We start from the raw sequence: 61428 nt of genomic DNA, 5'->3' as shown, positions 1-61428 counted from the left end.
GCTGGTAATAGTAATTTGTTCTCTCTCTCTTAGTGTGTGTAAGTTTTTGGTGTAATTCTGTGTGTTTTTGTTGTCGTTTTCAGAATCAAAGTTCCTTTATTAATCCCAGGGGGAAATTGCTTAAACAAGGAAGTAACTGAAGAAAAACGACATAAAACAAGTTAAAGTATGAAAAAAGCAGGAGCGACTGTAACAGGCAGCACGCACGGTGGCGCGCGCACTTCATTCATTCCTTTTGTGAGTTGCTGGTAATATTTAGCATGATTAGAATTTTTTAACTAAAAATAAACAATATAAAACCCCATATTTTTAGGGCTTCCATTTGTTAATCTTTCTCTCTCTGTCTCTCTCAAGTACCCTCTGTAGTGCCGTCGCGTACCCCTAGGGGTACATGTACCCCCATTTGAGAAACACTGATTTAGAACAATGTACACACAAAAGGACATTAAAGACGATCTACAGAGGTTAGATGTGTATCATTTACAAAGAATAATTATTAAAAAAAAAAAAAAGCAACAAAATAATTTCAATAAAATTAGGGTTTCAGGATATATACTATACATGTGAAACAAAATTGTAAATGTAATTTTTATTATTAATATTTTACTATTTCTGGTTGTTGATTTTTTTTTTTTTTTAGCAGAAATGGGCTTCTGTATTTTTCCGCCAGTAAAAAAAACAAACAAAAAACAACAACCAGGAATAATAGAATAATTAAAAATAAAATAAAAATTAAGTCATCATTATAAGATACTACCTCATAATTATAAGATACTAGTCATAATTATGAGATACTATATCAATTATGACGTAATTAAAAAAAAAACTATTATTTTACTATTTCTTTTCAAGTTGTTTTGTTTGTTTTTTCTTTTTTTGACAGGCAGAAATGGGCTAGACTATAACTGAAAAAGTCCTGATAGCTACCTTTTTTCTTTTATTCATTTTAATCTATCTATAACTGAAAGTAAATGAAAATTGTCTATAAAAATGAACGTTGCTCATTACCAGCTGTGTGTCTTTGTTTCCTGAGCGCCTTGAACGCAGCACTGCCAGGTGCAGAGGTAGGTCTCCTCGACTCCAGGACCACCGACAGTAAGAACCACGGACTGTGAAGGTAGATATGTTGCAAAACTTGTAGAATGTGTATTAAAAAATTCACACACGTGTGAAATGAATTTCATGTCACAAATGATGTGAAAAATGTGTGGAGTTGAAATTTAAACCCAAAGAAAATATTGCGAGATCTGAACGTTAAGTCACAGAAAAAATCTACACAAATGTGTAGACGGATATTTACACAAATTTAATGACGGCTGTAAACTTGTAATCCAACATTTACTCCCATGGTTTTTAAATAGTTGTGTCAATTACCGTTTCCAACCACAACTCTCCGGTTAGTCACGTAGAGGAGGAGGAGAGCCAAGATGGCGGAGTGAGTGTGCGGTGTCTGACTCAATAATGTGACTTTCGTGTCCAAGATGTGGACTCTGACAGCACAGATACCCCTGAAGTGATACTAAGAGCGGTTAGAACACGTTTGGCTGTTGCTTTTGAAATATTCTTGCTAAAAAAAAAAGTGCAGTTTTTGGCTTAAGGAAAAGATGGCTAATGACAAGCTACATGTTACCAAGTCCGACCACGATTACAACCTGTCGGCGCTACAGTAGGGCCTATAAAATCTATATATATTCTCCAAATTCCGTTTTATTTTCTTCCAAGTTCCGTGTTTTCCGCATTATTATTATTTTTGTAAATCCCTTTTTTTTTTTTTTTTTTGATATATTAATCATTTTTTTCAGAAAATATTAGATTTTTACCTGCTGTAAGGAAACAAAATAAAAAGAAAGCCGCAATTAAACAAAAATGTGTAAAAAAAACAACAACAACAAACAATTTAAAATGAGTAAGATAAGTTGTATTGACATGGATTATAAATATGTATCAGAGCAGCATTAATGTCACCCAATTTTCCCTCAGGTTAATCAATAAACCTGAGCAGGTTTATTGATTAAGTTTTGTTCAACTTAATTTAAATTATTCTAATTTAAATGACCCTGATGACATCATTCCAGACTGTAATGTTTAAACAAAAACGAGGATGCATCAGTTATTCCACCACTAGGGGTCAGAATATTTGGCAGTATCAGAAGCTATCATTAACCTACAATGTTTAAAACCCCACAATCCCTGACTTCGCTGGTCTCGTCCACATCAACAGAACAACTTTATCCACAGATCTTCTTTAGCACTGATTAGATGCATACCTGTCAAGTTTTGGATTTGAAAATAAGGGAAATTTTCTGGCGCCCACTACGAGCAGTCCCACTCGCCCAACCAAGCTCCAGTATCCCTTAAATTTTAAGATAGGTGTACAAGAAATCTAAAATACCCACTTATTAAAGACAATTATGTGATTAGACTCTGGTAGGTTGACCTTTATTAACATTAAAATGCTGTGAACATTCCTACTAGGGCTGGGCAATATGGACCAAAACTCAGATCTCAATATATTTTCTCAAAATGGTGATATATGATATAAATCTAGATAATTTTATCAAATGAAGTCTGACCAGAAAGACAATTCTGGGTTAAATTTGCTGATGCAAAATGCCAAACAGTGACTCCTAAAACTAGTATTTTGATACATAATAAGCTATTTTATATATATATATATGAAATATTATAGTTTTCTATATTGCCAAAATAGAAAACTCGATACATCTTGAATCTCGATATATCGCCCAGCTCTAATTCCTAAATTATAAAACAGCCTAAATAAAAACAAATGTGTATATAAAGCTCATGTGTTTATTTAATGTACTTACAGTTTATATACAAATCAACACATTGAATATTTACTGTTAATTTCACATTGCTTGTCTTTAAGTTTGACATTAACATTTTATTTTCATTATACATTTTCTTATAATTTCTCATGCTCACTCATGTGGTTCTCTGATATTCACTAATGACTTATACACATTTAATACAGACTTTACATTCTTTAACACTTTTTAAAGCAGTGTATATTTGTGGAGCTTGTGATTGGCTGATGTTTCATGGTGATTTACGTGGTTCCTTCCTCTGTGGTAGACGTTAAAATCTCAGTTATTAATCTAACAGAACATGTAACTGTGTCCCATCCTGCTGCTCTTTAGGAAGATAAACTCTGTCACATTTTACAACATATTTACACCAGTTCTTTGTTTTTTTTTTTTTCACCGGAACGTCATCATCTCTGTTCTGAGTTGTTTCCGGGTTTGTTGCCACACAGGCCATTTCAGGAGGCAGTTCTCACGAGGCTAGTGACGCCGTTCAGTTCAGTAAGGCATCTTTGAATTATTATTACATTCAAATACGGGATATTTACGGGAAAATAATAATATGGGAAGATGGCGGGAAAGAGGGGTAAAATACAGGAGTTTCCCGGCAAAAACGGAGTATTTGACAGGTATGATTAGATGCGTCTTTCAAACACTCTGAGCAGGTGAATCTGATCATGTTTTCACAGAGTGTTGCTCAGTGTTTTACGAAATACATTAAAATTAAAGCTGCTGTCTGGAGTTTCTGAGAACGTCTCGATGTCCCGCCCTCAACAGCTCAACATACCCCCTGCTTCTGCCAATCTACCAGAAGCTACACCTCTACGTTTGTGCGCGCATTGCAAAACTACACACTTTTTGATTAAAACATGTTTATTACCTGTCCATGAGAAATGTTGCCAAATCCTGGTCCATTTGAATTTTTTTTAAATGCAGCAAGTCCCTCCACCTTTGAAAAGCAGCTCTGAGATAAATTCTGTTGCGGTCACGAAGACGTTTATCCAGATATATTTGTACCCAGACTTTTCTCTGTACTTGTCTTTGTTAATAGAAGCTTTATACGTTGGCAATCATAGAATGGTTAACTGGAGTTTCGGAGCGCTCCTCCATGACGCTATGCTGCTCAGTGATACCTGTTTGCTGTTGTGACGGTGCACGCGCATTCACTTTGATTGACAGTGGCCCTCTCCAGGAAGTAGAAGCCTTTTGGCTGGGTGAAGACGGCGCTTTCTTGCATTTGTATAGGGGTCTATAGGTTGAAGGCGGGACTTATATACATGAATGTATATGAATGACCACCGGCAGTAGACCATAGTAAAAGACGAGTTAGGTATTTTTTCGCATTTCAAAAGAATGATACATAAACATAGATTTCTCAGAAACTCCAGATATCAGCTTTAAGCGGGCACTGGTTGCTCCGTATTTTAGAGTGAGGGATAAGTTTTGTAGTTTTTTGGCAGTTTAGACAGTGTTTAGTGCGGTTTGGATGGTGTTTTAAGCACCCAGGATGGGAGGGGGGAGGGCGGTGCACCTAATGAGTTGTCCCTGGAAATATTTCCCCATTTAAAAAAAAAAAAAAAAAAAAAAAAAAACTTAAAGATTTTTAATTACATCTGTAAACAAATGAAAAGGTGGAGCCATGTGGATTCTGCTCACTAGAAGAAAAAACAATGGAACACAGATTTTTTTTTATTCCTCAATTGTAAATTCATTTTAGACAGAAATTATAAATTGGATTAAAAAAAAAATGGACGAAATAACTGAGTTAAATAAGGAGTCAATGATTTCCCAAGGGAAATAGATAGATAATTATGGACAAATAACACATACATAAATGCAAATGGAAAAACAAAAGTCCATCTGTTGCTGCACTTAAGGAGAGGTAGAATATTTTTTTGGTTTATGTAAAGATATGGTGAAGTATTTAGTGTTTAAAAACAAAAAAGAAAATGTGTAAATATGTTGTGTATATGTGCTTAAGTTTGTATAATTGTAGATGTGTATTCGTAGATACATTTGTCTGGTCTAGGGCTTGTGTGTCATGCCTTACATGTCGATGGCCTTGCTTTGAACTTGTATGTTTTTTGTTTCTTTTTTATTTCTATGTTCCTGTTCAATGCACATTGAAGGATGTGGATACTCATTGTGAATTTCCCATTGAGAGTTTTTGTACATTGAAGTATTTTAAATAAAAAAATAAAAAAAATGGTGATCTCGTAGAGAAAAGTAGTTTCTGCATCTGTAGCGGCAGATTGGAGAAGTTATAACCTCAGAGTTGTGGTTGTAAACAATAATTGATGCAACTAATTAAAAAGCATGCGAGTAAATGTTGGATTACAAGTTTGCAGCTGTCATTTTATTTGTGTAAATATCAGTCGACACATTTCTCACTTTACATTCAGATCACGCTTGTGTGGATATTTTGTGTTTAAATTTTAACTCGACAGGTTCACATTTTTTTCCATCATTTGTGACATGAAATTCATTTCACACGTTAACATCACATTCTACATGCTCTCCAATTTAGCAACACATCTAACTTCATAACAGACAGCACACACTAGGAATGTGCCATATTTTATTGTTTATGATTTATTGTCAAAAATATTCTCACCGGTAAGAATATGTCATCCCACGATATAAACGATAATTCCCATGTCAGAATTTAGCGAAGGCCATTTGTCCCTCAATTTAGCCAATAATGTCCATAAAATCCTTGTTCCACAGGCCAAATCTGCCCCTGTATGTTGTCAAATTATTATTCTCTGGAGCGGAAAACTGTTTACGGGAGCTCCCCAACGAAGCCTCCGCGGCCGCGGTGTGCACCACGCCTCTCAGCTACCTAAAGCTGCCGTGCTGCGATACATCGTGGACCGCTACTTGGTTAAAACCAGATAACCGTCCAAGAAAGTGAACCGTTTCAAGTTTCTCCATCAGATCCACCCAAAGTTCCACAAACACAGGGACAGAGATGAACCCGTAGCAATGATTGTGAACTGGAAACTCAACTAAAGCTAACTATGCTAAGCTAACCCACCGACACACTGAACTAATGCTATCCACTCCATATAAGGAATAGACCAAGTAAAAAGAACACTTACGGTCATAAAGCCACAGAGAACCACCGATTTGTTTATGGTCAGATTTAACATTTGTATGGAAGGATAAAAGCTAAACATGTCACGTTGTGTGAAATAAATGTTAGCATAAATAATAATGTCACTATTCATTCATCCAAACTTGTGAAACACAATATTTTTTTAATTATATTTCACGTGTTCACAGACAAAGCTGGTCTAATTAGACTAATGTAACTTTTGAGATTATTACACCAAAATATACTGTGATTAAATCATCAGCTTGATCTGGTTTAATTATCGGAAATCAGAGAGTTATTTATTACCATAACTTTATGTAACTCATAAGATAAATGAAACAAGATTCAGCAACAGTAAAAACACTGATGGAGTTATTTGTGCTTTTTTTTTTTAGAAAATAATTTCATTTTAAGTGTGGAAATAAATTAAATTTGTACAATAACACTAATAGAGTGATCCGCATGCACTGATATATTCCATAATATATCAGCTCAGGAACTCTTTGAGTCAGCAGATATTGTAGCCTTTTTTAATGTGTTGATGTATTTGTGTTTGTAAGGAACCTGTTTACACTTGGAATTGTTTTATTTATTTATAGTTATATATTTATCGTGATGTTTATTGTTATCGTGATAAATACCAGAAATTATCCGGATATATATTTTTTTACTCCATATCGCCCATCCTTAGCACACACATTATACCCATAGGTCTGTCATCCAGCCTTCAGATTAACATTTGCAACAAAAATATTTCACCCTGGCCCTCATTTTTAGAAATACTGCATATTGTGTTTTTCCTGCTGAAAAACAGAGGTTCTCATGGTAAAGAGTCCATAATAAATTTGAAAATCATAATCTTAATATATTTTTTCAAAATATTTCCACAAAAGCTTCCCAAATTGAATAAAAAATTGGTGCAAAAGGCCAAAAGAAGGCGTTTAAAAATAAACGTATTTAAAAAAATTGGGTGATAGCGATTATTATAAAAATACTGAATTTTGGCCGATTATTGTTGGATCCAGAGGTGTAAAGAGTACTGATATATCCTACTGAAGTAGAAGTACTCTTACTTGATTGAGATTATACTCAATTACAAGTACAAGTAAGTCATACATAAAACACTCAAGTACAGGTAAAAAGTAGCTCAATTGAATAGGACTCAAAGTAAAAGTTACTAGTGACATCACTCCCTACCTTTTTTTATGGTAATAAATCTTGCCATGGTTCCCTTGCATACAGTAAACATCTCATGTATAATCTTAAAAAGGAAAAGCTAATCCTAACTCTGAACCTCAGTTACATAAATATCTGGGCATTACTATAATAAAAGACTTGCGTACAAAAAGTGCTGAAAATTTCTATCTAATGATGGAAAAACCCCAGACTGTCTTTAATCCTGTCTCTTACAGGCAGAGTTCTGCTGTCCAAAGCGGAAGGTTTATCACGTCTGACCTACGCTGCTCAATAATAATAATAATAATAATGGCTTGGATTTATATATATTTTTTCAAGGAGACTGAAAGCGCGTTACAGAAACCATTATTCATTCACACCAGTCACTCACACAGGCATACTGGTGGTGGTAAGCTACAATGTAGCCACAGTTACCCAGGGGAATACTGACAGAAGCGTGGCTGCCATTTCACATCTACGCCCCTCTGACCACCACCAACATTCCTGCGCAATTCATACCCATTCTTACGAGGCAATTTGGGTAAAGTGCCTTGCCCAAGGACACAATGATAATGACTTGGAAAGAGCGGGATTCAAATCCCCAACCCTTCGGTTACTGGAGGACCCACTCTCCCACTGAGCCTTCAGTTTGTAAGAAAGCAGATCAAGTATTGACCTTTTTTTAATGGTAAAACAAAACTTGTTAGAAAAATTGTGGTTTCAAACCCATTTAACAAACGAGGCCTGCGCTTAATAGATTTTATCTCTCAATAGTACTTTTGAAAAAAACTAGATTTCCACATGAAAGTTATATTTGAAATAACCAATGCATTGTATTGAAGAACAAGTTTATATACTTTAAAAAACTGGTGTAGAAATGGAATCTTACTTATTCGTCAGCTTTTTAATGATAGTAAAATTCTATATAGTTATGCTGATTTTTTTGGATGATACAAAATACCAGTTTCTCCTTGTGAATATGACATTGTTTTTGATGCAATTCCATTCGGTATACGTATGTTGTGTAAAAGTTCAGATTTCATGTGTCAGTGTACCCCCAGGAACTAACTAAAACATACATTGGTAAAAATCAGTTTTTATACCGTAAGCACAGCAGTGGCAGAAATGGCAAAATATGAGCTTTGTTTCAGGAAAATGTTTATTCTCCTCTGCAGCTGCTATTTCACACTGGGCTAAATTTGAACCCGACATTCAATGGGAATATACAGTACATGGGTGTTTCCAGAAAATGTTTTCTTTCAAATAAAGTGAAAGAAATATCATTTCAAATATTACAGATTTTATCCTGTTCAAAAATTTTTGTGAAATTTAAAAAAGACTTTGTAAGGTGTGCCCTGAAATTATGGCTCACTTATTTTGGTCTTGTTCTGCCACCAAGCTGCTCTGAAAAGATATTAACAATCTCATCTTGTCTCCTGTCTGTCATTCCCTCACTCTTTATTATAAATATGTTATATTTGGTTTTCAAGCTAACAAAATATCCCAGAAGGAAGTAGGGGTGGGAACATCTGGGTGCCTCACGATACGATACAATACACGATACAAAGCTCACGATAACGATTATCTCACGATATGACGATACTGCGATTATCGATATATTGGTCTGAAATCAATCTACGATAAGCTATGACATAAGAAAAAAAAAAGATTAAGTGAAAAAATATAAATTTTATTTTATATTACTGAAAGACAATAAATTGAAAGTGTCCTATGAACAGTGACACTATTTTAGTGCAACCTTTTCTGTAAATAAGTGTCAACATACCAATGCAAATGAATAAGTATCTTCAATAGTGCTTTCTGTTATCAAAAAATAGGGTCATTCTTACCAGTGACACCAGTATAGTGCAATATTCCAGTAAACAATATATTGGTTCCTTCAACAAACAGTGACAAAATTTCTGTGAAGACGTACCTGTACATTTTAGTGAAAACGCAGGAAAAGTTTTGGAAAAAAAACTAAAAATCGATACTTAGCGGGAGCATATCGATAATCGATTGTGTGGAAAAATATTGCGATATATCGCCGTATCGAGATATTGTCTCCTTGAAGGAACCCTTTATCATTAACCTTCTCATACTTCAGACAAGATTTCATATTCATAAGGCAAAATACACACACTCAAAACCTAGCTTCGTAGCATTTAAAAAGGAATTTCAAAAATATTTTGCCACTATTGGATTCTGAATTGTAAAATTTTCAAGGTTCTGTGAATGAAAGCTGTGGGCCCCACATTAGGCCCTGCCCTGACCAATTCCCACTGTTGCCAGCAGATGGCGCTCAGGTGGCAGAACTGAGGTGGTTGGCTGTCAGTGTAATATTTGGTACTCTAACGCAGGGTTTCTGCAGGTTAATATTACCACTAAAACTTCAGTGTGCTAAAACTTAAGTCTGAAACAATACACTTTCAATGTATTGCATTTTTTTTTTAACTAAAACCGTATGTTGTGTGGCTGCTAAAGAGGAAATAAAATAAGCACGAAACTTGACAAATCTCTGCTCTGTACAGTTTTCCAGTACATTTGCATTTTTTGATTTTGTCTTTATTTTTGTCTTTACTTGGTTATGTCAGTATGTCTGTGTGTGTGTGTATACACTTATTAAGTATGCATGCGCACATTGTTCTTCCTTTTGATCTGAGCCCCTGTAACGATGAGGTGACGTTACTTATGGACTGTTACACTTATGAACTGTGGTAATTTAAAAAAGGTAAATTGTAATACTGTGACAAACTGCAGTGCTTAATCAAATTAAGACAGACACATTTTGTTGTATTGGTTTAATTTATTTGTCAGGTAATCAGGAAGACAGGTGTTGAAGCACATGATTCAGGCCACAGGATTCATCTAGTGATAAACACAGAGTACATTTCAGTTTAATTGATAAATAACTTAGCAGTGACATGAAAGATAAAACAATTAAATATGTTCTGGTATTCTGCATATGATTGAGATGTGATCTTCAACAAAGCTTACCTGTGCATGCTCTCTTCCTCTTTTCTGAGGTGTCCGGGTAAAAGAATTTCCTGGGGCCTTTGGACACCTTTTTATAGTTCCAGGTGGGAGAGACCAAGCAGAGACTAGGAACAGAGGAGCTTGATGTTTGTAACTAATTGTAAATATGTAGTTTAATAATTTAGAGGATGTAAATAAGATTAATGATATTAATACAGGGGTATTGTTTGTGATAATGTCTGTTAGGAATTGTTTGTGTAAATATTTATGTTGTACTTTTAATATGCAAATTAAATGTCGCCCCATGCTTGGTACAGGCTAATTAGTGGTACACCTGTATATAAGGACCTTCATTCTGTTCAGAATTGAGTTGAGTGGAGATTGAAGTGCACTGGGCTTGTATATACATACAAATAAAATAAATATGTATAAAAATAAACAGAAAAAACTGATTCATCAAAACCTGGAGCCTGGTTTCCTTATTGACTGCCTCCACTGCTACGGTTGCTCGTTGACAGCCCCTCACACTGTTGTTAATTATTTTCTGTTTGCTGTTTGATGTTGTCGCTGGCAGCCCCCCCCCAAATGGGATAATGTATAATCCCACTATACAGCTGTTGCATGTTACTGTGTATGCTGTTATATTTATGTTTGTATTAATAAAAAAAAATCTTTTTCTCAACCAATCGCAAAAATCAGTTGTAATAGCCAAGTTTCAACCTATAGAGATCAGTGTCACTCACATTTTACAACTAAATATACCAAATTGAATTACTTTGACTAAAATGTTGAGAGTTGGGATCAATCAACACTACTTCATACTCAAATACATTTGTATTCAGCATAAAAAGAGGTTTTGGGGTTTAGTTACTCTTTAAATACAAGTAAAATTACTGATTTAGAAATATACTCAAAAAAATACAAGGAACCATAAAAGCAACTCAATTACAGTAACGTAAGTACAGTACTTGTAATCCATTACTTTCACCTCTGGTTGGATCTTTAGTGTGTAATTGCACTGCTTTTTCTCAGGTGTGATGATGACTTCTAACAAAGGCGTCTCTGAGGGTCCAACTCAGGATTCCTGTGGAACAGCTCAAGATGGAGAGCCCTCACCTCAAGTCCGGACCCTGTCGGTTCCCGCTAAATGTACTCCTATCCCTCTACACCCCCAACCCACGTCTGCTGCCATCCTAAAGAGGAGCTCTGACTCCTCCCACACGATCCCAAGTGCTCCCATCTTCCAAGTACCAGCCTCCACAGGGACAAACGTCATTCCAGCCCAACCTGTCAAGCTTGTTGCAAAGGCCGTCACCCCTGCTGGAGTGAAGCAGGCCGTGAGCTTCATGACCCCCGGGAATCAGGCCATGCCCCCAGCGAGGACGCTGGTGATAAGTGTGCCCAAAGCAGCTGCTTCACATACAGCAGCTTCCAAACAGCTGTCTGCCAGCCTCATAATCCCCCCAGGTGACCATCCCACCTTGGACATGCATCACACAGCACACACACTGTCCTGATGAGCAGGGTTGTGTTTTTGAGCAGGTATGATGCTGATCCGCAGCGACAGTGGTCAACTGATGCTGGTCTCTCAGCAGGCTTTGGCTCAAGTCCAGCAGGCTCCTCGAATTCTCAGTGCTCAAGCCCCCAGAATCATGGCCCCTCAGGTAGGGCTGCTACTGCTGCTCTCTATTATCCTACTGTGTTCAAATGCACTGTTTGTGAAAGGGATCCTCCATTGTTTTTACAAGTTTGGCCTAAAATCTTTGAAATGTACTAATTAGTAGATCTATGTCTAACAAAACACATTATTATGCACCATATTGATTTAATTTGATTCTAAAAATGGGACTACTTTACATTTTTACAGCCTGTGTTCCTCCATCTTGAAATCATGGGATTGATGATGTCACATGGCTCCCCACTGCCTGTAAACATCTTATTGTTTTTTATTGGAGTGAAAAATTCAGCTTGATTTTTTTTTTTTTGATCATTTAGCAGCTTTTTCAGTCAAAATGAGAGCTTGTGCTGCTTTTGGTTGCTCTAAACCATTGGTTCTCAAACTTTTCACAGTCCTGTACCCCTTAAGACATTTAACCTGAAGCCATGTACCCCCTACTCCTGTGCACTTAAACATAATGTTATGTACAATTTAGCCCTACAGTAAAATTTGTCCCTGAATTTCACCTATTCTCTTGAGGAATAATATAAGATAATAATCTGTAAGCACATAATGAAACATCTTATTCAGAATGATCAGATTTATTTAAAAAATTTGCCCACTGGCATTTTCGGTGAGAAACAAGTTGAGTCCAAACAAGTTTTAAAAATTTTTCCAAGCAAAGTTTTGTTGTGTATTTCTTTTCATGCTTGTCAAAGCTGAAAATCCACTTCCCCACTTTGTACGTGGTAGCAGAGGGCAGCACGTTTGGCCAGCGCAAAGCAATGTTGCTCTTAACATATTTGTGCTTTTTTAAAAAAAAATGAGATTGTTTTTTTATCACCACTAGAGGGCAGTCTAACTGAAGCCAATGTATAATTTGTGGCAATGCATGGAGGCTCCTGACTTCCAATGTTGTCACGCTGTTTTAAATATTTCCTGACATACCCCCATGACAATTTGCGTACCCCACTTTGGGAACTAAATAATGACGAAAAGTTAAAGATGTTGGTGTAACCCTCTTTTGTTTACCAGGGGGTGACAGTTCCAACTCTGTGGTTTGGCAGAAAAAAAACCCAATGAAGCAGAGAAGAGCTCTCCTAAGGGACCTTTATTCTCCCTTGAACAGTATTTGACTAACCTTCTGATGGCTGAAGTTATCGAGTAATCACAGACTGTTGAAGACACACAAACCCTCAGGATAGAAGTCTTGTTGGATTGGAGTTCTTCAACAATCTTCTAATAGATACATTTCAAAGATTTTAGGCCAATCTTGTAAAAACATTACAGTGGGCAATCCCTTTAATACTTGAACTGGTTGGCTCTTCATCAGGTTTCAGCAGCAAGTGTCATCAAAGGTAAGGAGAAGGTGGCAGTGATCATGACTGTGACTTCTCCAAAAAATGGTGGAAATGGTGGTGAAATTGGTTAAAAGTTGCAAATTAAAAACGGACAAAAAAAGTGGTAAAAGGGTTTAATATTGGCTTAAAAGTGGCAGAAATGTTATTATTAAAGGTTATTGGGGATTTTAAACTGGAAAATGGGCATGGCAAATCATGAACTTGGTTAAATGAGAATAAAAAATAAGCATGAAATATTGTTAAAAGTGACAATAATGGGTGAACATATGCAGCATTAGGTGTGAAAAGGGGTGGAAAGGGTTTATAAGTGCCGAAAATGTCTTGAAAGTGGAAAAATGTACAGAAAAGTCATTGAAATTTGATATAGAAATGGGAGAAATGTAGCAAAAATTTTATAAAAGGAGCATAAATATGGCAAAAAAAGTAATGAAAATAGGTTAAAATATGGCAGGTTTGGTGTAGCTGCAGACATTTGTTCAGAAAAATATTTTCTTATTTTCTTGAATCAACTCCCAATGTCTCATGACCCCAAAAGGGGTCCTGACCCCAAGGTTGAGAACCCCTGCACTAGCTGAATAGGTCAAATTGATTTCTTAGTTTAAATGTGATTTGTCAGATTGTAAGATAGATCAATCCACTAATTTACGTTATTGTTACAGCCCCCCACTGTTTAACTCAGTGCACACATGCAACTCAAGAACCAACCATTTATACATTTTTAACATCATTCATTCATTTTTCTACATTATGAGAGAGTTTGAGGGGCAGGGATTTTACGGGGGTTAAAACCATTATGTCCTGTTCCTTACCTGAGTTTGAGATTTGTTTTTGGATCCAGGTGGTTGGGGTTCTTCCTCAGGCTGCCAGAGCCGAGCCCTCCAGTGCTGTGACTGAGCAGCAGAAACACTCTGAAATTGTGGGGCCGGTGACTTCAAACACAAAGGAATCAGCATCTTCATTCAGTCAAGTGAGAGACGAGGCTTCATCACACTATGTCATCTTGATGTAATCCCTGAAGCTGCTAGGTGACCGTAGGAATAATGTAGGGTGACCATAATTTGATTTCTAAAAAGAGGACACTTTGGCCAACCTCGGCATACTCAGCGTTTTAATCTAACTGGTAATGGCAAAATGCAATATAGTAGATAAATAAGTTATTTTCCATAAGGTCTGAAAATTAATTTCTATGACAAAGACTTAACCTCTTCAATAAAACTTTATATTTTGATAAATCCAAATTGTGTAGTTGCATAGATACTGCCATTACGCACATCTGAGCACTTCTCAGTCAACAAATCCAACCGATGAGGCATAGCGATCATGTGTAAAATGGCTGGTCCCTCATTAACCCAGCTCTGATTGGCCAGGGCTAAAGCCCACTCCCATAATGTTTGATATCACCAATTTCTAGTGGCTCTGAGTTTTACAACACAGTGTTAAACATTCTGATTAACGGCATCAAAGAGTGGAACAAAAAATAACATTGTGCATGGCATGGCAGAGACCTGAATAAAAATTGATATGTTTATTTCAAGCCAAATTGCAACATCTAGTGGTCAAACATAAGACTAACAATGATGGGATTCAATTTGACTGACATATTACAGTTACACACTTGTTTCCAAATTTGTAGAAAACTTTGGCACAGTTGTGGCAAAGTGGGCTTCCGCCTGAATTTTCTTTATACAAAAACATTTGTATCTTTGGCCTAATGTTTATTATTGTCACCAAACTTGCTGTAGTTGATGTCCATACATTAGTTCAATCATTTCTGCATTTATAGCCTTCAATAATGAAAACTGGCTTTATATTTTATGTAAATCTCAAGGTTGTTTTTTTTTTTTTGGGTGGACTACAGATTTCTGTATTTCAGAATCAGAAACATCTTTATTGGACATGTATATTAAACACACAAAAAATGACTTGGAACTGTGCTCTCTTTGAACAATGTAAACATTAAATAATAACATGATTTATTTTCATTCAGTATCATACATTTCCAAAATTTTGCATCATCTGTAACCCCTAAGGGTCTTACTTCAATCTGAACAATAATTAGTCATGTAGATCATGTAGAAGCTCAGAAAAACATTTTTTATGGGAATGTGATTTTTGGCAAAAAGTTGCTGGGGCTTAAGAGGTTTTATTGATTTTTTTTTTTTAATCTTTTTATTTTTTTACGGGGTTTTAAACAGCATCTAGAATCAGAGGTGACTCAAGTCAATCACGTTCATTATGCTTTATAAGAGTGGTTCCCAACCTTTTTTTTGATCGTTAGTGCACAAAGTGGTGTAAAGTGCTAGCTCAGATATTTTCATACTATATTATAATTATTAATTTGCTTCATTTTTTTTCTTTTTCTTCTTGTTTTGTTCTTTTTTTTATACTGCACTTTATTTAAAATTGATTTATATTTGAGAAAGTGAAGGTTCACAAACAAATTGTTTAAAACTGTGTGTTGTGTTGTAATTTGAAATAGAATTATATTTGAAATGAAGAAAAATAACTTATCGGCCATCAAATAATCATTCATATGCACTTCAATAAATTACAGTGAAAGTTTACATCCCATGGTCCCATGCTGACTCTGATATACAATTACGTTGACCAGCATTTTTTTCCAATTGCAATTAAAATGTTTTATGTATGACTTATTGCTCTGTATTTGGCCCCTGAACTTCAAACAGTTTGACATGCCTGCTCTACCCAAAGGATACAGTAAATAAAGCTCAACTGAAGGATTATTCTCTTCCCTATTAGGAGTGAGAGGTGATGTAGAAGAGCAAGGACAACACAATAAACTCACGCTTGATTACTCTGGAAGCACTCCATTCACTAACTCACACTGCTTTGATGAGGTTAAAGGCATCCGATGGTTGCCATGGTAGCGTGGACTTCCCATTTTAAGGCGTCGTCCTTGTTCAGCTGAAGTCATGCGTGGATCTGTAGTAAGATGCATGATGGAGGCATTCAAATGCTGCACTTGACACAATTTTCAAAGTCCTATTTCTGCTTTCCTATAAGTGCAACATCATGACTTAAAATCCCTCCACCAATGATCCTGGTCTTCTTGGAAATGACATCATAATATCCAAGGAAATGGATGATGCATAACTAAGCACTAAAAAGTCAAATTGAAAAACAAATCTCACCTTAGCAACATTTAGACAGGAAATGCCAACACTTATCAATCTTGTAATAAACCAACATACAGTGTGAACGCTGATTGGCTGAAATCTCCATTAAGGCAATGCTGACATATAAAGAGATATTAAGTGTGTTTGAGGCTTCATATAAATTACTTGGTAGACCTCAGAAACTGGCTTCAGCTCTAATTTTACCATGTGGTCCAACAGCAAAACACCAAGTTTGTACAAACAAGTCATATATAGATCTTTTTAAAGACAATATTCAGAACGGACAGCATAATTTCCCCCAATGTGCTAAAAACCAAAAGTGATGAGACCAAGCACATCCCTAATTGTTTGTCTCTTAGTTCTTAGGTTGTATTTCTATTTAACCTTATATGTAACATTAAAGCAGAATTAAGTAACTTGGCGCTCCCCCTAACAGTACCTTTTGGTTATGTCATTGTCATAAACACTCCGCATCCCCCGCCGCCTACCCCACCACATAGCTACATGCACACCTTTGCTCTCCCAAGATGTTAGCAATCTATCACTAAAAAATCCTAATACAACAGTGACACTAAGGGTGCTTTCACACACAGTCCCATGTGACCATGTGAAAAGTCTGAGGAAGAGAGACAAGTAAAATAAATGAATGATGTGGGAATAATATGGAAGGGAGTGTGGAAATGTGTTCGTATGCTGACAAAGCGGCTCTGAAAATGGATGGATATTTGTGTGTGTGCTGCCTGATGAAGCGTTTGGTTGTGTGCGCGCACCTGTTGTCGTGATGACAATGTGTGTGTTGCTGCTGAGCTGTCACTGCATGGACTTGCTCTGATCCTCGGACAAATATCTTTTCTTCCTTGTTTTTTGCTGGCTCCGCCATGATATAAGTTTAAGAAAAGTGAATTTGTTGACAACCGTGTGCAGCCACAGGGCTGGTCATAATCTAGCATTAGTTTGTATTGGGCTGCTGTAAAGCAGGATTTTCATCATCGGGTCGGAGTCAGGAAAGTTGAAAGTGTGGTTTTCTGGCCAGAGACAGCAGGAGGAGATGAAAGACCCCCCATCACCCCATAAACACTTGTATTACCTTCACAGGGACGACGAGAATTATTTATTAAGGTGAAAAAGTTACTTAGTTCTGCTTTAAGGGTTTCCATGGGATTTTACCCTGAAGGTATTTCCCTTCTCTGCTTTAACTGTGAACAGAAATACATTTTTGATCCTAGAAAATAATTGTGTATTTTTTTGTTCAAATAAAAGTCTAAATACGTTGGACTTTAAGGGCCCACAATAGTAATGGTGATGGCTAACAACACACTTATATGCTGGAAGATAAAATGTCTTTTCCCCAACAGGAGACCCTGGAAAGTGTGAAAAAGTGCAAGAGCTTTCTGATAACTTTGATCAAACTGGCTTCAAGTGACTCCAGGTCTACAACTATGGCCAACAGTGTGAAGGAGCTGGTGCGCAATCTACTGGTACGTCTCAATTTCTCATCAGTACATTCCGTTGGATATTTTAATGTGTTTTTGCTTTGGTGATTTTCTGTAGGAAGGAAAGATGGAGGCAGAAGAGTTTACAGAGCAGCTCTACTTTGACCTCAATGCAACACCTCAGCCCTGTTTGGTGCCTTTTCTCAAGGTGTCAGATCACAGGTTTACGTTGAAACAAAAATATTGCACGTTGTTTTGTATATGTTTGTTTTTGTCCTTAAAGTGATCCTCCACTCTTTTTAAAATCTTTAAAATGTACTTATTAGAAGATCTATGCCTAACAAAACACATCATTTTATACCATATTCATTTAATTACCTTTTAAAAATGGGACTACTTTACAGTTTTAGAGCCTGTTTCTCCATCTTGAAATTGATGAAGTCACACGGCCCCACTGCCTGTAAACATCTAATTTTTTTCTATTGGAGTGAAGCATTCAGCGTGCTTTTTTGATTATTTACTAGCTTTTAATATCTTTTAGCCAGCTTTTTCAGTCAAAATGACAACGTGTGCTGCTTTTGGTTGCTCTAAATAATCAGGAAAAGTTAAAGATGTCGATGAAAACCTCTTTCGTTTACTGCCAGAGAATAAAAAACGGTTGTGAGCCAAAATAATTTGTGACCGCAGGGGGTGGCAGTTCCAACTCTGTGGTTTGGTAGTAGACAATGAAGCAGAGAAGAAGAGCTCTCCTGAGGGTCCTTGGCTGTGTTGTAAATGTCGCACTCCGTACTAAGCACTACAAACTCAATGAGTATATACTGTCTACTTTATACTATATATACTGTACAGTATGTATGATGTATACTATATAAGTATGGTTAGGATGATGAGCGTTCCCACTGAAGTATACTTTAAAGTTTCCCAAGATGCATTGGCCCTACAACGACAAAAACCTGAAGCACACTGAGGCTAAATATCTCTGATTCTCCACCTTTGAAAGTTCGTAGAATATCAACATGTGATCATTTGATTCATAAAACTCACGGAAACACATTTAATGCTGACATTTCAGAGATTTTAGGAGACTTTCTGCTACTGATAAAACATCCGGTTAACTATAAAACAAGAGCCCTATTTACAAAAGGGTTAAGAGAAACTAATGGAAGACTAGAAGAGATGCTTTTAATTTGAAAAGTGGATGTTTGATTTTTAGCTTGAAGCTGGTCCCAGGACCATTTTACGTTCCGCTCACAATGCATCATGGGATGGTTGAATATGACTTGTGTGCCCAACGTTCTTACATAAAAAAGGTCCCCATATAGTATACATCAAAGTTTTTCTCACTTACTTAATCTTTCCATACTATCTAATGTGAACGCACGACATACTCATTTTGACGTCAGACTTGGTATGACCTTTACTCTGCCTTAAACCCCCCATTCTCTTAGACATGCTGTCATTTTGCACATTAGTTGTGAGTTGTTGCGACAAAATTCGAAACCCAACTAAATGGTGATTCCCGGCGCTGCATAAAAGCCACCATTAGCTGCTGGCTTTAGTTGCTGATGGTGGCTTAACTGAATTACACAAGGTGGCTAAAGTTCAACAGTAAAGTTGGACTTCAGCCATCGGAACGACTGAAACCACCAATTTGTTGGATCGCTGGATTTGCCACCACCCCGTACTGAGTTCTAGGTTTTAAACTGAGTAAATTGTAACTTATAAAGTCTGACCAACGCAGGCACAGAGAAAGGATGGAACATATGATGTGCTGATCAAAGTTGGCCTGAAGTACACAAGCTTTTAACAAATGGAAAAAACACGGCACTAGATAGACGGAGTGAGAAAAAGTGAACCAAAACCAGATAGTGAACAACAGTAGTCATTTCATGTTTTAAAACATATTTTGGCTTCCTGTAATGTGTGTAAAATAAATATCACTTGTTAACCTAAGATGACACTTGTTTATTTTCTTTCCTCACTGCCAACAGAAAAGTCTTGGTACAGTGCGACGTCTCATCTCAGACCCACAATTGTTCATTCAACAGGCTTTATCTGACCCCAACCTCCCAACTCTGTTCTCTAGCACTGACACTGGTCAAACCACAAAGACCTTCCAGCAGGTATGCCCCCACTGACTTTTAGTCATGTACTGTACTTAGAGGTGAAATTAAGCAGAATTTAACACTTAAAGAAAGAATAATACTGTGTTTCCTGGACCATAAGTTGTACTGGTTTATAGGCTGGTTTTCAAAGAAATCACTTTTTTCCGGGACAAATCCTTGTAAGTTGGGGCTCGGCTCTTGCTCAGGGGTTGGTTTGCTCATCCGTTCAAATAACTTTCTCAATTTTAAATGAAAAATATTAAATTCTACTCCAGAAAATTCAGTAATCACATGTGCCACCCATACCTGAGCCTTTGTCAATGGATCACACCAATGTTCATTTGTTGCTGTTTTGAAACCACACAGGGTGTTCAGCAGCCTCTGAGGCCTGTATTACCAACATTGGTCCAGTCCAGAAGTCTCAGTAGGATGGTTCAAACAGGAAAACACCTCACAGGTAAGATGGGTGGTGTTCTTGAAAACTATTAAAAGCACTAGTTTCCTAAACCACTTTAACCTAATGGTGGCAAAACATGAACCTGACAAGAGCCAGGTTGATGTGTAGCCCTCCGTCTAACTGGAGTTCTCCACGTTGATCTGGGTCTGTGTCTGGCGAATCCTTTCGGAACCAGGGAGACAATGAACAGAATGCTGGAAGCTGATTGAGCGAAGCGTCTGTCCGCCATGATTTATTTTAGGCAATCACATGGTAACAAATGAGGATGTCGTCATCAGCATGCGTCGCAGAGTTGCAGCTACAGCAACAACATAGGTTCTGCTTTGTCATCTTTACCTTCCAAAAATGCACAAAGCACCTCTCGCTGTTGCTCTTTCAAAAAGGAAATGCTGGTTTCTTCTAAAACTACTACTGCTTTCACACGTTCAACCTCCTGTGTCGACATCTTTTTATTTTGATTCAGAGTTATGCTAATAGCAGTAGCCCCGCTAGTTCCTCTCCATGCAACTGTGGGTGGGGGGGTTTGGGAGCTTCATGGGGCGGGTTTAATCTGGAAGCTCCCCGACCCTTTTAGGGTTTAGAGGGGTAACGAGCATACTGCGTTGCCCGCAAAGGGGCGAGAACCCCAAAAGCCAGACCTTGGGAGTCCCTTCTGCTTTGCGAGACGCTCTAGCTGACCGTGGAGGTGTTGAATACCTCCGAAGGAAGTATGAGGAGCCTCCGGCGCAGTGCGGTGAGGGTTTTGTCTCTGAAGCTCCACCAACTGCTGAATTGTGCGGCTGGCCTGCGCTCTCGGAAACAACCGGGAGACTTCTCAGGGTCCTTCTACTGGTTTCCGAGAGGGGAGACTGCACCTACCAGACTTGCCGTCCCAATTCTCTAGATTGGAGGACGAAAGCTTGCAGCGATGCATCAATCAGTCCCTGCGTAGGCTGGTCCAACGATACAGCCTCAAGTGAAGCAGTCAAACCAAGCAACAGATGCGGCAGGGAGTTCCCGATGTGACCCATGCGGGCTTCCATGTCATACGACTTGCAAAGCAACTCATTCGTGATACAGCACTGCGGTTGAGGGCAATGGGTTTTAGTTTGCAGTGTCTCCTATGGCCGCACTACCAGTGAAGCGATGGCCAATTCCACCGCCACCATACACCCCTGGCCAAACAACTCTGAGTCCTGCATTGCAGCGAGCCTTGAAAATGCCTTGGTGTCTGTTCAACAAGTATGCAGCTCTTTGATATACTCCTCTGAGGGAGGAACCTAAAAGGAAGACACTCAAGACTGCCGAAAGAAAGCACTAGAGGGAGCTGCTACTGCCCGTGGCACGTCCAATTTCAGGCATGCTAGGGCCGTACATATTGTCGTGGCGATAAGCTCGTACTCCTCCGCTTGAGAGCTGGTTGAAGCTAAAGAACCAGGTTCTGAGATCCTAGTGCTCATTCTCTCAAATTCATGCCGGAACAGGGTGTCAGAGGCCACCAAAGATGTAACGTCTTCAGGGACCCCATCATGATCCTGACCAACCGCCGCAGTCCAAATAAAAGCCCTCATTTGGGCCATTTCGTTAGTTAACGTGTCCACCTCGTGAGACAGTTTTTCAGGTCCACTCTTTTTGGTTTTCTTTTGTGGCCCACCTTCATTTTTGTTAGCTGGGGGCTTACGCTCTGCCGGCTTGCCAGCCGGTGATAAACTCGGGGGCCCATCGGACATCCATCCCGAGGGTTCACCGACCGCAGCCAAACGGGCCACGTGCACCGATCGGGGCAGAGTTGCACAATTGGGGCATGTATCATCAGAGAGGGCTTCCCGTAGATGGTCTTCCCCCAAGCATGAAGGGCAAAGGTCATGGCCATAGTCAAGCTGAAGCTGAGCCATGGAAGATCAGCAACACAGTCTCAAGCATCATCGTTTCTAATAGTAGCGAGGGTCAGGTCGAGCAGAAAACACCACTATTGACCAGTAATTAGACCAGTACTCACCAGGTGAGAGAGTTGCAGAGGGGTCAGGTCGAGCATAGACGCCACTAGTGACCCTGTGATTAACAATTGCTACCAAAAGGTTAGCACTAGCAGCAGGGTCTGGCTGGACAGAGACAGAGTCACCAGCCACAGAGTAAAAGTATCCACGCCAAGTATATCTGCAGGACAGGTTCAACAGAAAAACACCACGAGTGACTCGTTTCCGTGAATTCAGTAGTTACCACGCTGAACGTTAGCAGCTGGGTCAGGTCGAGCAGAAAATGCCACTAACGACCCAGTCAAAGCAGTTAAACTCCGGCACTAACCCAATCAGGTTTTAAGCTACTGGCCAGGTCAAGCAGAGACGCCACTAGTGGCCTTGTAATAACAACAAACTGAGGAAGAAACTGAACACATCTTTATCAAATTAATTTTGTGCTTTAGTTGCATGCCGAGCGGCTATGATAACCAATGTGATTCAAAGCGCATGCGCGGCTGATTGTTTGCCGCAGCGGCAATATAACAGGAAACCGAATACGGTTTTGTCCCAATGGAGCAATCGCTGAGTACGGCTGAAAACACACTCCGAAGCAGCTATGTAACTGAAAATGGCCGAGCATGGCTGATAACACATGTGGAAGTGGCTTATAAACTGAGAACAAGCCGAACACAGCTGTATAATGGCTGATCACGGCCGATCAACGTAAACCTACCGAGCATTAAGCTATGGTGAAGATGAAACAGTAAATAGCTTATGCAGCCCTTCGGAGGACGAAAACTCTCAGCACCGACTGCAAGCAGTGACAGGGCTACTTGCAACAAACACGGTAGCGAAACCAATCAGTTTTATAAGGTTTGCTTAACCAACCTCACATCCAACCTGCGTGCGAGAAGGTGAAAAGGGACTGAGCCTCCGGTGTGAGGTACTGATATACTGTAGATTTCCGTAATACACCGTAGGGGTCACAGGTTTTTTTGTTATTAATTTCTCGACCTGCGCAAGCAGGTCCAGTACTTAAAGCACCACCTCTGGCGGTCAGGAGGGATGAAATAGAACCCAGTTTTTTTCTGCTGAATACAAATGTATTTGGGTATTAAGTAGTGCTGTTGATTGATCCTCGTCCAACTTTTAGCATTTTAGTCACGATCTGTCACTCTTGGACCTGCCCCTTCTATAAAAGCTGAGAGGAGGGAGGAGGGTTTCCTCCAATCACAGCCCTCAGTGAGCTTTGATTGACAGCCCTAATGCGGAACTCCATGCATTCCTGCGGAATGTTTTTGACTTTGTGCTTCTATAAAGAGCAGATTCTGCTCTAATCAGAGGGTTTATTAAACTGTGTGTATATATAGATTTGATCGCCATTAACATGTTACGCCATTAAATATTCCAGGTTCGGAGGCCCCGCCCACTGAGATCCAACAAGCACTGTTTGTTGAAATGAACATTTCTGTGCTGATAATCAGCATCCTCATAGTTGAGGTGAAGAAAAACCAGGATTCACTTTTCGGTAGTGTGAGAACTGGAATTAAAGGAGCCCACTCTCTTTGGATCAACATTAGATCAATTAAAAAAAGATGTTTTAATTTAAACACAAATGTCAGGCTTCTGAAAAGTCTGTTAATTTCTATTCATTTAGTACTTGGTCGGGCCTGCTTTTGCATGAATTACTGCATCAATGCAACATGGCATTCAGGTCATCAACCTGTGGCACTGCTCAGGTGTAATGGAAGCCCAGGTTGCTTTGATAAGTGTTCATTTTTCTTGACAATATCCCATAGATTGTCTATGGGGTTCAGGTCAGGCCAGTTTGCTGGCCAATCAAGCTCAGTAACACCACGGTCACTGAAGCAGCTTTTGGTACCTTTGGCAGTGTGGGAAGGTGCCAAGTCCTGCTGGAAATAGAAATCAGCATCTCCATGAAGCTTGTCAGCAGAAGGAAGCATTAAGTGCTCTAAAATGTCCTAGTAGATGCTGTGGACCTCAGAAAACGCAGTAGACCAACAGCAGCAGATGACAACTCATTACTGACTGTGGAAACTTCACACTGGAATTCAAGCATCTCGGATTCTGTGCCTTTAAAACCAGAGGAGACCTGGCGTTCCAGGCTGTAGCTCCCAGACTCTGGAATAACCTGCACCAGTCTCTCAGGGAGCTCAACTGTTTGGACACTTTTAAAAAAACTGCTGAAGACTACACTTTACAGAAAAGCTTTTAGCTAACTGGATTTTAATTTTTATTTATCCTTTAATGTTGCTGTTCTAATGTTTATGCACTCTTGTTTTATTATTCTATTGTGTTGCACTTGTACTTTTACCACAACTCTGTACAGCACTTTGTGATTTTATCCGCAAAAAGCGCTTTATAAATATACTACTTAATTACTTACTTACTCACTCTCTCTTATTTTGCGTGTTATTTGGGAGTGCCCAAATAACATGCAAAATTCCCCAGACTGAACCAGAACACTTAATCTTTCTTGGGCAGGCATTTAGGTTTTTTATTCCAAAAAACTTTGACAATCTTAAAGATTGAAACTGTTTCAAGCTGTTGTTGTAATTGCAGGAGGGATTCCAATAAAGCAGCCTCACATAAGAGATATACCCAACTCCAACAAGTCCACCTTCAAAGACAGTTCAAGAGCTTATCGGTACGCGTTCAACTTCTGTCTTTTGAAAATCTTTTTTGTAAGTTTGTAGCTAAGAAGGTGTAGTAAGGATCGGAACTTTGGATAACATCAATTCAAAGCCATATCCCACAGAAACTAGTAGGGTGTGTCCTGCCTCTTGTTGAACAGAGAGGATGATGACATCAACGATGTGGCCTCCATGGCGGGGGTCAACCTGAAGGAGGAGAATGCTCAGATTTTGACGTCTGGGGTTGGCTCAGTGGTGCAGTCGTGCCAGGATCAGCTTTTCCTTTCACCTCATCTGGTGCTCAACAGGATCGTTCAGACAGGTGAAAGAACACACTATATCTGTTATTATAAAGTTGTTTTTTTACTAAAACTTTTGTTTTTGCACATAGACTACATATGTTTTGTAGCACATACCAATATTCCTACCTCTTCTCTTCCCAAACATAAAAGCACCGCTTTGTGTATCAGATTCTTGCATGAGAGGAACGAGTCTGGACCCTGATGCATAGACAGTCAGCGTTGGGGTTCAACACTTTAATCCACACTGTGTTGGTGAAATCAATACAAGACACAGTTTTTCAGCAAAGTTCAGCAAGGGGCTGACTTGCCCAGGTTTCACCTTGTTGGTGATGGATTTTCCAACGCAGGGGTAGTCTGAGGTGGACAGAAACAGGATTAATCATTATTGTGATGGGGAAGGGACCCACAAACCAGTATGCCAGTTTCTTTGACATAGAAGGAGGCCCTTGGTAGACAGCCAGACCTTCTGTTGACTCTGACAATTGGGAGTGAGGATGGAACAGGGGTATTTTGTATACACAGGCACACTGGAAGGGAGTGATACCAGTAGCAAAGTTGGGTAAAGTGCTGAGAGAGTACTCAACCCACCCAGTCCAAATGCTTTGAGAAGAGAAAAAAAACTGTGAGGTATCAAAATTAGGGTGTGGGCTCTTGGGGGGTCCTACTAGTTGAGGGCCCAAGGCAAGTGCGACCTCTTGCCTAATGGTAAGTTCTCCTCTGGTGAGCTCCTAAATTGATGTGAGACTGATGTCTGATGTGTTTTGAATAGTCCCATTTAAAGTAACATTTACATCATTACCAATGTTAACATTTTTAATTGAACCGTTAATGCCTAGCTGTAAAGAAGCATAAACTTTGGGATTCCACCTTGGAATGTTAACTGTTTTTGGTTTTGTCCTTTTCTTCTGTGTGATTGTGAAGTCACAGAATTTGGTTGATAACGGGTGTTTACTGAATTTTAGGACAAAGGCTGGGAGTAACTGAAGTTGGAGCAGAGGTGGTAGCTCTGGTTTCTCATGCTACTCAAGAATATCTCCGAGGGCTTCTGGAGAAGGTCACTTTGATGGCAGAGCACCGGAAAGTGATGCTGAAGGTATAATAATGATAATAATAATTTGACCCTGATCACACACTGGGTGAGTCACATTGTGTTCCCTTTCATTTTAAAGCAGTGCTTGAACAATTCATCTTTTATTACCAGGTATTTACATCTGGATTTGCTATCACAGTGTCATAGTACTTTAATCCAGGTAGAATACAGTGAAGAGTAGAAATTTAGCATTGATTTTAATTAGGGCATTAATTGCGATTAATTAATTGCAGGAAAAAGACGCGCTAAAATATATAACGCCATTAATTGCTTTTTTTAGCGCTCCAAACAGTGCGGAACCGTTCTCATTTCAAGAGTTCCCTGTATACTCATAATACTGATGCACAGATTATATTGACAAGACAGGAGACTGCAGAGCTTCTCAGCTTCGTTGGTGTTCATTTAGTCTTATTAACACACCGGATGGAAAACTCAAGCCCAGTTGTGTGCAAATTGTGCAAGAAAGACTTTGCCTACAGCAGCTTTTATTGCCTCCACTACCACCTCAATGCTAAACATGTAGCAGCTAGCACGGACACTTAGACATTGCTAGCTGCAACACTGCAGCACTTTTCTGACATGTTTGGTGACAGAAAAGTATTCTTACTGTTTATGATGTGCTAATTTACAGCACTACATATGATGTTTTATTTCACTTCACTATTACCTATTATTTGGAGATTGACTAAAGTGCACATCAGTATAAAATGTAGCCCTTTGGATTAGTCTCAAATACAGAGGAATGTAAATGTCTATGCCTGCATCTGTTCAAGTCCGTTAAAAACGAACAATAAATTACTTTATAAAGCCACTTCATGTCAATGATTTGATCTGGAACAATAATGTAATTTAAATGAAAATACTTCAAGTTGAGGGCATTTCTCAGCAATATTTAGGTGCGATTATAAAAGAGATTAATTAATTACAGAACATAATTAATCGCACAGTCTTTTTTTTGAGTGCGCTAATTTAAATTTTATCTTTTAGAATATAGATTTAATCCCAATTTCTACACTGTGTACTGGAGCAATAAGTGGAAGATTGAGGGGGTAATATACTGGAAAGGTTTCAGTAGCAAGACAAACATCCCCCGATGTTTTTCTCCACCTATCTGCGCTCCTTTCACGTCCTTTTCCTGTCTAATCATCTGAGGTAAAGTTTCAACAAACAATGCAAAGAGACTTGGTGATAGACAGCACCCCTGTCTCATTCCCCCTTTTAATCGAAATCGTTTTGTCAAGTTACCATTTATTTTTATCCTTGCTGTAGGTTCCTGATATATTGATCCAATGCACTTCACTGATTCCTCATTAAATCCAATTTTTTCTAAAACCCTAAATAGAAATATCAAATTCACACTATCAGAAGGTTTTTCTGAATTTATTGTTACAAGTATTACACTGTCCCTCTTCCTTTGTAGCTGTTCAATCAAATTTCTTTAATAAATCCCGACTGTTATCACTGAAGTCAGCATTGCTGGCAAATCTAGTTTGTCCAAAAAAAAATTACGGTCCTGTTCTCCTGTTGAGTGAGACTGTGTGTACATATTACTGTAATATTCCTCAAACACTTTTTCTATTTCTTCTGGTTCATTTATGATTTTATTGGTTATTGGGTCTCTTATTTTGTATATATTACTTAATGCTTGTTGTTTCCTAATGCTCTTAGCCAAAGATTTGGTGGCTTGAGAACCTCCCTCAAAGTAGGTTTGTTTAACAAATCTTGTTTTCCTTTCCACCTCTTCTGATAAGATTTTAGTTTGGTTGAAAGTTATTGGGTCTTTGTCAATTTATGTTGTTGTTCCATATCTTTTAGTTTTTCTGTTTGGTTCTGGTATTGTTCCAATCTGGCTTTTCTTATGAATGTTGTGTGTGAAATCAGCTTCCCTTTCATTACTGCTTTTAAAGCATCCCATAGAATGGTTGGCTCTACCTCCCCGTTATCATTTTCTCAGAATCAGAAGAGCTTTATTGACCAGGTACAGTTTAGAACAATACGAGGAATTTGACTTGGTAGTTGCAGTGAAAGAAGACACATCAACACACCGGAGCAGCCATTTGCGGCGACCACATATTTAAGTAAAAAAGGGATCAACAACAGGAGGAGAGGAGGGGTGAGGGGAAAAAAAACTGCCAGTTTGAAACTGATTTCCCTAAACAGAGAAAGCAGTGTGAAACCAGGAAAAAAAACCGCCTCCGCAAACATAAATGTAAGCATGACACAGTCAAACAACTCGAGACAAGGCATGTGGGAAGGGTTGGGTGGGAGGTTGGCTGGGGGAGGGGGTCAGGTGGGAAGAACAGCAGGATTCCAGCCGTTTGGGGACATGGGCGTGCTGCCAATGGGCGCTGCAACCACGCCTCCATGCAGCTGCGGATGGGAGGTGGGGAAAGATGGCCAACGAGGCATTTGAAGTTGAAGACCTGTAGCTGCGTTACTGACAACCAGATGACGTGTGGAAAAGTTCAGCATCAACAGTTCCAGGTGGGAATGTAGGGAAGGAGCGGGGGGGGGGAAGTGGGGGTAAGAGCCGCCGTCTGCTGAAACTTCCTGGTGATAAGAGTTGAGACAACCTTGGCTTTAGCCTTGGCTGGCTGGGGAGCCGAAAGGGAGATAAGCGATGTGATTTGATACAGGCTATGTCAATTTCCAATAGCCTTCTGTCCTGGGTCCCTCTGCTGTAATCCAATGAGTGGCCTCGTTTCCACTTCCAAGCCGGGTCTCCAACTTCTCCCAGTTGTTATCCATAACGCGTAGACGATCCAAAAGCAGCTTGCTTTTGATATCGATCAACACATGAGTCTGAGTGTTCAGAGTCCTGCTACATCCTTCAGAAATCACTGGCAGCTTTTCCAAAACAGTCGCCAGCGTAGTACGGACTTTTCGATAGATTAGGAAGCCACCAGCTCCGATCAGCATCATGCCTACTATCATTATTCCAATCATGTAGATGTCCTCTACATCTTCCACGGAAAGGATGGACAGACACACAACTCGCCACTTGTTCCAAGGGTCAAGTGTGTATCCAGCCGCAAACGTCCCGCTTGGACATGCGGGTTCACCACCCCCGGTTCTTTTCGTCGAAAAAATCTGATCGATAGCACCGAGAGACCAACTAATTAATTCCATTATTCCGGTTTTGGATGAGTTACAGAGAGAGGCTCTTGTTAGGCTCACAAGACCAGACAAAGCAGCAGCTGGGAGAGAGATAATAATGGAAGGGAGGGAGAAACAGAGAGTGCGACAGTCCTCGTCGAGAGAAGCAAGATTGTATTGTAATATTTCCCCCTTTAGTACATTAACTAATCCCCTATCATTTAGTATACCTTCATTTAATCTCCACACTGCATCCTTCCTTTTATTGTCCAGCTTATCCTCTCCTCGAGCGAAGCTCCACCGCCAGGCTTCTGCTGCAGGTCCAGACCTCTGCTCCTCATGTCACGCTCTGCATCCTCAGCGCTGTTGTTGATCCTGGCTCCGTCTGACCGGTGGATTCGTATTCTGCTCAGTGGTGTCTGGATGCGGATCTTACTGTCTTTCTGCTTCTTTTTAATTTCAGAGTAGAATTTACGTTTTTTTAACGTAAAGGTGAAACAATATTGGTTTGCCGTCGACTTGTACTTTTTCCAAGCTTTGGCCAGGATGTTCTGTTTAGTCTCATATCTGAGGAAGTTGACAACAATAGACCTCAGCATCGCTCAGGGTGGTGGTTTCTTGCCAAAGCTACGGTGTGCTCGTTGGATGTGCAGTTCAAAGCCCTCCGGTTGCGCGAGCTCCCTACGCAGGAGCCCTTCCACTAATGTTGGCACAGTTTCATTTTCCTGCTCGACCACGTTATAAATCCTCAAGTTACACTGTCTTCCGTGTCCCTCCATTTCAGTTAACTTCTCCTGTAGTTTGGTTGTGTTAATAAAGTGATGATGGCGTATTTTGCTTAAGTGTTTAGAAATAGTTATTTAGAGTTTGTGGATCAAAACTAAAGCTCCTCCTTTTAGAGGCTGAAGTGTTGCCATACAGTGATGTTCTTTACTATCAAAGGTTAAAAATTATCCAACTTTTCTTTGAAATAATCAATTTAAATACATTTCATTTATATAGTGCCATGCATTTTTTCTTGTTTATCTGCTCAGGTATCTCATGTATTAATAAATAGCCACCTGTTTGTTGTTTTTATAATTAATATTCAAGGAATGTTAACCTTTGTGACAACAGCACGACCAGAGGTATGCCGAAGTAAGTGACGTGCGTTCTCAGTTTCGTTTCCTGGAAGAAGTCGAGAGTTTAAAGAAGAAGAAACAAGATGAAGTGGAAAAGGAGAAACTCTTTCGTTTAGCCAGAGTAAGAAGCAGCAATGCTACAAGAAGAGACTTTCAATCTTCTTTTATTTCGTCAAAGTAACAGTCTATGTTGCTGTGACCCCATAGAGTCGCGCTCACAGGGAGGATCCTCTGCAACAACAGCTCAAGCAAAGAGCCAAAGAGGTGAGTATGTCATCGGTTCATTCATCCATCCTTTCTATCCACACTGGGCTCATGGGAAGCTGGAACTGTCCCGACCTAGAGAGAGTATAACTGGCATGGGCAACTAGTGTATCACTCTTCCTATGGAGAGTGATACACATTTTTGCCTCAGCTTTTATGTCTGACCATTTATTTTTCACCTCAGTCACAGTCTGACGCTCTGAGGCAATGCAACGTGATCTGTCTTTCTGGGCATTCGTAATGCACACTGTCGTCAAATTACTCTCTTCTGCGTGTGTCCAGGAGAGAGTAATTAGTTTTGTTTGCTCATTTTCCCCCTCGGATTCATATTGGTGAATATTCATTAAGTGGTTTCACCTGACCTTTAATAGGCACCATATGGGTGGAGCAAGGTGTTTTTTCACAACTTCTTCGCAACTTTAGAGTAGGTTTTGATTCATAAACGGAAACGCGCGTAGGACATGCGTGTCTACTTTTTTATAAATCTGAAAGTTTTTTGCGTATGCACTTCCTGGTTTTTAGCGTACGCCAGCTGAAGTGATCTTGCCTATGCACAGTTTTATAAATGAGATCCCAGGTTCGCCTGACTACGGTTGAATCCATGGTTTTCAAAAACTTTGAAAGGTTGACGGCAATAGCATCCACCAGTGAAACACGTTCATGCAGAGCAAATGTTTGCATTTTAAACCCACCTGAATGCAGGACAGCAAGGACCAGGGGTACTGATGCAGACTAGAGTATCTGTTGATGAGTAGATGGTAGAATACATGAGTCGATCAGTTACCATGTAAAGAACATGATTGATTCTCATTACCTGCGCATTTAATTCCCCACGTTACTCTTTTTGACTTTTCAGTTACAACTTATTGAGGAGGCTCAACTCCAGCAAAGAGAAGCAAACCTCACTGCTCTGGCTGCTATTGGTCCTCGCAAGAAGAGACCCATAGATCATACTAAACCTCAGGTTAGTTGGTGTTGGAGACGTGTTTAGAAGTGCTCATCAACACATTAAAAGGAGCAACTGCAATGGTTGAAATGGGGACTTAAAATTCAAGGTGGGAGCATAGTCAGTTTGTACAATCCCTTTAAAGTGTCTGAGATCTGAAACCATAGTGACAATCAACTAGTTAGTGGGACATTGCAATGTGATTGACACTCTTTATCAATCAATCAATCAATCAATCTTTATTTGTATAGCGCCAAATCATAACCAATGGTATCTCAAGACACTTTACAGTAGAGCAGTCTTAAGGACGGACTCTTCATTTTATGGATACACACATATGCATATATACGTATATACACATACATATGTATCCCACACCCAACATGAATTCATCATGGCGGCAAGGAAAACCTTCTGTTAAGCAGCAGGAACCTTGTGTGGATCCCATTCCTATGATGAACAGCCATCCACGTTATGCTGTGTTGGGTGTGTGCAGAGGAAAGGGTGGAGACAGAGTTGTTGAGACTCTGTAACTCCACACTGAGGATCCCACGGACCTGCAAGACAAAAGCCAGAAGGAGTACAGGAGCAAACACACAAGGGAAGAAGCAGACATAGAGGGAGTGTTTGAGAGAGGAATGGGACCCTCTCCGGTCCCTCTCTAACCTAAATGACCTCTCTCTTAACGCCCTCTCCAACCTCTCTCCAACCGAGCATGCCAGACCCCCCCCCGGCAGTCTATGCCTATTGCATCTTAATTGTGAGCTATGAGCTGGTTCCTAACTAAAAGCTTTACCAAAGAGGAATGTTTTGAGCCTAACCTTAAAGGTAGAGAGGGTGTCTGCCCCCCGAACCGTGGTTGGTAGATGGTTCCAGAGAAGTGGGGCCTGATAACTGAAAGCTCTTCCTCCTATACTACTTTTAGAGATGAATGGAACAACGAGTAGTCCAGCATTTTGAGAGCGTAGTGTTCTGGGGGGATTGTATGGCACTACAAGCTCCTTGAGATAGACTGGTGCCTGTCCATTTAGGGCTTTATAAGTGAGAAGAAGAATCTTGAATTCTATTCTATATTTTATGGGAAGCCAATGCAGAGAGGCTAATACAGGAGTAATGTGATCTCTTCTCCTAGTTTTAGTCAGTACACGTGCTGCAGCATTTTGAACCAGCTGAAGTGTCTTAAGCGACTTGCTCGGGCAGCCTGCTAAAAGAGAATTACAATAATCCAGTTTAGAGGTAACAAAAGCATGGACTAGTTTTTCGGCGTCGCCCTGAGACAGGATAGATCTGATTTTAGCAATGTTACGGAGATGAAAGAAGGCAGTTCTTGAAGTTTGTTTTATGTGAGAGTTGAAGGATAAATCCTGATCAAATAGAACCCCAAGGTTTCTAACAGTTGTGCTTTGTGCCAGAGTAATGCCATCTAGGGCAGTTAGGCTAGCATAGGTTTCTCTAAGGTGTCGTGGGCCCAGTACAATGACCTCAGTCTTGTCTGAGTTGAGAAGAAGAAAATTTTGGTCCATCCAGGCCCTAATGTCCTTTAGACAGGCCTCAAGTTTAGATAGCTGATTTGTCTCACCTGGCTTCATTGATACATACAGTTGGGTATTATCAGCATAGCAGTGAAAGTTAACAGAGTATTTTCTCATAACATTACCAAGGGGGATCATATAGATACAGAAGAGGATTGGACCTAGCACAGAGCCCTGAGGAACCCCGTAGCTTACTTTAGTGTACACAGAAGACTTATTATTCACGTGTACAAACTGGTACCTATCAGATAGGTAGGACTTAAACCAGTTTAGGGCAGTCCCTGTGATTCCAAGTAATTTCTCTAATCTCTCTAGTAGAATATAGTGATCTATAGTGTCAAAAGCTGCACTAAGATCTAATAAAACCAGCACTGAGAGTCGTCCTTCATCTGAAGCCCAGAGTAGATCATTAGTTACTTTAACTAAAGCAGTCTCTGTGCTGTGTTGAGCTCTAAAACCTGACTGGAAGTCCTCGAACAGGCTGTTGTTTTGAAGAAATTCACAGAGCTGAGCTGCCACAACTTTCTCAAGAATCTTTGAAATAAAAGGAAGATTAGATATAGGCCTGTCGTTTGCTAAAGTGCTGGAATCAAGAGTAGGTTTTTTGAGAAGGGGTTTGATTACAGCTACTTTAAAGGACTGTGGCACGTAGCCTATTGATAGGGATATATTTATTGTCTCCAACAAAGATGGGCAGACTAGGGGAATAATTTCTTTAAACAGCTTAGTTGGGATCGGATCTGAAAGGCAGGTCGATGGTTTGGAGGATGAAATAATAGAGTTAAGTTCCTGAAGTCCTATATGTGTGAAACAGTTTAGGTTAGGCCTATTTACATTTAATGGTACAGCAGGCCCAGGTGAAGGCAGGGAGTGGCTAATTTTATCTCTAATCTTATGAATTTTATCGTTAAAAAATGTCAAAGTCCTCACAGCTGAGGGCTAGAGGAATCATGGGCTCAATAGAGCTCTGACTTTGTGTTAGCCTAGCTACAGTGCTGAAAAGGTACCTCGGATTATTTTTATTTTCTTCAATTAGTGAGGAGTAGTATGTAGATCGACTATGTCGTAAGGCTGTCATGTATTTACTATGGCTTTCTTGCCAGAGTATTCGTGACTCCTCTGTTTTATTGGAGCGCCACATTCTCTCTAATTTACGGGTTGTTTGTTTGAGTGTGTGAGTTTCAGAGCTAAACCACGGAGCTTTCCTCTGACGTTTAATAGTTTTTTCCCTCAATGGGGCAATTGAGTCCAAGGTGGATTTTAGTAGACTAGCAGAGCTATCGACAAGCAAATCCAGTTGAGAGGGGTTATAATTAATATCATAGTTATTTATTGGATGGTGCACTGAGTTTAAGGCAGCAGGAATGGCCTCTTTAAATTTAGCCACAGCACTATTGGACAGATTTCTACTCGTAACTATTTTATTGCACAGTGCGAGATCCTCTAGGATAATGTTAAAAGATATTAAAAAGTGATCTGATAGCAGAGGATTTTCAGGGTAGACTTTTAGTTCATTAATATCAAGGCCATATGTTAGAACAAGATCAAGAGTATGATTTAAATGATGAGTAGCTTCATTAATAGTTTGAAAAAAGCCAACTGAGTCTATTAGGGTCATAAAGGCTGAGCTCAGGCTATCACTATCTTTGTCCACATGGATATTAAAATCTCCTACTATCAGTATTTTATCAGAACTGAGGACTAAGTTTGATATAAACTCAGAGAATTCTGATAGAAATTCAGAATAAGGGCCTGGAGGACGGTAAATTATCGCAAATAAGACTGGCTGGCAGGTTTTTGATTCGGTATGAGATAAATTTAGAACCAGGCTTTCAAAGGAAGTGTAACTGGCCTTTGGTTTAGGATAGATTAGGAGAGAGGAATGATAAATAGCTGCTACACCACCTCCACGGCCTATGTCTCGTGGCATATGAGTATTTAAATGACTGGGAGGAGTGGCTTCATTTAAACTAACATATTCATCTTGATACAGCCATGTTTCAGTTAAACAGAATAAATCAAAGTTATTTTCTGAGATAAGGTCATTTACTAGTAGAGATTTGGATCTCAGTGATCTAATATTTAATAGAGCACATCTAATGGTTTTATGTTTTGGTGTTTCTAGATTTGAGATTTTAATTTTTTTCAGATTTTTATAATTGATAGCTCTTTTATTTGATTTTATGTTAAAATCATTGTGAAATTTGGGTCGGGGGACTGACACCGTCTCCATAAAATAATATTCATCACCATCACAGCAGTTGCCATGGCGATGAACACAGCTATCATAATAGCAATGGGAGGGAAACTGTCCTAAGGCAAGCGCAGAGGGGAGTGGAGGACTCCACCTCTGTAACATGGTCTCATTCATGAGATGTCATAACAGTGACTGTGCCATGTTTTCTGATAGTAGAGATGCTCCCTCCAAAGTAGGATGGATTCCATCTCTTCCTATCAGGTTCGGTTTTCCCCAGAAGGATCTCCAATTATCAATGAAGCCCACCTCGTTTTCTGGGCACCACCTCGATAGCCAGCGGTTAAATGATGACATGCGGCTATACATGTCATCACTGGTCAGATTTGGTAAGGGACCAGAGAAAATTACGGAGTCCGACATTGTTTTAGCAAAAGCACAAACTGATTCAATGTTCACTTTGGTTGCTTCCGACTGACGACGTCGGGAGTCATTAGTGCCGACATGGAGGACTATCCTATCAAACTTACGATTACTCTTTGCCAGCAACTTTAGATTTGATTCTATGTCGCCCGCTCTGGCCCCTGGGATGCACCTCACAATGCCCGCTGACTTCGCTAGCTTCACGTTTCTCACTATGGAGTCGCCAATTATCAGAGTTTGTTCCCCGGTGAGTGTGTTGTCCTCACGGAGGGGGGAGAACCTGTTTGAGACGTGAACATGGTGGTGTCCCGAGCGGCTTTTTGACCTTCGACTATGCTTACCACGGACAGTAACCCACTCATTGCTGGCCGGGGGGGAAGCTGAGCTAGCGCTAGCACGGTCCGCACCGGCTAGGTCCTGCTTGCTAGCTTCTGTTTTGGTATCAGGGGTGCGGAACCGCTTTTCCAGATTGTTGATCCTCGCCTCCATATCTAACAGTACGCTACACTTTATGCAACTACCATTGTCCCTAAAGGAGGACGAGGAGTAACTAAACATCTGACACACCGGGCAGGAGAGCGGAGGGGAGGAGAGAGAAGCCATAGGTGCTAAATTTAAGCTAAGCTAAGCTAAGGACAAAAGGAAGTTTAAAGGAGATTACACTGCCTATAAGAGGCGGGATTGCTTTTTACTTAACCTTCGTACGTTTAACTGTACGGTAAAACAAGTGTTTTCAAGGCTAAAATATCAATGACAACAAGTTTGATTAGCGTTAGCAGAACACAGTCGTAGAGCGCTGCAAACAGCGGTAGAGTGTAAATGAAAGAGTGGAAATGATCGATACGTCACCACGTCAGCACGTCACCAGCGTCCCAAAAAGAGTGAATCTCCACCCCTTTCATGTGCACACGCATGTGGCAGGTCAGTCTTTACAAGTCGCTAAAGTCACCATCTACCATTATGACCTTTACGACTGGATAACACTGGCAGTATTTGAAATTTTGAAATTATCAGGTAGAAAAGATGAAGTAGAATGTGGACATTGGGCGTGTGGGGGGTGCTCAAGAGGAATATTGATATGATAATTTTCCCAACTGTCAAGGAGGAAATCTAACTTAATGTTTCATTTATTCAGAAAGCTGTCTTTCAGGAAATGAATCTGTGTACTGTTCGTTCTTTGGTTATTCCATTTTAAAAGAAATCAAACAAACAAATAAACGGTGTGGTTATTTTGTTTTACTGACTTTAAAGGAGACATATCATGCTTTTAAATCCTTCTTTTTTATTTATAAATCATACAGTTGTGGTCTATATAAAGCGGAACTGCAATGCTTGGGTCTGAATTCCTCATTATTATAGCTTCATAGGCCCCTTTTCTACCCCTTTTCTGATGTGCTTCTGAGAGCAACTCGTTTTGGTCTCTTTAAATGCAAATGAGACACTTCATACCCCGCCCCCTCTCCAGGTTGCAGAGGTGACACTGGGTTCAACTCCACCCTGTTCGGCCATTTTTCTAGTTTGATAGAAGAGATACGATTATTTAGCGGTGCAGAAAATGTTTATTCACACGTTATTTACAAAATGTCAACAACAGAAGACTTGTCCATTCAGCCTTACATGTTCGAGCCAGAGTCGGACCCGGCGGAGCGAGATGAAAATGAAGATGATGAACCTGCAGAACCCTAACAAGTGAGCTAACACAAGCACCGAGCTAACGTTTGCTCCAAGCTAACGTCACGAAATGCATTTTAATACAGTCTTTTCGGAGACAAAAACGGCAAAATGAAATGACTAATGAAAACTTTAGACATAAATTAAATCACGTAGGCCATATCACCAAGGATCTAAAACGAGCACACAGCGCTAACATATGAAGACGGTGCAACTGCTAATGCTAACAAAACAATGACAGGAACATCTTATCACACTTTTTAGCGTTATTTACAGCTTACCGAAGTGCTCTGTTCGTCGTCTCCAAAGATAGAAGGAATTGACCCCTCAATCAGACGAAGTCTTTCGGCAAATCCTTCTTTATACTGGTGGCGGTTGATGAAGCAGTCATCCTTGAAGTGCTTTGCTCACACAAAAATGACCTTACCCACAGATGTGGGTACATTTCCATGAAAAATAAAACTCAACCAGGCACTTTGAAAAGGTTCTGATGCTGGGAGACGGTGTAATGAAGCGTGTGGGTTACTACATCCAACAACCGAACATTTTGATTTCTCCTCTCGTAACTTCGGCATCCTTGAGCTTGGACTACAAAATAAAAGCGAGAAATAAAAATGGCGGATTGCTTGAAGTGTTGGACCTGGAGTTGATGTCCTAATTTGGCAGTTCCGCTGCAAATACTGTGACGTTATTGTTCAAAAAACGTAATAGAGAATAGAAAAATTGAAACAGATTGAAAAATATGACCAAAACAAAATATAAAGATATCAACGGAGCACCTGAAGAGACTAATTTGAACTTTTCTGTACTTCTAAACACTAAATATACAACAAAATGCATTTAAGGTTTAAAAAAGTGGATTTAGCATGATATGTCCCCTTTAAACCAAAACAGAATCCACAAAAATTAGAAAAGCAGTGTTTTTTTTGTTTTAAGATTAAAATATTGATGGAAAAATTTTGTTTTGTTTGTGAGCTATTTGGATATTTACGGGAAGGTTAGAGCAAGAGCTTAAGCACGTCACATTCTGTCAGAGCGAACAGTACCAGAACTGTCCACTGGACACAATAGGATTTATTTCAGCAGTTTTCTGTTCCAGTTTTCATGTAGTCTGTGGATGTTTCAGCTTGTAAAAAGCTGCTCACATTTATGTTGGTTTTGTGGTGTTACGGTCTACATAGTATTCAAATAAACTGGTGACTGACCATCGACTGTATGGCTGGTGTGAGGAACAATAGACGTTGGAACTTCTACGATTTTGACACGTTTGCAAAAATAGCAGTAAAAATATAAATTTTGCCTATTTTAATACTGTGAGCCACTCACGGCAGCTGTCAACACACACGGAAGTTGATCACAAGAAACAAGGGACACCAGTAGATTAATTACACCACCGCGGGTTCCTTCAATCACATTATGTACATGCTTTTTGTAACATCTATTTTTGAATTATTCTATTAATTTATGTATTGATAACGTTACAATTTGCCAGTTCATCAGTAATGTGACTTATGCATTGCTCCTTTTTTTTGTCCGGGAGTAAAAGTGCGCTCTGGGTCCACTCTGTGTGGTGAGATTAAAACATGAAGAATATCATACAAACGGAACAAGATTTCATCTTAAAACAGAAAAATGCTGCTTGTCTGGTTTTTAATTTTTTTTGTATTTTTTACACTGTTTGTTATTTTGATTTGTTTTTAAAATGGAATAACCAAATAATAAACAGTACATGGATACTCCTGACATGTTTCAACTATCAACTGTCAGTCTTTTTCAGAGGTGTCTGCTGATCACTTTGATGTGTCCTTGACCTCCGTGTAATAATTCCAGCAAATTAATTTTGCCTTCTTTCTGAATAATGTTATTCAAAAAATATGTATGAATAAAGCTACAGACAAATTATCACTCAAATATGGTATCGTACCTTGAGCAAAGTCGGTCACTCATTAGTGAGGATGCGTTAACTCCTCCTACACCATTTGTCCGATTTTGACAAATAAGCTATCAAAAAATTCAGAAAGTTCCAGAGATTTACGGTATCCCTTTTATATTTTGTAACTTTGAAACTTTAATTATTTTACATTGTTTCTTTCCCATTCATTTCTATTAAAAATTTTAGCTTTTTCAACTTTTAACCCCTTCATCCCCAGCCATTCTTCAACCAATTTTGACCTTTCAACCTTTAACATGTAGTGCCTTCAACCCATTTGAACTTTTTTCAACTTTTTCAACTCATTTAAATTTTTTTCAACCTTATTGCTAATACTAGACTAATGTTAATGCTAGGCTAATGTTATTGCTAGATTAATGCTATTGCTAGGCTAATTCAATTGCTAGGCTAATGTTAGGTTATTATTAATGCTAGGTTAGTGTTAATGTTACAGCTAATGTTAACGCTTGGCTAATGTTAGGTTATTATTAATGCTAGGTTAGTGTTAATGCTATAGCTAATGTTAATGCTAAGCTAATGTAGTGCAACGCAGGCCTGCTCACGCATCCTCAGTTGCGTTTTCTTGAGGAAATGCAAATATTCTCGTTGCATTCATTGTCTGTGTGTGCGGGTCTTGGTTTCTTTCAGGTGTCCTTGCTGCCTAGGCAAGCTAGGGTAACCCGAGTGATACTCAGGGATCTCCTCCTGTGCATGGAGCAGGAACCCTTTCTGTGCAACTCTCTAATGTTCTACAAAGCAATGCTATGAGGAGCTTCTACTCATCTTCTGCTTGTCCCATAAAAAGGTTCCTGTTGTCTTTGTTCTCAAAGAACAGCCTTCAGTTCATTTTTCTGCTTTTGTTTTGGTTCATCTGATTTCTGAGGGCTTTGTTTTGTTTGTCAAACATAATATTTGAAAAGATACATGTCACACAGATAAAGAAGTGTTCTGAGTTTGCTTTTGGGCTCTTGACTGATTTTCTGCTTGTTAAACTCCAAAAAAATCTTACTGTCTTCCTCTAGCTTTAGTTGTTTTAGCCACAACAGACAGTCAAAGACACACACTAGTCAAGTTAAAAAGTCCAAGTCATCTTTATTGTCAAATCTGCTATATATTCAAGACACGTAGAGATGAAAAATTATTTTTCTCTCCGCCCCACACATTTACAATCACCAAAACATGACAATTTACATTATAAATGCTGATATTTTCACCACGTGCTATATAACCAAATGCGCACCTTGGATGTACATGCTGAATGCACACAGAGCTGTTTAGAGAGAGAGTTGCGACAAAAGAAGAATTCTCAGAAGTTGTTGGCGGCTGTTGATATCACTGGACTCTAGCATATATAAACGCTGATATTTTCACCACGTGCTATAAAAACCAAATGTGCACCTTGGATGTACATGCCTACAGCACACAGAGCCGTTTAGAGAGAGAGTTGCGACTTATTTGGTTTTGCAAAATGTTGATTTTTCATGATACCTCCGGTTCTGTTTTTTTTCTTTCAACAACCTGTGACGGAGTATGTGCATGCGCGCGGCTGATGCGTGTGCATATGTGTGAGAGAGAACCCACGGAGGAGATGGAGTCCCACACAGCAACCAGAAGGACATGTACGAGTCTCGCGCGCACACACACATCTCAAAACACACCTTCACCACACAAGGTATTATATACAAAAAGTACAAAAAAGGACAACAGAAATCCACAAAAACATACAAAAAGGCTCCAAAAAAGCATACATTACAGAAAAAACACCTAACAGAAATATGAAAATGACTCAAAATACACAAAATTAAATATTTACATAAAATGACAACAGAAATGCACAAAACTACACCAAAAGATATACAAAAATACACAATGACTCCAGAATCACACTACAATGGCAACAAAAACAATAATTATACAAAAAATGCACAAAAAGATACAAAACTGCACTTAATGACTCCGAAAAACATACATTACAGAAAAATACATCAAACGAAAAAAATAGAAAAACACATTTATCATGCACATGTCCCATAGAATTAAACCTGGAGAATTGCACACTATTTTACTTTGCACCCGCAAATATACCCCACTATAACACTACAGAGTACTGAGTATGTACACCTCTTTGTACATCCAACTTTCAAACACACTCATTTGGCCATGATTGACAACTCTACTGAAGCTCCCACATGAATACATACTTCTGATGGGCACTGTACTATCTTTCTATAAAAGCAAGGAAGTTCTGCATGTGTGTATTTGTACAAAAAATACACAACATGACTCCAGAATCACACAATGGCAATAAAAAACAATTATACAAAAATGCACAATAAACAACAGAAAGATGAAAAAAAAATACAATGACTACAAAAAACATACATTACAGAAAAATTCACCAACCAAAAAATTTATAAAAGAGTGAAAAAAAAAAAAAACATTTATCATGTGCATGTCCCATAGAATTAAACCACTGAAATCGCACATGCTATTTTACTTTGTACACTGTAGTGTTATATTTGCGGGTGCAGAGTATGTACACCTCTTTGTACATCCAACCTTTAAATAACTCTACTTAAGCTCCCACTATATGAATACATACTTCCAACAGGCACTGTAATTGTAAAGACAGGACAACAACAACACAAGTATTTAAAATATTTACAGTGACAGTTCTGATATGAATATGAAAATAAATTTGTTTAAATGCAGGGGTTGAAAGAAACGAAATACATTTACTTGTTACTGTAATTTTTAAGTAAATTTTGTTTCAAGGAACATTACTTTGTTACATTTGAAATAAATTGTTGCAGAGTAAAATAAATCCCGCACATGGACGGGAGTCTGCTCCATAGATATAATATACTGTGGTGTAATTGTTTTACATTTGTGCTATTGAACGTACCCTAGAACTGTTGTTAGGATCAGCCAATAGAATGTGTATATGTCTATGGCCTGCTCTGTTGATTCACATGATGTCACTCACATTGCCCCATTGCGACAAAGCAAGAGCGCTAGATTCTGAGGGAGGGCAGGAAGTGAAGCTTGAATCCTCAAAATGTTCATATTTTGTCTAGTTTACAGCTGCTCCAATCGTTCTAACCAAGAAAAGGAAAATAGATTTTATAGAGTGCCAAAGATTGTCATTCGCAAAGGTGAGAAATGTAAAAAGCTCACAGAACAACGCCGTAAAAAGTGGATTTTAAACCTACTTCTGCTGTCGGGAGGAGCAGAGTCTGCTGATGCTCATGACTGTAGCGACCACTTCATCAGAGGTATGTTAGCGAGCTAACCTTGTTTTTGTGGCTGTGTTTATATAGCATTAGATTGTCTTTAAATTATTTACCTTCTTTCTTTCACCCCCGCTGCATACTGTGCACATAAAGCTGAACACCCTAATGCTATTTCACTACATGTCATAAGTACTATTCAGTCGTACTTATAGTTATATACAGTTGGGCAAAAAAGTATTTAGTCAGCCACCAGTTGTGCAAGTACTCACTTAAAAAGATGAGAGGCCTGTAATTTTCATCAATAGGTATACCTCAACTATGAGAGACAATTGATGACATCTGGCTCTCACAGACCTGTAACTTCTTCTTTAAGAGGCTCCTCTGTCCTCCACTTTTTACCTGTATTAATGGCACCTGTTTGAACTCTTTATCAGTATAAAAGACACCTGTCCACAACGATCACACTCCAAACTCCACTTTGGCCAAGACCAAAGAGCTGCCAGACGTGCCCCTCTGCTTAAACCAGTACATGCCCAGGCCCGTCTAAAGTTTACTAGAGAGCATTGGATGATCCAGAAGAGGTTTGGGCGAATGTAATATATGTGAAACGAAAATAGAAGTTTTTGGTAAAAACTCGTCGTGTTTGGAGGAGAGACAACACCATACCTACTGTAAAGCATGGGGGTGGTAACATCGTGCTTTGGGGCTGTTCCTCTGCAAAGGGACCAGGACGACTGATCCATGTAAAGGAAAGAATGAATGGGGCCATGTATCGTGAGATTTTGAGTGAAAACCTCCTTTCATCAGCAAGGACATTGAAGATTAAACGTGGCTGGGTCTTTCAGCACGACAATAATCCCAAACACACCGCCAGGGAAACGGAGGAGTGGCTTCGTAAGAAGCATTTCAAGGTCCTGGAGTGGCCTAGCCAGTCTCCAGATCTCAACCCCATAAAACATCTTTGGAGGGAGTTGAAAGTCAGCGACAACCCCAAAACATCACTGCTCTAGAGGAGATCTGCATGGAGGAATGGGCCAAAATACCAGCAACAGTGTGTGAAAACCTTGTGAAGACTTACAGAAAACATTTGACCTCTGTCATTGACAACAAAGGGTACATTACAAAGTATTGAGATGAACTTTTGTTATTGACCAAATACATATTTTCCACCATAATTTGCAAATAAATTCATTAAAAATCCTACAATGTGATTTTTCTGGATTTTTTTCTCATTTTGTCTCTCATAGTTGAGGTATACCTATGATGAAAATTCCAGGCCTCTCTCATCTTTTTAAGTGGGAGAACTTGCACCTCGTCCTCCAGCAGTGCCAGATAAGCCACTGTGTCTTTACCAGTGTTTGGAATAACGGCGTTTAAAATAACGGCCTTTGCTTTTACTTTTTACACCGTTACAACGCCGTTATCGTTACTGAACGTTAAATGCGGTGCGTTACATGCATTGATTAAATAAAATGTTATCCGAAAGCATCCCCGGCTTCTGACTCAGTTGCTGTGAGGAGGCGGGTTAAAAACAAGGTGAGCGATTATGATTGGCTTAGGGGGCGTCATGTTTCATGGTAGCCAATCAGAGCCAGTGTTTTTACACATGTGCCAGCAAGAGGAGGTGGGTTAAAAACAAGGTGAGCGATTATGATTGGCTAAGGCGACGTGCCAGCACACGCGACACACACACACAGAGCAGATTGGATGAAGCAGCAGAGATGGCGAACGTGGAGCAGTCTGATGAAAAGTTGACATTTTTAAGTTGACGATACAAACACCAGTTTTTATTCTGTGCACAGACTGTACGGGCATCAACATATTCACCCACCTTTTTTGCTGTGTTGGGCCACCAGAACCGTTGTTTAATGAAGAAGATGGTGGTTTTTATGCCAGGAAGACAGGTGAATCTGCCAGTATGATTACTTTATACATGAGCAACAGCATCCATAGTGTATATGCTGCAATTCGGACGTTAATTTTGTTACCTTTTTAAGACCTTCCAAAAAAACAACCTTAAGACCTCATGGCCACTTCATGCTGCCATTAGCAGGAGCAACGCATCTTTATTCTTTCTCATCTAATCTGAATTTTGATGTATGTTTGTGCTTTATAGATTTAATTGCAATCTACAGCTGCTTAGTAAGGTAAAGCTCAAAATAATGAACCAGATTTATTATGATATCCAGGCTTGTGGTCAATTATAATTGCGTTATTGATAATTAATTATAATTATGGCGTAATTATAATTGCACTTAAAAAAATTTAAAAATGTTGCTGACATAATCGCAATTAAATTATAATTAAAGTTTTTTTGAAAATATACTTCGTATTTGTATTTGCCATGAGAATTCCATAAAAATTGGTAATTATAATGTAACGCAAAATTGGGGAACCATGTTACAGTTCTATGTAACAATAATTAGAATATGTTTCATATCAAGCGCTCCCACATTTTACCATTTAAAAGGTTAACTTTTATTAGGTTATTTATTTTAGGCTCAGTAATTGTGATTAACTGTCATTGAACTTTAGTAATTGAGAATGTAATTTGACTTTCTGACAGGCTTGGGGAGTAACAGATTACAAGTGAATAATGTAACTGTAATCTGTTACAGTACTTTTCAAAATGTGTAATCAGATTACCAGTATTTTTAATAAAAATGGGGATTACTTAATGGGATTACATTTTAAAAGCAAGTGGAATATACACTGTGCAGCAGATACACACGGTGCGCGGGCACACATTTCACAGCACTTCACCATAAACGTGAAACCAACGCACTGCCTGCTCTGCTGTTTATCATCATGAACCAGACAGGTGTGGCGTACTGGGATTGCATAGTACTGAGATTGTATGCACGCATGCGCGCTACTGCAAAATTAATTTTTGCTAAAAAAAAGTCATTAGGTTTTCTTTATTTTTATTTTTTCAAATTGACACATGTTTTATTTGTTTATTGGATTAGGTTAGGGTTACGTTACAATCTCAGTACGGTTACAAACCCAGTCCGTGACATTGGTGATTTAAAAAATGCCTAAAACATCACATCGATAAAAAATCGACCAATGATTAAAAAAAAATATGACTGTCATGATGAGATTGCTAATTTATATTAATTAAACAGCTTGTTCTGATCTCTGCTGCCTGTATCCAGGCTGTTTCGATCTCTGCTCCGTCTACAGTAAAAGTCAGCCAGTTTGTAATAGTAGCATAAAAAGCACAGACTGATAGAGCGCTTAGAGACAGTTAAGAAGATGAATGCTGCTATGGCACAACTGCAAGTCTACAAATAACAAGCAAGCTCAGGTAAAGAGATATTGGATTTGCTCCATGACTACAAGGCAAGATAAAGCTGCACGTAACTGGAAAATGTCCTTTGAAACTTTGATAGGCAGGAAGAACATTCTAGCAAATGAGATGGTCTATTATCTTCACAAGTACACAGTAAATTTCGCAGTGTTAAATATGCAGTGTCAACGTTCATTGACTCTTTCAGAGTTATTACAACAACAGATTGAGTAGAATGCCCCCTAGTGTTGGTGAAAATTTCCAGAGTTATACGACTTAGTGTTGATAGTGTTAGTGTTGTTTGTGAGCTATTCCGCTTATTTCATGTGAGTTTGCTCATTTCTATTTGTTTTCTATGTTCTTGTACATGCTTTAGCTTTATATAAGAGTTATAAGCTCCTGCTTAGCTGCACTTTTGTATTTGAAGGTCTCATTCATCTCTGTCATTAAAGAAAACCATTTGACATAGAGGAGTGTGTTTCTTTATGAATGAGACATGAAATAAGTGGAACAGCTCACAAACACGTCTTAGCAGGAGGGAAGCAGCAGAAAACATGGATGCCTCCTGACTAACTCAGACACCAACGAAGCAGAGGCCTACAGTGGCCCCTAGTGGCCGGTGGTAAACCCTGCAGATTTGACCCTGGAAAGCCCCGCCCATGTCATCGTCGATGTTAAAACCGACCGGGAAAGATTTTTTTTGGAAGCCATTTTCACCTCGTCGAACGGCAGCGGTAAGTGTATTTTTTTCCCCCACATAATAACCCCAATCTTATGTTGGTATTTCAACAAAAATGTTGGTTTAGAAGAACATTGTGCTGTTTGGTCCCCGTATTTGAGCGGGTTTTCTATTTTAATACCAAATTAAAGACGGCTAATGTGACCGAGTGAATGTGACCTAGCTTAAAATGCGCGCGTGTCCGCTAAAGGTAGTAAATTTAGCAATATGATGTGGAAATATAGTTTATTTTTTATTTTTTATTAAACATGACTTAAATTCTGTTTAAAATCACCGTGGGTTGAGCAAAATGTAACGTTAACTCCCACAGTGGCTGTTCATACGGTCAACGGTTGAGCACTTTTTTTTCTCGTTTTTTTTTCTCCTTCCAAATAAACTGGTGACTAAGCAAATCCACGAGTTAAGTTAATGAATCATGTTATATTCAGAATTTCCTGTGTTGGTTTGGGTATTTGCTAAACTAGTTAACGTTCGTGTTAGTTTAACCTAGAAATTAGTTTGAAATTACTTGGCTGCATAGCTTTCGACATTATATTCTATCTACGGTAAAGGATGTGATGTAAGGCTAAGTTATGTTCGGGTTGTGGAAAGCAGTTTGCACGTTTGGGGAAAAAATTGACCGGGTGCCTCCCCTGCGGCTTTGTCTGACAACAGGCGGCTTGTGTGAGTGATTTCTAGCCTCCAGTAACGTTACCGCCACAGACTCGGGTGTTTTTAATTTGAAGTATAAAGGGAAGTAGTCCGTGTGAAATGCTGCTAACTGTTGGCAGTGCATGATGTACAGTCAGCTGTAGCAGCTGGTGTCTCCCGCCCTTTGTTTTTCATTTGCGTGCTGGCACGTTGCTGAAATCACAAACGTTGTTTGTTGAAATGTTACGGTGGATGCAGGTGGAGCCTCATAAGCTCACGTGATTAAACGGTTCCCTGCTCGTCATTGCTGTAGAGTTTTCCTCAGTAGATGCGGGGGTCTAAGGGTATGTTATGATGCCATTGTAAAGTAGGGATGTAACGATTAATCGTAAGGCAGTTAAAAATTGATTCATAGGTATCACGGTTGATATCGATTTTCTGAAAATTGAATCGCAGTACTTTTTTTTACAAGTGTAGGCGGTGGGCGGAGTCTGCTAATACTTTCTTTCTGGCCGCCTTCTACTCTTAAATATGTTAATAAATGATTCATTACCCCTTAAGCACTGAAAGAATATCTGTAATATTACTTGAATATCTGTAAAAGTCACGTTTTTCTATTAGGTGTGTCTGCTAGCATAGCATCTCTTCTTCACTGCAAGATATCTGCATGCCAACCGACCACTGTTACCAGCGCCCTCTGCTGGTCCAAACAAATATGACGTAAATCAGTGTTAATCACGGTTTTGTTTTGTTTTTTTTTTTAAGTCCAATTGTTAAGGCACAAAATACATTTTCAGTTGCACTTTTAAAAGAAAAAGAACTATTTTGCAGTTTTGCATTGTTTATTATAGAACCAGAATTTAAATTAATAGGCTTCATTTTCATTTGTATTATTCCTTTATTTATTTCATTCAAGATTTATTTTTAGTTAAATTGCATTGTTTTGAATAGTTTATCAAGGAATTCTTTTGACAATGAAAAATAAAAGGAAAACAGTACAGTATTTTCTAGTTTTTTTCTCAAAAAATAAATTTGTCTACAGTTCCATTTTGTAAAATGAATCGTATCGTGAACCCAGTATCGTGAATCGAATCGTATCGGGAGTTGAGTGAATCGTTACATCCCTAATGTAAAGCCCTTGAAACAAACTTTGTAAAAATGACCTAAATAAATTAAACTAGCCTTGCCTAGCTGATAATTTGTCTGCTGTTTGATGGCCTGAAGCAAAAAAACTCATCTTATTTTCAAATCTAACATAATTCATGAAAGTTGGTCTTGTTGACAGCTCTGTTGAAAACCGCCTTGTTGATGTTATATTTGATTTTTTGTTATAATAAGCATACTCTTGTGACAATGAGGAATGATTCTGCAGGAACCATGTTGATAAAGGCCAGGCTTGGAGATATCCAAAAATTTGTGCGAGTAACAGAGCTGCATCTGAAGGAGTTTTTGATTGCAGGTAAGAAATTATCATTGGAATTAGGTTTTCCACCAGAAGCTTTAAGGTGCTAAGAGTAACTGTTATGGTTACTTTTTAGTACAAATGTTACCATCTCACATTGAATTATTCTGAATGCATGCTTTGCTTAAGACGTAGTTATGAGTAGTTTTATTTCACACTTATTTATTGATGTTTATTCAAAAGTAATGTTCAAGATTCATTGGATATTTGTGAGTATTAAACCAACATGAACTAGGGATGCACTCCATTATCCGTTTAACCATTAACCGATAACAGGAACTTTGACCGATTTTAATACTATCGGTTAATTTTTTTTATGATGTCATATCATGGGGGTTTGTCAGCACGTGCCTTCAGTCATATTTCCCAGCAAAAGGTTACACAGGAGGACTGACAGTAGCCTATGTGCCGTGCAGTCTCTGTGGAGGAAGATCAGACAGCAAATGTTAACCTCCAGCTCCACAGAGGAGCCTCTATCTGCTGTTCCCCTCTTCAGTCTAGTGTTTGGCTGCACTTTGTTTAGAAACAGTTAAAAATTGGATGATCTAACCCTACATGTGTAAAAAAAAAAAAAAACCGTGATTGCCCTGCAAGCGTTGTAATCTTGTCAGTTAATGGTTAATAATTGGTTAACGAGCATCTGCATTATTGGTCAGAAATGTGCATCTCTAACATGAACTCATAAGTCATTTGTCTTTTACTCTAGCATTTGCAAAGTTTGGTGTGCCAGCTGTGACAGAAGGTGTAAAGGTTGTTGACAGTACGGGGACTGAGTTGGATGATGACGTATTTGAGGATGTTGTTAAGGATCCTTCAGTGGGAGTGCTAACCATCAAATATGACACTGGTTTGTCTCAGTTATAGTTGTAATTTATAGTGTAGTATTTAATGGACATACTAATTCCTGGTGCTTAATGTTTTTCCTTTCATCTGCTTCTCCGATCGTCATCAGAAGAGTCTGTCTCCATGGCACCATCTCCTGAGCAGTCAGACCTAAAATCCCGTGATTCGTCTGATTCTCAAGATACAATCATCCTTTCAGAGAGTCCTTCCGCTAAACAGCAGAAGCTGGATACAGAAGCCAAGAATGTAAGAATTGACACACAAACACCAGAGCACAACGGGAATTATTTTTAAGGCCACCAAGGCTGTAAAAAAGAATATAGCGTCATTTTAAAGGAACTACCAGGAGTTTTGGAAAGTGAAGTATTTTCACACCACGTTTCCCATAATCCGTCGTGCAGCATCTGAGAAACCGAAACTAGGAAATGCTGGGCAGGTCAACCACTAAATAAAAACAAAAATAACTATAAAGAGAAACCGATATATTTATCGAAAACTGAGCCATTAACAAGTGTTGGTAACGTAGATTCTTCTACAATGAGACTTTTTTATAACCAAATACCTCAGGGTCTCTTTTAAAGACCATTTGTTTACTTATTATTGTGATGTGTTCTCAACATGCTAAATTGTTTTGGTTTTTTTTGTCTGAAGTTGGTGGAATCCATTCTTACCAAGAAACCTGGTGGGGAACGCATAATGAATGAATACAATCGAAGCAAGTCCCTGACAGATGAAACCAGGAGGAAAATGGTGAACATACTGGCAGCTGACATGACAGAAAAGAACGGGTAATTTTACTTTTTAGTTTACTCACTGTAGCTTTTACATTAAATTCAAAACTTTAAATCCAGTGCAAATAAGAAATCTTTACCATTTTATATTTTGCAGGACATCACCACCCAGACAGGTGAAAGAAAAGTATGCCAGAGGAATTGTGAGCTTATTCCCCTACCTCAGTGATCCGTTCTCCAGGACTGGTTATGTAAGTCACACACTATAATGGCTGTAAAAATAATAAATGCAACACCAAAAACCCTTTGATTTCTACTAGAGCATATTTTTAAAAGTTGATAAATCACTTGAGTGCACCTTAACTTAAAAAAAAACAACTCGTGAATGGATTGTCTGTTTTTGTTATCCTTTTACCCTCCAAGGATCATTATTATGATGGCGAGAGTGGCACTGGGTACTTGGCCTGGAGGATTAAAACTATACAGAGATCCACTGCTAGAGACAGACGATCATCGTATGGAGGTAACACAATGATAATACTAGAAAATCTGGACTGATTTTTTTATTTTTTTTTGCTTGTATGTTTTTATATGGTTCTCAAAATATGCTATTTTTCTATATTTTGCAGCGTCATCTGAAGGAACATCTCGTGAAGTTGGGCTTGGAGGACCAACTGCCAGACGAGAGACCCAGTTTGTTCCAGAGACTGTCCTGAGCGAAAATGAGTGTAAGGAAGCAGTTGCACTGATGAAACATTGTCCTGATGAGGACACAATCAAGAAGAAGATGAAGCTGACATTTGATTTCCGCCGCAACATGGTCCTCGACCCACAGCAGTCAAGCAACGTACTGTCTGTCTTTCCACGTTTCAAAGACGTCAAAGGCTTGGTAATTGATTTTCATTATTTTGGCAGTGTTATGACAATTTCATAATTATTTAAAAAGTATGTGTGTATTTTATTAACGGTCAAACAATGAACACAATTCATCTGGCTGTGAAATCTTTAAGTTCCCCATTATCCTCACCCTAGGTGGAACAGGATTTTGTTCTGATGTTTGGGGAGGATGTCTCTGGCAAGTTTCTGGAGAAATGGACGACCACATTTAAGAAAAAGATCATCCAACAATGCAGAAAGCTTCCATCCACCAGTGAGCTTGAAGATCTCCTCCTGGCAGCTGATGCTCCTGAGGATGGCATTGAAGTGGATGACGACAGTAGTAAGTATGAATTGCTATTGAAATCAAGACAGTCTGGCTGCAGACCTCCCCTCTCAGGTCCCATCCTCACAGAACTGAGACCTTTGCTTCTATATATTTATCATTGAAAATGTAGTCTCCTGTAACTAAATGCCGGTCGTGAGAGTGGAAGAGACCTCATAGTGCAGGTCTGCAAGGAAGGGTCCTGAAAGTAGAGGTCTGCAGCCAGACCCCTCTCATTGAAATAGCAGAATCACAGAATTTTGCTGATGGTCCACATAACATTAAATTTGTGTATTTACAGGTTGGGATAGTGACCTCTCATCGATTTTGCTGCTGTGACACCTGATTCCTCCCTCTGCCCAGGGTCGTAAAAGACCAGGAAAGGTGTCTGCTTCCCAAGCAGAGAAGCATCTCGTGGTCTTCAAGAAGGTTTGTATTTGTTCTTAATTTAATTTACCTTTTTTTTTTTTATTCAAGGATGTTTCACTGAGGGAGCCTCGGTTTTTTAGGTCGTGATCGCGTACAGTACCAGTCAAAAATTTGAAACATTATGGGATAATGTTTCAAACTTTTGACTGGTACTGTACACACTCAGTTAAATACTATACAAATACACACGAAGGCTGATTTTCTTGTGCAATATTACCACGATGTAATTGTAATAGTTTTGCCATGTGTTTTGTGTTTTTGTTTTCTCAGACAGGAACCAACATCCAGGAACATCTTGATTCCATCATGACAAGCACACAACCCTACCTCCTGGCTTTAGGACGAAAAAATAAATAGGTCCACCAGTTCTTTGTCATACTTGACAAAAATGCCATCAGTTGCAAGTCGGCCTCGTCACTTGGTGCCATCGACGAGCTTTTTAAGGTGCATTACGTTTTTGCCACCTCATACAACCCCATGCTGAACAACATGTTCATGTTCATCCAGACCACTGTGTACGGCATAGATGTTGGCAAAGTGAAGGAGAGTCCCCGTGTTGCAGAAGTTCGGGCTAGGTTGCTTAATTAGTACTAGTACTTGAACAAATCTGTTTGACATGAAGTGTTTTGTTTGTCAGACTCAGTTAACTTCTGCAAATACACTTGTTCGGCATTTACGTGTAGTTCATGGTTACTTAGATGGAAAAAATCTTCGCCTTAAATGTGCTCAGTCTGGATGTGGCTGTGTGCTTGGAACCTTTTCTGGGTTTAGGAAACATTTAAACACCAAACACACGGACAATATCGACCAACAAGTTAATAATGATGTCAATATAAGCAGAGCAGATCTTGGTGATGCAGGAGAGCTGGTGGCAGCTAATGTAGAGGAGACAGCCACAGCATCTACTCCACTGACAGAGTCATGTAGCAGCACGTTAGATATGTGCGCTACTGCTATTGCACAACTCAAAGCAGCTGGATTAAGTCAGTCTAATGTTAAGAGCTTTGTCTCATCCATGGAAGAAGTGATTTTTGAGATTCACAATCAGGCTAAGGATGTAGCTCTACAGTGCTTCTCTCCACAGGATACCGAAAATAGGAACAAAATAGAAGACTCCTTCCAAACTTTGGAAAATCCATTCACACCTTTAAATTCAGAAGCAAAACTAAACAAACACATGAGACAGAAATGGGGACTTGTTGAGCCTGTTCAAAAAGTGCTCGGCACAAGATTCGACAGCAGAAGAAACAAAACTACTGGGACATATGACCAAGTCTTTGTAACTGATATGTTTTCATATGTTCCAATTTTGGAAACACTGAAGAGTATTTTTCAAAAAAAAGAATATGCAGACATGATCAAACCCAGGTATAGTCCCAAGGACGGTGTATATGCAGACTTGAGAGATGCCACCTATTTTAAAGAAAGTCCCCTATTTTCTATTGAAAAAGATGCCTTGCAGATTCAGCTGTTTTATGACGACTTTGAAACTGCAAATGTCTTGGGACCCAAAAGGGGTTTACATAAATTAGGCGCTATTTATTTTACTTTAAGAAATTTTCCCCCAATCTTTAATTCATCTTTGATTAATATTCATTTGTGTGCGCTATTCCATGCACAAGACATAAAGCGATATAGTTTTAATTTGATACTTGAACCACTTATTAATGATCTTAAAGTGCTTGAGACAGAGGGACTTCAAATTCCAACTTTTGAACATACGATTCATGGTACTGTAGTTCAAGTCACTGGCGACAATCTTGGCTTGCACGGTCTATTTGGCTTTGTAGAGTCATTTGGGGCACGATATTGCTGTCGTTTCTGTCTCCTTGAGAAACACTGTTTTCAAACTATATTCTGTGAAGATGAGCCAGAAGTTGTTTTAAGAACAGTCGATGCGCATGCACAGCACTGTCAGACTGTACAAACAGATCCTCGGCTGCCTCATGTATATGGTGTGAAACGCAGTTGTCTGTTGAATTCACTGGAGTATTTCAAAACAGCCAACAACTTCTCAGTGGATATAATGCACGATATTTTAGAGGGGGTTTGTCAGTTTGAGGTGAAACTAATTCTGAAGTACATTCAAGGCAACTTTCTAAGTGCTGAACAAGTGGTTGGTAGAATACATGCTTATGACTATGGTTTCAATCAGCAGCGAAACCGTCCACCTCTGCCATCAGACAAGTTAATGGATGGAAGTAATGATTTGGGGCTGAATGCCATACAGTCTTGGTGCTTGTTACGTAATATGCCTTTACTATTTGGTGATGTAATCGAGACCGATGATAAACACTGGCTTCTCCTACTTTTGCTTCTACATATTGTTAACATTGTATTTTCACCAGTCCTGTCAGAAGGCATGACCATATACCTCAAACATTTAATCATTGATCATCATCGGCTTTTCAAGCAATTATTTCCTGAAATAAATCTCTTGCCCAAACATCACTTTATGATACATTATCCTCGAAGCATAAGGTACATTGGTCCAATTTTGCATACATGGTGCATGCGTTACGAGGCCAAACATAATTTCTTCAAGCAACAATTAAAAAGCTTTAAAAACATCACAACAACATTGGCCAAAAAGCATCAAAATTATATGGCAATGTATCATGAATCTTTTAGCAAGGAAAGATTAATTGTAGGTCCAGGAAAAATGATGACACTTTATGAGTTAAACCAGGGTGCAGCAATTGCTGAAAAACTTGGAACTGTTATGTCAACCAGTGTGTTTTCTGCCAAATGGATAAAATATCACGGTACAGAGTACCGTTGTGACTTCATTATATGTACTGAGGTAGCATGCGAGATGCCTGTGTTTTGTAAGATCAACACAATTGCTGTAAAGGATGACTTTGTTTTGCTCTGTGGAAAATTGATGGAAACTATGTGTTTTGATGATCATTACCATGCCTTTAAGGTCAGGCTACATCCAGACAAGGTTCTAAAAGTGTTGCACATAAATTATCTTTTTTACTCCAAACCATTTTATGTTCAAATGAAGTATGGTACGACAGATACTGCCTTATATATTGTTCCATATTGCCATTTTATGCAGACTTGAGGTCAGTGTTCTCAAGTGGTGGCATCGTTAGGCTGACCAAAAGTTAAGTGTTTTTATGTGATGTTTTTATGCAGACTTGAGATCAGTTGCTTGGCACGGCAGGCACACTTAACTCATGGATGTTGTATTTACAGTTCAATTGGAGCCCTGTTCACTGTTACATGACCTTACTGTAACTGTTTGTGTGGCATATGTTTTTCTGAAAGTGAATGTTGTTGTATTGGTGCTTGGCATGGCAGGCACACCCATTGCACAACTATTCACTTTTTATTTTTTTTCTAAAGTGCAGAATGTCAACAGTTAAGTGCTCTTGTACAACTAAAAGTTGATTTACAAATGTTAAATACACTTTCAAAAGGTGCTTTTGTGAAATAAAAAGTGAGAAGTTAAATGCATTTTTGTGATAACTTGTTTTATTCAATGGTAGATTTTCAATTATTGATTGAGCCAATTTGACACTACACAAGTGTAAAAATAACACTACTTATTTATCTGTGTAGTGTTAAGAATTGACTGAGTTGTTTTTTCACTGCAACAGAGTAAATCATTAACACATAAGTGTGTTAAATTAACACTTTTCTGAGTTACATTAGCCTCCAGTGTTAACCTTCAATAACTCAATGCAGTGTTAAAAAGCACTAGAATCTGAGTTAAATTGTCACCACAGTAGAGTAACTTTTCTACACTGCTGGGAGTCATATTTACTCTCTCCAGAGTTATTCAACCTGTAGTGTTAAGTTTCATTAACACTGTGCAGTGTTAGCCAGTGTTAATTTTTTACTCAATTTTGAGTTAATTTTACTCTAAAATTTTAACACTATGGAAAGAGTTAAATTAACACCAATTCCGATAAGGACCAAATACACTCGGACACAGTGTTAAATTTTACTCTTTAAGTGTTGATTTAACACTGCAAAATTTACTGTGTATATTGGTGGACCTGCAAAGAAAGCCATTGAGTTATTTTCTCATAGGTACAGATGCAGCCTGCCATTCAGCATGGAATATCCTGGAAGAAAGGTATGGAAGTTCTTTTGTGATTGATAAAGCCTACAGGGATAAGCTCACTTCATGGCCAAATATAGGACCAAAGGATAGTGTTGAACTAAGGGAGTTTTCAGACTTCCTTCGAGGCTGTCAAGCAGCAATGCCTCAGATTAAGAGTCTTGAAGTCCTGAATGACTGTGACAAAAACAGTCATTCAGAACAGGCTGTTCTGATCTCCGCTGCCTGTATTCAGGCTGTTTCGATCTCTGCTCCGTCTACAGTACAAGTCAGCCAATTTGTAATAGTAGCATAACAGCATGAAGTTGCCAAATCACCACGTTGGATTTGTTCAGAAGTGGTCGCGTTCATATTCTGTCTCAGAGTCCGACTCGTTGTGATCGCTCCGAGGTAGTTCACGGTAAGAAGAGTGGACAAAGCGGTGCATCAGTCTGGTTCCAGTAAAAAGTGACCATAAAAAGCTGTAAATGGACTGATATGTAGACGTGGGGCAGTGAGGAGGTGACTTCATGTAGTAAAGGAAACGTATCAGTTGAAACACTGGCACTTTCGTGAAACCTAACTTGAGTACAGCAGCCCCGATACCTGCCCGTTCTGACTGGCCGAGTTCTCTGATGGGCACCCTCATCAGCCAATATGGTGCGGCCTAAGTTAGGCTGCGGCATTTGTGTAGATTTTTCTTAAAAAATTACTAAAATATTGTAATCTGGCCAATAAAACAGTGCACTTTATAGCCCTGAAATTATGGTACATTGTGTGAATATGTTGATTTATTCTCTATGAGAATGCTTTCATTTTATTCTTTGTGTATTTTGTTTAGTTCTCGTGGCATGATTGATGGCATGAATATGTTAATAAATGCCTGTAGCTCAAAGGACACCTTGGTTTTGTGATTTCAACTGGAGGGGAGTATGCATCGGAAGCACGCACGGCACGCATGTTTGTCAAACCCATAAACACACAGCTTTCTAGGTTACCATAGCAAATAGGCTCACCCCAGAAACTATATATTATTTGTTAGTAGTTAGTTGACTTAACCGTATTGTTATTAAATGGTTAACACTGGCACTTATTAACACTACATGGTTAAATTGCAATAAATGGGTTTAGTTTTGGAGCCAAATGTTGTTTTTTTGAGAAATGAAAGCCAAATACTTGATCATTTTACAGTGTCATCGGTAGGCCGTTTCCTTTAAGCGGTTGGAGGAACAGAGTAGAGCTAAGGTCACGTTTCCAGGTGCAGACCAAAGTGTATTTATTAATGACTTCCAAGTAGAAAAAGTATTTACAAAGAAATAGGCAAAAACAAGGTTAAAACATGTGCAGAGCTCCAAACATAGCTCCCATCATGCAGCACTCTTCCCCAACAATGCAGCTGAGCAGCTTTTATAGGCCGACAGATGATTAAGTCTCAGCCTATTCTGCAGCACAGGAAAGTTCTTAAAAACAATAATTTTATTCTTCCACACTATACATTACAAATCTAACAATGTAAAAACATTTCATTACCTCTACCAAATATATATATTTTATTAAGTTAACAATATCTATATTAAAAACAAACATCTAATTTATCACAACATTTAAATCAAACACCCCTCCTGCTCCTCACACAATGGTCCCTCCTGGAACCTTCTTAAGGTGCTCCGGCTCTCTGGGGAATCTTTTAGCCGGAACACCTGGGACCAGACCAGAGATACAAAGTAAGTTCATTTGTCAGACAATTATACATTTTATATTTAGTTTCACTCATACTTTACTCTCTGTTGCAGGTCCACAACCATGGGAAAAGACAATCAATAAACATCTGTTTTACAAAGATAATATGCATGCGTCTTTTGTATACAAGTAATGGACTTGCTTCATTACATACAGCCACGTCATTTTCGTTATGCATTATTTGTTTTGGTTGCTTAAAAACACACAAAAAAAAAATTAACAGATTAATCGATTGATAAAGTGCTTGATTAATTGATTCCAAAAAGAATCGATAGCTGCAGCCCTAGTTTGAATGTAAATCAAAGGAAAAGAGGCTACGAGGAACAAATGTGAAACTACTTGTCTGCACATGCTGTCAAAGGTCAACACTACGACAAGTGCAACCTTTTTAAAACAGCAATGTAGGGGGGCTTAAAAAGACAATCGGAGAGGCTAAGGTGGAATATGGCAGGAAGCTGGAGAAGAAGCTTCAGCAAAATAACACCAGAGAGGTCTGGAAAGGAATGAGGACCATCACTGGCTTTAAGTCAGCCAGCAACAGAGGGTTGGATGGGAGTGTGGACCAGGCCAATGAACTAAATCTGTTTTTCAACAGATTTGATACTGCGGCCACTGGACCCCCTACTGTCACCCCTAGTCACACCTCTGCTGGCTGCAATGAAAGACAATCATCCCCCCCTCCTCTTAACCTTTCACACCCCTGTGTGAACCATCCTCTCACCTCCTCCCCTGGCTCCCTGAATACCCACACTTCTTTAGACTGTGCTGACACCCCTCCCCCCACACTTCCCTTCACAATAAACATCACAGCTGACCAGGTAAAAAGGCAACTGGTGAAACTCCACGCTGGAAAAGCTGCAGGACCTGATGGAGTCTGCCCCAGAGTACTGAAGGCTTGTGCTTCACAGTTCTGTGGAATATTCCAGCACATCTTCACCATGAGCCTGAGTCTGCAGAGGGTCCCTGTGTTGTGGAAGACATCCTGCCTGGTTCCTGTTCCAAAGACGCCACGTCCCAGCGGCTCCAAGGATTACAGGCCAGTCGCATTGACGTCCCACATCATGAAGACCCTGGAGAGACTTATCTTGGTGCAGCTCCGACCATCTATAAGACCACACCTGGACCCACTACAGTTTGCCTACCAGCCCAAGGTTGGAGTTGAGGACGCCATCACCTTCCTGCTCAACTGTGTCTACTCTCACCTGGACAAGCCGGCGAGCACTGTGAGAGTCATGTTCTTTGACTTTTCCAGTGCTTTTGACACTATCCGTCCGGCTCTACTGGGTGAGAAGCTGACAGAGATGCAGGTTGACTCTTCCATTGTGACCTGGATTGTGGACTACTTAACTGGCAGACCACAGTATGTTTGCCTGAAACACTGTGTGTCTGACAAAGTAGTGTTACGGCTGAATTTACGGTTGACCTCATTTGGAGACATGATTCATTGCTCTGGTTGAATGATGGAGTCCAGGAGAAGCATTGATGATTTTATATAAAAAAAAGTTTATTCTAAACTAAGAAAAAAGGTACAAGATGGAACAAAGTTAGCGTCCGTCCAGGCGGACGTCCGAAGGAAGTGCCGCGCCCCCTAACAGTTTCAGCTTAAGGTTTTATACAGATAAGAAAAGGTCCCAACAGTGAGAGACAAAAGGGAGGGAGTCAGATTCCCATAGTGGAAATGTTGGAGGATGATGATGTTATGAGAAGGTTCGGTGCCAGTCTTTATCTGTCCTTGATAAGTGTGTGCGTCAGTGTATATCTGCATGTGAGCAGAGACTTGCTGCACTGAGAATAATACAATCTGTACTGTTTAATCATGATTCAGCTGTTCAAAAGTGTAAAGAGTAATGGAGTCGTCATGTATTAAAACATGACAAAGTGTACACATGAACATAGATTTGAGGATATGATGATGAATATAAAAATGACCATAACATTCCCCACTTTTGGTCGCATCAACGACCAAATCAAGAAACAAAATTATTATATTCCACCTTTGCTGTCTGTCAGGGTTAACCATTAGCATCATTATTGTCATACATTGGATATATTCTTCTTTTGTGAGGCACAGATATATCAAGAAAAATGTGGAAATAAACCTTAAAAAAAAAAAAAAAAAACTTCATCATTATCAATGGCATGAATCATCAAAAATCATCCTTTATTACATCTAGATAAGCAAAAATCATGATTTGCATCAAGGACATCACTCGTCTTCATCGGCTGAGTTCAGTGGTAACTGGGGTAACCAATAGCCATGGTTAGAATCACCGCACTTGATTGGCGGCATCATGAGTGAAGAACCTTGAGTATTTTCCTCAATCGTAGCAGAAGGGTTTATGACTGTATTCCTGCAGCTAGGTGTGAGGTTGTCCTCCCTCAACCTAGCTATGAGCATTTGGTGTGGCTTATAAACAAAGCTAGGCCCTTGTTCTAGAGAGTTTTCTTGTGTGTGTGTCTCAGTGGCCTTGTCGGTTCCCCCTTCATTGTTCGGTCAGCCTCCGTCTCAGCATCAGCTGGTGTCGGCAATCATCTTGGATCCATGTCGCTCGCTCCGCGACCTTCACTGCCGTGTGGATCGTTCGTTTCCGGTCGGCGTTGTAGATGATTGGTTGTTGTCTGAGGAAGGGTAGTCTCCACACACCTGGCAACCTCTCTTGTGATCGGCTGGTACCTGAACAGAAGGGGGGGAAAAACACCAAAACAGAACTCTTGGGATTGGCTGGTACCTGAACACATGCGCGATCCCACTACTGAGGCTTTAGCTGGTACCTGGTACCTGGTAGGCTTTAGCTGGTACCTGGTACCTGGTAGGCTTTAGCTGGTACCTGGACAGAAAAAAAAAGGGTGGGGGGGAAAAACACTCACCCAAAATAAAATAAAATAAAATAAAAGTTTAGGGGTGTTAGGTTTAGTTAACTAACTAAATGAATAGTTAGTATGGCCAGGAAGGCAGAGACAGGTCAGAGGTCAGGATCTGAGAGCTTTTCAAAACCTGAAAGGTGCTGCTGCACAATCACACAATGGTTAGGTGTGGGTTAGTGAGCTTTTAGCCATGCTAGCTCTGTAGCCCATTCGCACGCGAGTGGGAAAATATGAGGCTGAAAGAAAAGCAGGAAGTATTAATTCGATTTTCTTTTCCTGGAGTAAGAAGAAGCATAGCTGGAGTTGCAGTGATTATCTGTGGTACGTCTACTTACCTGGTGAGAAGCAACAATTTGAGAACCACTGTTTACAAGGACATGCAAGTCGGACGGAGAAGGACATGCAAGTCGGACAAGTGTGGAGTGTGGTTACATGTCTTCTCAAGATGAATACATACAATTGGGAGACATGGAGATGTGAGAAAGCTAAATAAATTTAACCAAATAAATAAATGATGTTATTTATTTATTTAAATTGTTTGTTTCATTTTTCTTTGCTATCTCTTATTTGTGAAGGAGAAATCTTATTCTATCCTTTATTTATTCTGAATAATGTTAACACTCCACACCTAATTACATAGCCTAATTCTTTTATAGAGCTGAATTTGTCAGTTCATTTATTTCATTATTTTCCCTCATAATTATTATTTGAGATGTAATTTACTTAATTTTGAAGGTCAATTGGTGGCAAAAGTGTCTCCTATTCTGTGTCTGAGTTAGAGTTAAGCAAGATTATTGGCCCTTTAAGGTTAGACAGAATTAAATT

General features: G+C 39.2%; 1 protein-coding gene across 1 annotated transcript; it reads left to right on the top strand.

The window, feature by feature from the left end:
* Positions 1–1048: 1048 nt before the first annotated feature.
* Positions 1049–40152, top strand: LOC114462354 (transcription initiation factor TFIID subunit 4-like). The gene is made up of 15 exons (XM_028445122.1): positions 1049–1095; positions 11107–11541; positions 11617–11738; positions 13931–14059; positions 17585–17707; positions 17781–17870; positions 19654–19785; positions 20134–20224; positions 24745–24829; positions 24977–25137; positions 26080–26210; positions 30420–30545; positions 30632–30688; positions 31545–31652; positions 40033–40152. Exons 2-15 carry the CDS (start codon positions 11112–11114, stop codon positions 40150–40152), a joined length of 1905 nt encoding a protein of 634 aa, XP_028300923.1. The 5' UTR covers positions 1049–1095; positions 11107–11111.
* The last annotated feature ends 21276 nt before the right edge of the window (positions 40153–61428 follow it).

The sequence above is a fragment of the Gouania willdenowi genome, chromosome 4, assembly GCF_900634775.1.
Source record: "Gouania willdenowi chromosome 4, fGouWil2.1, whole genome shotgun sequence".
Taxonomy (NCBI): Eukaryota; Metazoa; Chordata; class Actinopteri; order Blenniiformes; family Gobiesocidae; genus Gouania; species Gouania willdenowi.
Note: the sequence above shows the minus strand (reverse complement) of the source record. Positions and strands in the feature narration are given on the sequence as shown.

What these genes read in the sequence shown, in the direction of transcription:
- LOC114462354 (XM_028445122.1), top strand. Translation starts at nt 11,112, where the DNA reads ATGATGACTTCTAACAAAGGCGTCTCTGAGGGTCCAACTCAGGATTCC. An exon ending in AGCTGGTGCGCAATCTACTG is followed by an intron (nt 17,708 to 17,780) that starts GTACGTCTCAAT and finishes GATTTTCTGTAG; the next exon opens with GAAGGAAAGATGGAGGCAGA. An exon ending in AACAGGAAAACACCTCACAG is followed by an intron (nt 20,225 to 24,744) that starts GTAAGATGGGTG and finishes TTGTAATTGCAG; the next exon opens with GAGGGATTCCAATAAAGCAG.